We start from the raw sequence: 60,948 nt of genomic DNA on the forward strand, positions 1-60,948 counted from the left end.
ACGTAGATATTTGCATGTGTGTATGTGCGCGAGTGTATGTGTGTGTGTGCGTGTGTGTACGAGTCCTTTTTTCTGGTTAGAATTGTCTGTTTTTTCCCCTTTGTGTAGGTAGGTGCCTTCAGTATTCAAGTTTCGGCTGTTGTATTAGAATTTTATATTACATGTAATGATAAATATTGTAACACTCTCTTAGTTTATTTATCCAATTGTTATTCATTCAGAAATAAAGATGATGAAATGAAATGACGTAGTGCACATCGACTTACGCAGAACAACGTAAATAATGCATTCAAAAGGTATCAATGTATTTAAACACTATTGAAACGTTTTTTATGGCGTCAACAAATTTTACAGTTACCATTTCGCCAATATGTAGGTTGTTTACATATACGTTACACTGTGACTGGTATGAATTAATATATCCCTCCCATGTTTAACTTTATTCTAAGAACAGGCGACGTGTTATGAAATTCTGTAAAATGTTCCCTAAAGAATCCATCCCAATTAATCCGGAATTATCGATTCTAATTTATTAATTTGCTTTTCGGCAAGATATCTAACTAGATATCGCTAGTGAGTGGTCAATATTTGAGAGCGAAGCGGCAAAATTATCAGATAAACTACTGGCCAACAATTAATCGAATGAAGCGAATTAGCCCAATACTTCTGTTAGAATACTAATTAGTACCGAAGGCTACTACAACTGCTGTACTCTGGCAATCCTATATTCGCTATATTTACTATTTCTATTTGTAAATATTATGTATACATATTCAAGAACACATTCTGGGCCGGTAATTGCGATATTTCAAGCAAGTATATACGAATGTACGAATTGTTTCTTACCTTTTAACCGAACTTATACTGTACAATGAGAAATTCAAATGATTATTGCACGAGGTCTTACGTGCGGCAAAGTTGACCTCACACAGAAAATAGAATTAAAGCGAAAAGAAGCTTTTACAAATAAAGAAAAATGAGATACCTTAAAAACTTTTCACAAAATCCCTTGATATTCCACGAGGTCTAGAAATTGACTGACGCAGTAACGTCGGCCTGACAGTCCATAGAATTAATTAAAGCGAAAAAGCCTTTTTCATATGAAAGATAAAGAAAAATGAGATACCTTAAAAAACTGTTCACAAAATCCATAAGACCATCTTCACAACAAACACCCCCGTAAAATATCGTTAGGTTAGGGAATACAGCAAGTCACGTTCGCTGAAAATCGATTGATTCGTATCGATCAATCATAATTAGTTTCATCGCCGTTAAAAAGGTTCCGTCTTCAACAATATCGTCGATAATAAATGTGAATTGATCACCGAGACCTTTATGTTAAATCGAATCTCATGATATGTATACATCATAAACTAACATGTTTTTGTATACAGTATAAAGAATCAATGATATATTGAACATATGTCACCCAACCCGAGCTCAATGTATAATAAGTTCACAGATGTTTAAACCCTCTTCTATCTAATTCCGCCCGTTCTGTCTTCTGAATGAAAGACAAATCGAAGACCCCCACGCGCACACTTTTCCGCCCGTTAGATTTGAATTAGAATCTGCACTCATTATCGATCTGTTCGGGCTCAGATCAAAGAATTTATAAACACGTCCGTGATTTGCTCTAGAAAGAAGACGAAATAGACGGTGAATACGAAACGTAATGTTGACACAGATTAGAAATGTTTCAACCAGAAATGAACGTCGGACCATCTTTCAAAGTTGGACCCGTTTGAAATTTGAATCCTATCAAATAATCAATGAAATCTACTCAAAACAGAATTAACTCATTGTAGATCTACTGTATCCTATCAATGGGAATTTTCAAACATTGAAAACGAATATCCTGGGTGAAAACCCGATTCTTATCTTAGTTAAATTCTGTGGAAACCAATTCGACTAAAGACAACACAGAGGAATCGAGTCATGGGTGATTAATTTAACCGCAGATTCAAATGAAACAGCTGGACATGATTTATGATAACACTATACAAGGAAGGGTCACATACGTACGTGGCTCAGGAATAAAAAAAACGATATAACGAAATTTGTCCGCTATTTATGCATCACACGTCAAAGCCAGAATATCTGCCAGCCTTTAGTGATGGATGAGTTTGAGAATAACCCATCGTAAATTATTAGAATCCACGACAGCGTGTAATTTGATGCCAAACTTGGCGTGTAAACAGTCTCATCTGCGGCGGCCCAGTATACCTCGTAATGATCGACGTATATCCTCCCGACGTGGCCCAAAAATCGAAAATTTCAAATTATCGATCAACAACATAATCCAGTGGCGTTCCCTTTACCTATCGCTGTCATGTATATCGGCTAAATCGATAAATGAGTCGCTGTTCCTCCTGATCGCAGCGCCCTCTCTCGACACTAATCTTATATCGTCTGTAGGCGGGGTTTCGTCATTTAGCATGCGCGATAAACGTCTACCTAACCACGAAAAACGTTTTCTACGATGGCGACATTCATCGTTTGCGTTTTGATCAACAGTTCCATATTCTGCGTTGTTGTAATGTTTTTCCGTCACCAACGGATATTCAAAATCGACTTTACGCGGTACGCTCGCCGCTCGTGACCTTGACCTGGAAAACCTGCGCGCAAATGATGGAATGGTGGATTCGCACTGGCATGATTTTTGTCGGCTGGTAGACGGTGCTGTTTCGTCCGCACTATTTTCATTATCCGACCGATTATATTGGTGCATTAAATTCCTGATCAAATTTGATTTTATGCTAAACATGATTGTTCACTTTCACTTTTCGCTGTTCTTAAGTCTGATGATTCCAGATTTCTGAAATTAAGATAACACAAAAAAATTGTCAGTCAAAAGCTCATTAGCTAAAAACAAATGTACCTTATATTCAGGGAATTCGTATTACGTAGATATATATTTCAATATAAAAAGCATTCCCTTTGCATACTTCGTGCAAAATTGAAAATGTTCTCTATACACACCGCACTAAACAGCATAAATAATAAATGAATGTAGAGAGCGTTCAGAGAGGGAAAATCGAGAGAATGTAAATCGTAAAAACAGTGTTAATGCTCGACGTATAAACCGTGTTCGATAACTCACGTCGGTAATTAGCATTTTAAGTAGTAGACTTTTTGAAACTGTTGTACGTCTCATTGAAAGTTCATATTATTTTCCATATTATTTCCGTCTACATTTATTGCCGTTCCATAGTTATGCGAGATTCGCGGCGAGTGTTCGATTATCCGGAAAAGTGTCTCTTAGGATATTCGTTGAGTTCGCAAATCCCGACATATATACAACACGACGCGTGACGAAACAAATGGATTTCTTAGTCATGAACTTTGCGTGACCATTCTTTTGAGCTGATGAGGGGAACTACAGAGTTCAGATTTCCTGTTTATCGAATATAATGACATACGTTCATCATATCTATGGATGATATCAATTTAAATGTCCATCCCTCACCCCGTTTCCTGTGTCATTACATTTTAATTCCCCTAGGCGTCTCTAAGGTACATCGTCCCTAGGATTCGAACCTGATGGCATCGAGACTCGCCATGGTACGATGAAGCCCTGCCACACTAGACTGAGTGCGCAGCGATGTCATTATTAGCCAATCAGAAATCCTGTTTTATTTGAACCCAGGTTTTCCCATCTATAGTTCTTCCGTGAAATTCGCCTCAGCGAGCAATCTAGTGCTGCAAGTTTCCGTTGGGCAAACCTGCGACCCCGGTCTAGTGTGGTAGGGTTTCGTGCCGTGGCTGAGAGTAAGCGATGCCATCGCGTACTTATCCCTGCCGGCGAGGATGCTCCAGTATAGAATTGTTTTTTTTCATACAGATTAACCAAAATATCTAAAATATGTTTTTCATACACTTTCAATCTAACGACGAATTTAACTTATGAATATTTATGACGAATACTTATATATGATGAATTGAACATGTAGTTATATTTTGCTTCTTTATCCTAGAACGGAAACACAACCGGATAATGGAAATTGATGGTTTTATATTTTTAATCTTGTCCCCAAGAGGTATTGGACGACGTAACTAGTTCATAGAAGCTTACGTGGGTAGCGATGCAATCCTGAGTAGGGAGATATTTTTGTTTCTTCGAGAAAGATAAGCGATTGACAAGCAACCTGACCTTTCAAATCTCTTTCCACAACAAATAATGCTCTATATACACATACGTTATTATGTGATATATAACAATTATTCTGAATTCTAAATTAATTGAACTAGATCTGATCGTGGGAATCTATCTGAATTGTATGATAAAGTGTGGGCTAGTCATCATATTGATTTATTATTACTCTATACGGCGATATTAGTTCGAAATTTAGTTCCAAATTAGGCCTACCATTGTTAGTAACCGAATGTTTGAAATGTTCGGAAAAATGATCTGTTCGTGAAAATACGTTACAAACCGTTTGAATGTACGCTGACATGAAACCGTTGTATTCCACTAAAAATAACCGACTAAATCATTTCCGTTTTGCGTCCGTTCTGAAATTTTCAGATGTCTCGAAAGATAACGATTGAAAGAACACTATATCCGTGTTGACGCGATGTAGAGAGAATCCAACAATCATAAGGAAAAAGTGTCAAAGTGACAAATTCAACAATTAGTTGCTTATAATTACCCTTTGGTTTGCTACCCTTTAATCTATTTTAGCGAACTGTTTCTACGTTAAATTCCTTAGTTTGTATCATCTCTGATTACTTGAATTGGTCTCTTTGTCTATGGATTGTATATATATATCTCATAATTTTTGTTGTATCTCATTCCTGAAGATGACTATTAGGATATAGTTGAAACGTTGAATAAACTACTACCTCAAAGTTACATTTTCGGACTTTTTCCTTATCATTGTGGGATTCTCTCTACGTCTTGCAGGGGCGGATCCAGACCGTATTAGCCGTATTGCCCAATACGGTCTAGAATTGTTAAGTGCCCTTCGAAATTTCACCGGCTATATTTTTGACGGCATTATTTCAGCAACCGCTAATTCCGTTTCCGTAATCCGGGCATAATTATAAAATTAATCGGTTAGTATATACTGCTGCCGAGAAAGTGAGGAGCGATAATCATATTTGTAAAGCCTTAAATCATGATAAATTAAATAGGGCACTCTCCTTTTGCAAGGGGCACTCATGCTTTAGATGAGGGCACCTTGTCCTTGCCTTTTCAGGGAGGGCTAAAGGGGCACTCGTACTTTAGAAGAGGGCACTATACGCGGAAAATGTTGAAGAAAAGGGCACTTTTTTGCCTAATTTTTAAAATTTTAGGGGCACTTTTGGTTTGGAAGATGGCACACGACATGAGGATAAATGTGAAGACGAGGCAATTTTTGCCGATTGTTAACAATGAAGGGGCACTTAGCCGTATTCTGTATAATTGTTAAGGGGCACTTTTAAAGATTATAGGGGCACTAGGCGAAGTTGGCGACAACCATTCTTTCATGGGTTCACCAGCTTCATTTTTTATCCGCATCTGTTGAAATCTTGTCTCGAATTCGTTTATTCTGGATTGCTCTGCTAGCCTCTAGAAGCCCTCTAAAAGCCTTTAAATGGTACCATATTTTCAAAATTTTCTGGGGTGGGCACCCAGACCCCCCTTTCAGGACATCGCGCCTTCGGCGCTCGCTTTGACCTGGATACTGGGTGTGCCCTGAGATCAGAAAGGTGCCCTTCAATTTCCTTCCAATAATGTCTACCCATCCCCCTGGATCCGCCCCTGTCTTGAAAGATACTTTCGTTAGAAATTCACGTAAGAGACAACGTTTAGTTCTAAGATCTGTCGTTTTATAGGCTTCTTTTAAACTGTTCAAACTGTCTGAAAAAGTGTTTAGGTATTCTGATTACAATGGAAGGTGACGTTCGAACGATCGATCAATGGGATCAAGGAATCTAAAGAAAATTATTTCAAGTTTTAGATAAGATGATGATGCGAACCCTTATTATTTTATCGCCAAGGACAGCATACGTTGTTGTTTGTATATTGTGGTCGTGCATATTTCGATTATCAATCAGTATAGTACCGCGCGATTTCCGTATTATTTATTTTGCAGCTGTCTCACGGATTGATTGCCAATATTCTATATTCAATATGTTGTGTTTACATCATTTGTTGGTTTATAACCCCAATAGAATTGATTAGTAATCCTCCCCGTATTACGATTTAATTAGCCTGATAATCGCTAATGCTTTTCTATTTTCATTTTGATAGTCGTGTTTAAACAATGATTTTGGTGATTATGTATGTAAAATCACCGTAGGCCTAAACCTAAAATCGAACCGTATCGAAATCGAAATCTTATAGCCATTACACGAAATTCGATCTTTTCTCGAAAAAAAAATCTAAATTATAAAATTCTGAGAGGGCAGCTAGAGCGGGGTAGTAGGGATCATTTGACCTTTGAATTTCCCCTCTACAGCATCGCTGCCCTGCATTCAAAAGTGAAAGTTTTTTCAGCTCACGTTCGTTTATTCATTCGTTCAGTTTCATTCGTTCAGTGTCGGGAAATTGATTTTCAATTGAACTGTACGCGTTTATACGTGGAGTTTAATTTCAAACAACTGCGATATTTGGCAAAATCTCAAAATGTTAAGTGCCATTGTGCAGGCTCGGTGGCCAAGTGGTACGGCGTCGGTCTCGTAAACCGAAGATCCCGGGTTCGACCCCCGGCCGGGCCTTTGTGCAGTACTTAGTACTTCAGAGAATTTTTGCATAATTTCATTTCCCTTTGTAGAAACTGAACTCAGCTTATGACTATCATGCGGATTACTGTCTGTTTTTTCTAAAGATTTTATTTCAAACAAGAACTTTGAAAATCAATTTGATTTCGAGGATTTAAGCTTTTACATCAAGCGTTCAGTAAGCATTTTAACAGTTAAGCATCTGGCGAAAAAAACCCACATGCATTAACCTCGTTTTTAGTTCCACAATGAAGCTGCCTGTGACAAGCGAGCGAAGATGATTCTAAATTTGTAAACAGAAAAGGAGAGCATTTCCATAAACGTTTGTTGCTTTTAGTATTTCTGGCCACGTTTGCCCAGTTTCAGTCTGATATGCTAGTAGCCGAAATATGACCGAGAAAGATTCCCAAATAGCATGCTCCGCTTATCAAAACATGGATTGCATAAATTAGTACGCTTACGTTTATTACTGGGCTTAGTTAGCTCACTGTGACCTTATCCTGTGCAGGGTTAACCGCGCAAATCGTGAAATACATGGACATCACAGAGAACTTGCTCCGGTTATCCGAAACAGGGGGATTATCATGTACTGATCGTTGAGCAACAATAAGCTGATTATTTACCATGAAGAACGAATGAATTCTATCACTGTCGCTCATCTTCAACACTGCTTTGATGAACGCAGCCATAACATCTTTAGATTCTCTTTTTAACTATCTCAATAGATGACTACGTGTAACGTGCAATGAAAGATTTCTCCTTTCCAGTAAGGTTATGTTGTTATAATCATATAAACCATGCATTTCTTGAACAAAAATATTCGGCCGAATTTGATTACGTCCAGTAGTTCTGCATACATTTTGTATGAGAACCAACACTTTAAGCTTTACGTCTGTCTTACTTAGTAGCTTGTGTGAAGATGGACCAGTACGTAATTAAGAATGAAATTGATTCGAGTTTGACGCGAACATCAGTCGCGACGTATTCTGGTTTAAAGGGCTTTAAGGAGGCTGTAGACGTCGTAAACACATCGATAAAACTAAGAAGATACTGATGACAATATAATGCCATCTCACAGCAGTTTCGTATCTCTCGGGATTAGAATATCGTTCGTACGTTGACCGTTTCGGTGACGTCAACGCAATTAATGCCAAGGTCAATCTCCGAAGCTGCGCAATTGCCGCTTAAATCATCAGGAAAAAATAAGCCATTGTTTTTAGGGGAAGAAAATGTTATGATAGATCGTGAATATATAGAAAATCGCATAATCGTTTCAATGCAGCCATTTAAACGGTTTAGTTGTCCACATTCTGTTTCTCGTAAATTTAGATTAAGCCTAGATAATCATAGTAAAGTATCATGATAATTCAACACAGCTGCGCTTCACAATATGGGAATTGGTCTCAGAGGAGAAATCGAGAGGAAATTGTTACCAGCTAATGTTTCCAAATTCCCGTTAATGTGAGTATGTTGTAGATGATTCGATAAAAGGATTTCGTTCTACTCACTTCGTACGGATGTGTTTAGATCATGATACCTTTTTGAGGGGCCCTTTTTCCGATTGCCATTTTGGCGCGATGCTTTTCAGTAATCAAACATATTCCGTAAACAGTTAATAAGCAGTGCATTCTTCAAACTAATCACGGATAATTGCATTCTCATCAAAACGTTTAAAAGTTGAAAATAAAAATCTTACCTGAACTGTTGATCAATCCGATGAAAAAGACTGCCTCAAATACATTCCATCTTATGACGTCATTTGCTACGCGAATACGGGATCCGACGTCGTACAATAAACGAGCTGTAATTGTTTGTGGTGCTTGTAAAGCCGCATCGCGCGCTATCGCAGCAGATTTTGCCGTCCTCTCCTCATGTGATCTAATCCGATCGACCAATCGCGAACAACGATATCCCAGCTATCACCGGTAACTAACGACTTTCTTCCTGAACTTCCCGCTACCGCGGTTCGATCCGCTTACAGCTTGATGTCGTGGAAACTTTTTCACGAAATTTTGCGCCGATCGATTTTATCCACAATTTCGCTTGAAAATAATTCGTTTCGAATTGTAGTTTTATCACAATTTCTTCTTCATCTGCCGTGTAGGCGTGAGGTTTTTTTTTCATTTGCGGAGAAGCTTAACGGCAGATCACGACACAGACAGAGAAATGCTGATTTATCGGTTTATAATTGATGTTACATCACAATAAATCTGCATTTACGAGACTGGAATGATCATAAATCTAACTCAACTAAATCCATGATAATCCCTGCCACAGTGTCTGAAATTTGTGAAAAAAAGTTCCGCTGAAAAGAATATATGGGGCTTGAACTTTAGTAACATTTTATCCAAAAATTCTGAACTTTCGACGTTTAGTAAAGGTAATTTAATTTCTATAGCGCCAGATATTCACTATGGCACAATGTTCAACGGCGCTTTCCATACCCCAGTCTCAGGAATCATAGGAACCCATTTTACTCCTGGGTGAAGAGAGGCAATGAGGAAAAGTGTCTTGCCCTGCTACACTACGGTAATGTACGGCGTTCGAACCTAAGACCTGGCTTCACAGAGTAAAACGTTCTAACCACTCGCCCGCCCCGCTCGTTATATGTGAATGCTTATAAGTCTCGACAGATGATTAAATATGGGGTCTTAACAACGTCAAGTCTAAGAGATAATCTTTATATATATTTTCTGTAATTGCCGATTTTTTGGATTAATATTAATACCAGAATTATCACGGACAAAAAGGGTCTTCTTCGACCTTTGATAAAATACTAAGGGTAACAAAGTCCTAGATCTAATGTCGTCTTCTGTAATATCATATCACTAAATAGATTAAAACATACGCGTTTACACAACGCGATACCGCAACATTGGAAGCTTATTCTATTTAGACCCTGGTGATCTACCATAAATCTATGTCCAATTTGATAATATAGATTGGACTATAGGGAAAATTGCATCATCTCAAATCTATAATATTCTATTACACAAAAATCTCCATCAAATCGAACCGATTGGGCAAAGAGAAATTACTGAAATGTTAAGTATCGATCTGAATTTTGGCCAGAAATTTGGAATGAAGTCCATAATAAACTTAATAAATAATATTCATTGGAAACTACTACATAATACTCTTGCGACAGCTTCAAAATTAGTACGTTGGAAAATAAAAACTGATCCAAATTGTAAAATTTGCGGACGCGCGGCAACAAATGATCATGTGGTATATTCATGCACGGAAGCTCAACAATTATATTCACCTATACAACCAATCATTGAACGCATGCTGGACACACCAAAGACATCGTCTACACAGGAATTACCCAAAACATCAGAAAGAGACGTTTTCAAACGCACACTCGCGAACTATCTTTTATTTCTCGCACAATTCATTTTGTACAAAAATCATTACAATCTAGAGCAAGTCTCTGGCCGCATCAATACTATAATTTATTTCAAAAACTCACTTATAGATCGCCTAAACCAAGAAATCATACTTCAACAAAATCTTCATATATGGAGTCTTAACAATATACTTATACATCTGGACGCAAGCGGACAGAATACAGTCAACAGAACCACAATCGACGCCATTAGCGTAATGTACTTATCAAACCCTATGTTATCTTTACACCTACATATCCTGACTTTGATACTTGAGGTATGTTCTGATTTAGATCGAGCAGGGATGACGGTCTATCAACACGGATAGAACTGTCTGACCACTTTTTCCTTTATATCATCACATACGCATTGGTTAAATGTTTCTGAAGTCTTGACTGTAAACTCAGTCTCATTGCCGTGATAGCTGGAACGCTGCCCCCTTTTTTGGCTTCAGGATAGCAAGCTCAGTCTGTTTGCGCGCAGTGGTGACTGGAAGGTTGCCTCTTGACACCAGTCCCATTACCAAAAACGCAATTGCGACACTGTTAATAAAACCCGATCAATACTGTATATACGTAAACGTACACACATATTGTAATATTCACGTGCCTGTGCCGCTTTCTTACTGACGGGCTATTAATGCGTATAGCACTGTCAGTATAATTGCGACGCATCCACGGACCTAACTATGCATTGTATATTAGTAACACAAAACTGCTCCCCGTGTACAACTTTTACTTTTAGGCAAACTCTATACCAGATGTGAAGTTCCAACTGCGCACCCCTTGACGGAGAAACCCATCCTCATCGGAGCTGCACCGTCGATGTCTTACAACTACACTTCGGATACCCAGGACCATACTCTCATCTGGATAATTTGCGTTTCGAAATGTGCTTTCCTTTCTATCTAGTCAACACGCAGGACAATCAACTTAGAGGACTTCTACATCAACATCTACCCGAGAAAAAACTACATTACACTATCGGACTATTTACTCGTAGAAAACGATAAAGAATATAAAAGTGGACAAAGATCATCAACCTTGTAATATAACTTCCAAAATTTCGATGTATTAAAATAGGCAGCCAAAAATAACCCCAATCAGTCGCTTGCCTGTTCAGACTGGTTGGAAGATTGTTTGAATGAACCGGAACCGAATTTCCCAATTATATACTTCGATTAAAACAAAAAATTATGTAAACTCGACCGCCGATCACACAACTTTAGCTGTACTTCGATTTCCGATTTCAAAATCAAACCCCCTGTTTCGCTCCCGGCAGGCGTGGTGGGTTTGTAAGGGACACTCCGAATAATTGAAACGAAATTAAAACCAACCAAATAAATAACAGAGTCAATCCCTATTCTAAGATAAAAAAATATCATATCATTACAAGTACGCAAGAATGAGGACCCAGGGCCACCGGCGGCCATATGGCGTGCGTATCATTATGACTATTCTGGTTCATTTTTTCTAGCCTCAGATTGATTTTAATGGTTTGCGATTATTATTCGTCATTCATAGAATTTGAGAAATTATCGATAGATTCTAATTGAATCTGAGGCGAAATCCGGCCGGCAACGTTGTCCGAATGCACAGTAGCGAACTTGGTGTAACCTCGCTTGCCACAAGTGGCTCGTCTTTAATTAAGGTCCCGCCCTGCTTAATTTAGTCCCAAATCCCGATATAAACTCTTGGATTACGCTATACAGCTGGCGGGGTATTATTTTCTTATCGGCAACGCATTTTTATATCTCACTGCTGTTATCATATCTTGTTACGTATTTGATAGCTAGACGTAGTCGGTATGTAACATCTGCCGGTTATGCGTCTCTAGTCTGGCTGGCATAAAGTTATCGGTTCGCTATAGAATTTAAAAACTATTGGCTCTCAGGCAACAAATATGTCAAATATCTATTGTTCATCAGTCATTTATTGCCCGTACGCCGTATTGATGGTCGAAGATATTAACTACATCGTTTCAACTAATCATTACTTTTGTATCGAACTGATATGTTTGTTGTAAACTGTAAGAAGAAAATTAAATAGATTTGAATTTGAATTGAATTTGGTGATAGAGGGTTTCATTTATACCGATGAGAAATTCTGCTCAACGATGTACATTGCAGGCAATATGGCACATAATATATAGAATAAGACACATTTTGAAATGCGCAGAAAACAGTGAAATAAACAAAACCCAGCGAAAAGCTCGTTGAAAGCAAGAATAGTATAACGTCGTTTCATCTGTACCCGTGATAACACGCTGATCCACAGAATATTATTGGATTCCCCGTGGAGACCGAGTCATCCAACAAGGAGAACTCAGATCGGACACCACACGTTGCAGAACTAAAAATGAGTGTATCAGTCAAACTACCGATAAACTTACTGCCAGTATTAGTCAAATGTTGTGATGTAGCCAAAAGAAGATTCCTGTTTTCTGGGTTTATTTGGGACAACGTAATTTTTTTCAACTTACGAAATAGCCGTTGCACCGGTTCAATGAGTTCGAACAATAGTTACGGCTATCTATGGTATAGATCGATTCACTTTTAACTGAAATCTGACTAACTACTTTTGAATCTTATTCATCTTTCATTTCTTATTCATTCACAATTATTTGCATTCTGAGAAAACACGACAAACTTGGTTTCCCAATGATGTTAACGTGGTGGGTATTTAGCTTGTGGATATATACTCGATCTACATTCGCTTTCCAAAATAACGACAACTCAAACACCAAAGAAGCGTTCGACCGAACCCTCTTCGGATGCCTAGGTATACAAATAGATTTATCATCGCATTTATAGCGTGTAGTAATTGTCCTGGATGATATGGTCGATAGTTCAAATGAATAAATATTGCTGGCAATATTGTATTTATTAATGTTATCGAATATTCGACGAAGAATATCAGATTAAGCGCTAAAATCATGGATGTAATTTGCCGACCTTGATTGCTGTTTGTTTCTTGTTGTTGTTCACCTTGCTGGCTGATTTTGAGTCGTTCTTGGGCTGCCTTTCGGACCAATATGAACATGTGTATATTACTTATTAGAACGATAAAACCAGGTATTAACTTCAGCACAACAGTACCGATGAGGAAATCGTAATAAAGGGCATACTTTCTGTTGGATAGTAGTAGGTGTCTCTGGCTGACGTGTTCACATGCTTCACCAGAGTTAACCCGATATGTTTGTACGTCCCACAAAGTTGGAATATCGAATAAAACTGTGAGAAAATAAGCCAAAACTGTGACACGTCGTGCAACATTTATTGTAGCGAATTGTCTCGCCGAAAATGGAAATCTAATAGCGATATAGCGATCAATACTCATTACGAAAAGCAACCAAGCACTCGTCGAAGTAGACATCTGAAATGCCGTGTCTACATACACGTATAGGTTAAGATAGAATTTCTGGTAAGTCCGACTGAATTTGATGTATTCGAATGGAAAATCTCTTGCGAGCATCATCAACTCTCTTCCAAATACTCCAGTTAAACAGTTGATCAAGTCAGCTACTGCCAGAGCCTTGAGATAGAATACGCTGCTAATTCCTTGAAGTTGCATGACGTTCAGTACCATCAATGAAAAGATGTTGGCGACTATACCGATAAAGTAGATGAAAGCTCGAACTATACCCATTATGGCACCGTACGAGTATGTAGCAACTTCGCCATTGCAGTAACGACCGCAACATATAATCGTTTCATTCATGGAACTCGCGATTCACTTTATTGTTCAGGGGAAGTGATTGTACGTCAATGGATGGTTTTGACTCATGTTAGAAAAAGAATGAAAAGGGTATAATTTTGCGTATGTATCTAGAACGTGCCTCGATACGTCACCATATTCATGAGGAAAATTGCAGTTTCTGCGCTCACAGTTTTCAGCGATCATTTCACAATACAGCGAGCACGCACAACTTAAGTATTCGCTTCTCTATTCTTCAGAATCATTCGCCCGAATCGCAAAACGCAGGGCCTGCGTTTTTAACTCAATTGAAATGAATTGAGTTACCTACTGGGTTTTAAGTTGATACGGATTTATAAAACTGAGCCCAGGGGTGTAGCCAAGGGGAAGCAAAAACGTATGAGATCCGCTATATTTGGGAAATATGCTTTAAACATTGAAGAATACAGGCCTTCTTTAAACTATCAAGACCTTTAAAAAAATCATCTCCTTGTCATCATCCTTTTTTATTCTCTTAACCCATAAAACATTCTGCACCCTCATCAGTATCACGCATTCGGCACTCACATTGTGTTTTCATAACGACACAGCAGTTCCACTTTCTCAAAAAATGAACAGAAAATACAGGAGATCTTGGCTACGCCCTTGCCCTGAAGTTTGCAAATCCTTTGATTATCTTTTGTTGTCTTGTAGGCTTAAATAGGGTACTTGGGATCCGACAGACGAGTCTTGGCCGAATCGGCGACTCAACCTCACGCTGTGACGTGAGTGCTCTTTAACCGAATCGCAGACGTTTGAATCGGATCCTAGTGTGTAAGATGATTTCAGTTTTTTCCGAATATCAATAAAATCTTGAAATTGAGGTTTGTAACTGGGCCAATGCTAACAATATTCGCTTGCAATTATTTTCAGTATGAAGCCTTTTTTAGTTCGAAAGACAGTCCAGTTTTTTTGTTGGCCACAAAGTCATTTTTCATTCGTTAATCGATTCTTAATACATTATCTTTCTGGTCTGGAGATAATACGATATTGAGCTTCAGGATCACGGCGCATTAATCAACCATGCATCGATTTATTTATCATTAACGACTGGTCCTCGCTTCACCGCTTAGCTATAAACTCTATACGTCCGCCGTTGCGGGCATCGGTTAGCTAATCGGAACCGTATCCTCATCAATCATAGAAAAACGGTCGAAAGGTGACAGCTCAAATCCCAGCTTAAATTCCAGATTTTTTGAATGAATTGTATGAATTAGGTTTGAACAATTTACATTTTTACTGTCGGTTGGTTGGAATATATCAGGTAGATTAGGGTTCTGGCGAGTTGGATCGGAATTGAAATATACCGACGTTTTTCAGCTGCGTGACGCATTTCAAAGATGAAAGAACAGTCATTAGAATTAGAGCATGTAGCCCGGTGGCAATACTTCCATTTCTAGAAGTGAAATTAAGATTATGATTAGCTCATTGGAGACTCCCTGTGTAGTGTTCCTTTTATTTGCGATACGCGTAGGGAGAAGAATGGAGGCATATTTTATTCATATGCGTTAAATACTATGAATATCGCTCACTTTGCTCTGTGGGAAATAGATTAGTTGATATATCGATCATTTTAGAATATCACCGGAGAGACTGAGGAGCAATCTCTTCAATGCGTCCTCTACTTCAAATGTCGCTCTCGCAAATTCCGAGAACTAACAGGGCAATGTCCGCAGAATGACCACTCGGGATCTCTGGACTTCGACTTCGCCAATGATTGAGTTTTGTTAACAGCGCTTAATCATGATAGTTCAGTATGAATCCGTTACTGTTATGCCACGAAACAATGAGTCTTAGTAAGATACGAGACCTTCTGGTTATTCAGACGTTCTTGCTTGTCTCGTGAACCCCACATATCTGTCCAAGTTCCAGTTCAACCCTTTTGTTCAATGCATATTCAAATATGTCAGATTGGAATGTACGGATTTCAATCCAGTGTACAGTCACATCTTAATAGTTCTCTACGACACAGTTCGTTTGATCAGTAAATCCCATTATTCAAAACGGACGTTGACGCGACTCAATAGGCCTATACTTAAAATAAGGTTTTGTTGATTCGAAACTATCAAGAACCGTAAATGATTTGGAAATGCTAATACCAAATTCATCATCGACCTACACGACATTGATGTGTTTAATCTCAGAGATGTTGTGTTTAAGAACTAAAACTAAACCTTTGCATCTCAATAGAAATAACTGATCTCACTGAAGCTATCCGCCCGTTAACTAATAACCAACCTACATGAAATTATCAAATACCTCCATTTGTAGATTAATGCCCAAAAACCCATGGAACATTTTCTTCTGTTTTGTTCCACAAGCATCTGGCGAGAATTTGTATGAGCGCATGCAGTATGAGAGTGATGAGAGAGTGGATGCTGTTGGGTGACATGCCTAATCTCTTCGTGTAGACACATTATTTGTTACATTTTTTCCTTGTATCAACCACATTAATTTTTATGGGTATAAGATCATGATGATGTAAAATTTCTATTCTTTTCTCACTGAAGCACTATCGCTTACCATATGAACTCTTCAACCAATCACTAGTCAGCCGAAAAAAACTCTATATTTCCATTTTCATCTTCAATAACATTGAAAAAAAAGTTATGTAACACAAATTTTGTCAAAGGAAACCTTCTTTTCTCCAAGTCAGCATATCTCGGCTATTATTTACGATAAACAAAAACGGTAAAAAGCGTCTGAAAGAAGGAATTTTGTCTTTAAAAACGTGAATTATTTCACGCTTGAGTACACAATCGTTCCATTAATAAGAATACTTGATTTTTTGTATACTGCAGAAATTATGTCACTGAGTGGAAACTCGACCAATTTAAATTGAAAATTTCAAAAAATACGTCACCGTTCGACAAAATTTGTGTTACCTAACTTTTTTTGTTCGGTGTATTATCCCCTACCTTTGTAATCGTTCAACTCTTTTTTTAGCAAGTTTTTGTCCTTCGATCACGCGAGGGTTGTCGGGTTTGTATTTGAAGGCTGATCGGTTGAATGTCGGCGATTCTTCAGCAACAAATTCCCTATCGAAGTAAAAAAATGTTGATATTGAGAACCGACTTTTTTTTCCACGAAATCTTTATAGACTTTTCAAAAGAAATAGGTTTAGGGAAGATTGAATTATATCCGACAGAAACGGGAGGGGCAAGGGGGCAGGATTCAAATGGAGGGGCAAATCACATATTTTGGCCCCCTGTTCTTCAAGATTTTGTCTTCATTGCCAGGAAACTACATCTCAGTGCAGTTAATTTGCTAAAAAGCACTTCGTGTCAGGACATTAATTGCTTGGAAATCGCTGCAAAAACGCAAATTTTCAAAATTTCAGAATGCCCATTTTGTTTCAAAATACCCTTTTTATAAGTTGTGCTACCCTCCACAGTGGTCCCTGGATCAACCCCTGATATCTTTTCTGAATAAGAGACATTTTGATGGTTTGATTTATCAAATCGAGGCCCGTAACGGAGGGGGGAGTGGTTTCAATAAAAATCAATTTAGTCCCGTTCGTTTTTAATCATGAAAATAAAAACGATGATTTAATTGGCCTTTCGCGATTGCCAACTGGTAGACTGTGACCAGCGTCCAATATTGGACGATACATGAACGATGCTGAAACTAACTACACTTGCAACTATTGTAACATATATTAGATTAGTTCATTTATTCAGTCATTTGTTGCATCAACGGAAATTGTTTAGAGGCCTTATCCGAGCATCAAATTTTCAAAATTTGTCCCCCGTTTGAAATGCGTCCGACGCCTGCGCGAATCGTCTCATGGATGAAATCATACATTATCTGGTTCTCCAAGATTGCAGTTATATCTCATGCCTAACATACATACCTGGGTATGATAACAGGTGAACGCGGTCGTCGACCGGCAGGGGGCGCTGAAACGGCCCTGTGCGTCAATAACCGTAAAGTCGTCAAACTATCCAAGACTGGTTGGCGTGCGGACTGGACCCGTCTATCGCGGGGTCCTCGATATATATCAACTGCAAAGGCTGGCACTAAATCAATCTTAGTTCCGCTCAATTGTAGATCGGGAGCTTCGTCTCTTTTACGATAATAGATAGCCGTACTAAAATACCAAGCGTGCTCCAGCTGAAATACAACAGTTACTCTTCTTCAAATTGGAGTAGATTTAGCAACCTGTTCTTAAAACCGAGCATTTTAAAGAAGGAAACCTTAAACTGATGATTTGAATATTGTTCAGATATCTAAACGACTTTTCGAAACTTAAAAGTATTCCAAACATTATTCGTAAATGTGGTACTAGAATAGTGTCATATTAAGAAGATTGAAATATCTTAAATCCGGATTCATGGATCGAACAAATTTCAACAATTATGAGATGTTTAAGAATGACATATGAAGCCACGGCAATAATAAAAAAACCGATTTTGTGCGTGGACTTAATGCGATTGATCTAACACAAATAACTCACCTTCATTCTACTATTTTCTGAGTTAAAATGGCATTTTGCGTCGTGCAGTCTGCAGTGTGTTTGTAGCAAGTTATTCCAAGTATATCACACCCTGATATGACCACATATGGGAATCAACAAGAAGCACCCTCATACTCATAATGAGCCAGTGGTAATTGTGGTGCATTCTCAAAACCGTTCGGCGAGACTTTCTGGTTTTTGAAAGGGTCATTGTCTCTATGTATGGTTTGGGCAGATCTCGGGGAGGGGGAGTTTTTCGTAACGAGCGGATCAACTTGAGAAATAACCTTGATGGGGCCGGTCGTGAGTAGCGGAAACCAAATGGTAATACGTAATTTAATGCACAAAATAAACACACACTCGATAGAACGAATGTATCTTGTCAAGGGCGAGAATAGAATTACAAAAATATCGTTAAAAACTTATTATTACAAATACGGATATATACATATCGTGATATATAGACACTAGACATACTACACAATTAATGCATGCTGATAATCAGATCATGTCACAAAAATAACAGGTGTGCCATCAATTTGACATTAATTTGGATATATATTTACATATGTTTGCATCATGTACATTCAAATAGATTTCCATAGCCGTCTCTTTACTTGTATATTTGTTCGTCAGTGTAATTTGCATGGCTATCGGATCTTTCGTGGTTAATAAAGATACTATCGCTTTATACAGAATTAATGCGGACATATTCAAGAATCTATGGGAGGTCGTTGGTATGGCTCTCGGGTCAACAGTGTCGTCATTATCTATCGACACAGCCTTGACAGCCGGTATCTTTTTGACCGGTACTTATGGAGTGGTTGAACTTGTAGCATTAAGCGTCTCGTTGCAAGTAATCTTTTTAAACCGCAATATATGTTGGGGTATAGGAGAAGCGTACTGTATGAGAGTTGGTTTCCTGTTATCATCCAGGGACGGCCAGACAGCCAAACGATCTTTATTCTTTTATCAAGGTATTTTCGATGATGGTCGCTGTAGTTTTTGGTGTATAAATTTCTTCGCTTCACACTGCTCTAGCTCGGGGATTCGCTAGCGCTGAATCGGTGGAAGCCAAACTAAAGTTTATGTTACTTGTACATCGGAGCAACTTTACCCTTATTTGCTGTAGATGTGATATTTAATGCTGCGATTCGAGGATGCGCTAGAATAGCCCTGATTTCAATAACTTGCATAGTTTCGTTAATGATAGGAACATCGTTAGGTTTGATTCTGTTGTATATCACTCGGTTAGGTGCTATTAGTGTGACAATAGGATTCCAGAGTTCATGTGTTTTAAATTCGTTGATATTCGTTCCGTACGCCCTATTTGTTTTAGATTGGGATGAACAATCTAAACTAGCGCATCAAAGAACTACAGACGATCTGAAGTTCATCCAATACGGAACCAAAAATAGAGATTTGGAGTACAATACGTTTGATTTATTATCCAGCACCACCTTGAGTCGAGATTCATATTCAAAAATAGAAAATGGTACAGAAATATTGGAATACATTGAAACTGATTCAAATAAAGATATGAAATGGTCAATTCATTTATGCTTTAATCGCTTGAGTTTCTATCATCTTGAATTTCTTAAATTCTTAAAATCGAATTTTGAATTTCGCTATGATCCAGGTAATCGCGATACGTTCTTGGAAACTTTTTGTTTTCTTCCGCGAGAAATCAAAGCATTTTTATTTTCACGCGCGAGAATCCAACTTTGCGAGAGAAAAGAAATTGGCCAATATAAAAAAGCCTCTATCCGTACAGAAAATTGTTTTCGTATGGCCCGAATCAGCCTTCATAAGCTGATTGATACCCGGGTAGCAAGTTCGCATAAATACACGTGTGCAACCAGTGCTTCAAAATGGTGGCCCATTGAACAAGAATATAAGCTGTTACTATTGAAGGAGGACACTACAAATCCCTATGAACAATCAGAAAAAGAAAACTGAAAAAATTGATAATTGATTTGAAAGAAGTTTGACTTAATTCAGTCGATTGGTACTCAGGCGAAGATTCTCGGAAGCGATTTCGCATGAATTGTGATACTTTTTCAAAATATTTTCTGTGTCTGTTTCCCAAACATCGTCACCGTCTTTTCCGAGTACGTACTCGGAGGTACTTGCTCGGCTGACGGTACCCTACTCGGCATACCCAGCTATATCCGTCGCAGATAGACGATTGGATAAACGTAATCGGTGCTCATAAAAACGGTTGCATATCGGGTAGGATACTTTCGGTGTGCTCATAAAAACACCTATTGATGACGTGGTGCACATCCTCTTAAAGATAATCTCTAAAATTTCAAATATAGCACGAATAAGGAAGCATGAATAAGAAAATACGTACATCTAATTACGAGATAAACACCAAAATTCGCAATTGTAATTGTTATTTTGAAAGGTTCATATTGATGACGTAGTACACATCAACTCACAGAGAACTCTATAAAAATATTGTAACGGTTTTTACGACGCCAGTTTTCACTGCCACCATATGTAATTAAGATTCATATTCTGGAATTTATTTCTAATATATTCAACATAATGATCTCTATACGTACCTTTCATGCAGGAAGGAAACAATGCTTAAAAAGCTTAACTTTGGCCTCAAGTCGTTTTTTAACTGAAATCAAAAAAATTGTATTGCTCATTATATTCAATTATTGCTTTTTACGTTACCTTAAAAAGTTGCTTTTAACGTTACGTTAACTATTTCGTGAAGAATTATTTACTGATCATGAGTTGTAGCACGGGAATTAATTTTCATTTGAATCTACCTTACTTTCAAAATCAATTTAGGCACGTTTCCAATAAAGAAGAGGATAATATCTGTTATGAAGCTATTAAATGTTTGGAATACAAAGTTTTAAGATCGGGGAGCAATGTGTGTCCAAAATCTGGAGCTCGAATTCAGGTTCCTCACGTCTTCGTTTACATAACCTTAGTTCGCTCATAGCAAAAATAATGATTCGAGTAGAGAGCATTTAGACGACTGTAAGACATCGCTATAGCGAATGCTGATTTCAGCAGCCAGGTTTTACAAGTTTGACACCTAGTGGAAATTTAGAAGAAGTATAATAATATATTTAATCACCAATATATGAATAGTACGGTTTACTATGTAGCTAGTCAGAGTAAATTGTTATGAGAGTGATCTAAGTAGGATCTCATATTAGCTTGGTGATTTTGAATAAAAGATGTGCATCTATTTACAGTAACTCCACCTAACTCGCATTCTTTGGGACCAGAAAAAAAATTATCGGAATTCGAGTTGGGATTCTGACGAAAAATATTAAAAAATTGAACCTCAATAAAACATTCTGTATCGATCCTACATGGCTTGTTGTGCAATACAGATTTTACTTCGGATACGAAAACACTACAAAGTTTATGTCCGACTGTGCAAGTCTTTTAATGGGTTTGTTTAGAAAAGGTTTGAACCCGATACACGTCAATTCAAGTTAACTTTAATTGAAAAGTCTCATAGTGCCTGTTCGAACTCTAATCGTGTCTAAAGAAAATTGCAAGGTATTACTGTGATATAATACATTGAAGTAATAAAGAAGTTTCCAGTTTCTAGGCGCCATTTTGTGGCGGTCACTCGAGGTCCCTATTGTTGCGATAATTTGCGCTCTTTTTTAAAACATAAGTTTAGATTGAATATCATATAGTTCTGCAGTCCCTTGCTCGACGAAATCAATTTATACACCATTTTAAAGGAAATTAAATGCAGATATTTGCTGGCGATTCTTGGAATTTTTGAACGCAACAATTGAGAACAGTGAAGATGTGAAACCAAGGACCGCATATCTTAACCGTGCGTAAAAGAAATCGCAATGTTTATTAGTTTTAAAATATCTAAGTATCTCTTAAAGCTATATTTCCAATTTTCACTGAGGTTAAAGAGGGTTATTTGCAGTTTAAGCCTGCGTTGAATTTTTTTGAATATCTTTCTTGACGACTGATCTGTACCCGCTTGAGTTTGAGATTACGCGCAAAAGGGGTCTCCCACTGCGCACCGCCATTTCACTGAACATTGAGATTTGTGAAAATAAATCGCAAAAATAAGATTTTATACTGGTTTGTAATTATCAATATTGCTTCTGATGGTTATATATTACCTTTATTTTCGTATGGTTGAAAATGGACTTTGAGTGCTTTGATGAATTCGAGTTTTGTAGCGTTGGGAAATTGAAGGATTTCTTGTAAGAGTGGGGACTTTCTGTGTTGGTTGCAAATGTGGCCTAGTTGAGAACCTAATTTGCGTTTCAACCGAATGTACCACTCATGGTTGGACACTAGAAAAAAATCTAAGTTTTTATATATTTTTGAATATGCGGCGCAGCTGAAAGTTGCCAAACTGGACGTTGACCCCCTAAAACAGAATATCAAATGGGGGACAGATATGAACCCCTATAAATATTATATTGGAATTTTATATCAGTAAGGTTTTCTGGTCGATGTTTTCAAGCAAGAAGGTTGAGATTTATTAAATAAATTCATCGTATGATCCCAGAATGAGGGATTACCAGAGAGAGATATGTGTTAAATATGTCCTAATATGTCCGTTTAAAATGACTGGCACATTTCACCATCGAATCTAAAACGTTTGATTTCACCGAACACAAAATCGGCGCTAGGCTGGACGGGCTGTATACGACAATTCCTCAACTGGGCCGTTCACACTTCAATAGCGGGACAAACCGGATCCCGAAACCAGATTAACGAATTGCCCCCGCCAAAATACGGTACAAACAAGATATGGATTATCATCTCAAAATATCCCCATGGAAAATGTGAAGAAATCAAATTGCATTTAAAAATTTCTTGTCGCAAATCTCAATGTTCAGTGAAATGGCGGTGCGCAGTGGGAGACCCCTTTTGCGCGTAATCTCAAACTCAAGCGGGTACAGATCAGTCGTCAGGTAAGATATTCAAAAGATTTTAACGCAGGCTTAAACTGCAAATAACCCTCTTTAACCTCAGTGAAAATAGGAAATATAGCTTTAAGAGATACTTAGATATTTAAAAATTAATGAATATCGCGATTTCATTTACGCGCGGTTAAGATATGCGGTCCTTGGTTTCATATCGTTACTGTTCTCAATTGTTGCGTTCAAAAAATCCAAGAATTACCAACAAATATCTGCATTTCATTTCCTTTAAAATGGTGTATAAATCGATTTCGTCGAGCAAGGGACTGCAGAACTATATGATATTCAATCTAAACTTATGTTTTAAAAATGAGCGCAAATTATCGCAACGATGGGGACCTCGCGGGACCGCCACAAAAAGGCGCCTAGAAACTGGAAACTTCTTTATTGCACCAGTCGTATCAGGTTTAAATTCCGACGATAAAGAATGTTTTCGTATCAAAAGATTGAGCCACTTTTCCATTTTTCTTATTACGGGGCTCACATATTCAACACATCGTAAATATGGTTACATCGACCATCCGATACTTACAATTATTGACAACTAATAATTTGAATTGTAACTGTAATAAAGACTCTGATGATTGATTGAGTGTTAAATCAATTTTCCGGGATGCGAGAAGATACGGTCAGTTCCAGTACACTCTCAAACAGCCAATACTCTCTCAGACAGACGTTACACTTTCCTCATTATAATCGTGATTTCTACTCAGATGGATGCGAGTCTGGAATCTACCATGCTGTACCATTGGTCATTCTGCCTTAAGAATGACTTTCTCCTTATTAGACGAGTTTGATATTCAGACTCTCACAATAATGATAAGTCGAAGATTCCGAAGTTTATCGTATAACTATCTTATCATTCTACTTTCTCATTTAAAAAGAAAAAAATTATATTCCAAAGTCGGATTTTATAAGTTGGAAACTCACCTGACGTAGTACTCTTCTTGGTCCCGAAGTAAAAAATCAGTTAAATTACTCACCGAAAGTCGGATGGCTCCTCCCTTAGCAGTTTGACTGCTCAGACCCCTGTTCGAAATCGATGATATCTATCAACGTCGTTGTTTTAGTTGTTGTTAGTGTATTAGAACAAAAATCCGGCCGAAATATTTCTAAATCTTTGTGTGTCTAAATCTTTTCTAGTAGAATTCTAGTAGAATCTTTTTTTTTACATTTGACAGAAATTAATTCTCAAGTCGTAGTTTTTGAAAAGAGGCTGGAAATCCGACTTATTCTAAGTCGAAGGATTTGAAAAAATGGATACCTCAAAAAAGAAAAAGTCGCAGCCAATGACAAAAGTGTCGTATCCTTTTCAGACTGTAACTGTGTCAACACCATCAGGAAATTGTCACCTTTCTAACGATTCATAAGTTTAAATTTTGTACCAAAAGAGGGATGGACGACAATTAAGAGGTTTTAGTTTAAAAATGTTAAAATCTGTCTAACAATGCGTGACCTGTGGGGCCGTCTCATAATGACGCCTGGTCACTGAAAACTTCCCTATCGCGTTCACTTTTCTTCCGTCCGTCCGTAGACGGAATCAAGTCATTTAGGGATGTTTTGAAGACGCTTCAATGGGTTGTCTTGATATTTGGCGTATGTATGTATCCTAGCATCTTCAGTCCGAAAACTGGCCAGGTCAAAATCATGATTGCTGGCTGGCGGCCATTTCGCCAAAATCAGTACTATTTCCAATCAATTTTCTTGATCTCCCATAAATATATAATTTTCAAAGGCCCATCAGCATGAAAAATTGGGTCAATCGGACACAAGATAGCCGTTCTGTGACCTTCTTTGTGACCAAAAAGATCATTTTGGCCTGAATTCCGAGACCTGTAGCCTTTGTAGTTTGTCATTTTTCACTGATAATATATACGTGATGGGGAACGGATCATAAACATATCAGACGTGTTTTACAATCGGCGGGCATCTTAGTGTCATCAGACCTCATTCGTGGATAGAAATAAGAGGTTTTTTGAAGAAAGTATCAAGGTTTTGTTTTAATTCATAGCCATTATATTTGATAATTGTAACCACTGTCGGGTGTATCGGGTATATCGAGATTGTTGGGAATTCCCGGTATGTTGGGAATGTCGGAAGCGCCGGACATGTCGGCGAGATTGTCGGGAGTGCAGGTTATCAAATATCGGGTGTGTCCGAAGTGCCGGGTTAGTCAGAAAAGTCAGGTTTGAAATAATTGTGCCAGGTACGTATGATATTATATATGTACGGTATATTGAATGACGAAGAATAGTTTTTTAGAACTGTACTGAATATGCGCGGAAGAGTATTGAAACCAGTTCTATTTAGTGTGATGTGGTCTTGGGGACTACTTATCCGTATATTACGGAGTCCATTGCCGTGTATATTTTTGAGGCTATCGTAAACGGCTGGGATTCTGACACTGCTGCTTCTATAGAGATACTTGAACTTCTGGAATCGATCACAGTTGGTGAAAATTTAGGAGTACGATCATAAAACCCACCTTACTCCCGTCCTCCCTCAACCCCACTCCCGCCTTGAATTACTTTTACAGTTTGAAAATCAATTTTTCTTCTTACAACAGGAACAACAGGAAAGGCATCGACGCTATAAACCGGAAATTATCGAACCGGAGCCCTTGCGAGGCCCTTGCGAGGCCCTTGCGAGGGGTCTGGGCGCTCTCCCCCAGAAAATTTTCTAAATTTGATGCAATTTTAGAGCTATCTGGGCTTTTCTGTTGGCACCTGGGAGCCTATGCGATTCCTGTATCCTAGACATGTATTACATAGCCAAAGATAAGAGTCGAAAAGGAAGAGTTGTCTAGGCCCGGCCCACCCCCCATGAAAGTCACCGGAAAACATCAACTATATTTTTGAAACACCCAATTACGGATGGTTTAATTTTGCAAAAAAATTTACTTAAACAAAGAAAAACTTTAAAAATTTTAGAAATTTTGAGGGGGCGCTCCTCCTGCTCCCCTCTTGAATCCGCCCTGGCCATTTTCTTGTTCTGTGTCAAATGTCACTGTATCCTTTCAGCCACAGGATTCTAACGTTTCAACATGAAACCTCACACAATGAGTCTCCCTAACTCGGGAAGATCGAATCAAATCTATTTGATAAATTGAATTAAGTGATAATACGGCTCTAAGATATGGCTTTTAGTGCATTCCCCCAATTGAAGCCCAATAGATACGCTAGTAGCTGAATGGAAAAAAAAACGATTTATAGATTTCTGTATCACAATACATCTATGTTTTGGATCGATTAAAATTTCAGCGTTTCATACACAATGTTATTTTATAGTTATAAAACAGAGGCGGCTGCAATTCACGAATTCAGTATAGTATTTTTTTTATATTTCAGGGCCGCGTGAAAAGACCCACCAACAGGCTCAAGTGCATTATAGCATTAAATAGTTCCAGCAAAGACTTATCACATTGGACTGGTATTTGGAATTAATCCGCCAATATTGGACTGATTGAACGTCGTCCGATTCTACTCGTCGACAATGTCTACAGCCCCGATTGTCGACCGATTCTAATCGTCGACAATGTCTGCAATCCTGATTGTCGACCGATTTTACTTGTCGACAATGTCTACAACCCCGATTGTCGACCGATTCTACTCGTCGACAATGTCTGCAATCCTGATTTTCGACCGATTTTACTTGTCGACAATGTCTACAACCCCGATTGTCGACCGATTCTACTCGTCGACAATGTCTGCAATCCTGATTTTCGACCGATTTTACTTGTCGACAATGTCTACAACCCCGATTGTCGACCGATTCTACTCGTCGACAATGTCTGCAATCCTGATTTTCGACCGATTTTACTTGTCGACAATGTCTACAACCCCGATTGTCGACCGATCATAAACCTATATTAATCGATCGTTTTCCGTCAAGCTTCAAGCAATGCGATTACATCTCTCCCGGGCATCTCTCCCAAAGTAAACATTGGACGGTATGTTTTGACCGAAAGATGTTGGTATGATGCCCAAGTCATTATCATTGCACTTGTTGGCGTTATGTAAGTCAATCGCCTGTAAGCTGGAGAGCAATGACGTACTGACGTCTGTAACCGATAATTACCTAAACTTGTACATTTTCGTTGCTGTTTTAAGTTTCGCCACTATGTTCAAACGGCAGAGCCAGCACACAATTACATGCACATTAAGTAACATTATTTTGTCAACATGTCACGATTGATTTTACACGCGATCAATCTATCTCAACAAATTTTTCTGACTTTCCCCTGATTTAAGCTGTTTACAAAATTCCCTGACTTTTATCAATAAAACAAGAGGAGCATCAGCTTATATAGCCGTGTGTCCCCGCATGGCCAAATCAAAAAACGGCTCTGTACTTTGTAGGTGTTGGTCCTCAGAATATCCATACCGAACTTGGAATTAATCTGACTAAAACAGTAGTAGGACTGTAGCAATTTGGAAAAATAGAGGGCCGCCCCTTGGAGGAAAAATAATCTACAAAATGCTCTGTAACTTTGTAGGTCTTGGTCCATAGAGCATGCATACGAAATTTCAATTGATCTGATTAAAACTGTAGGACTAGCAATTCTTAACGAAGGTCCCACCCCAGGGGCGCCCCCTGGGGGACAAATAAAAAAAAGCTCTTTGTAGGCCTTGGTCCATCCAATATTCAATCCAAATTTGGAGTTGATCTGATTAAAACTGTAGGAATATAGCAATCTAAAGCAATAGAAGTCCCACCATCAGGGGGAAAAATCCAAAAACGGTTCTGTTATTTTGTAGGCCTTGTTGATTTCAAACCACTTTTTGAAGAAACTGACTCCAGAACATATTTCTTAGAATATTTGAGGTACAAGTATTCTAAAATTTTTCCCTTCACTGGGAATAAACTAAAACTGGATGCCATGCACACCTGGGAAGTGCAGGGGTGGAACCAGGGGTATTAGCCCCATTTTTCCCGGCTGAGTTACCGCGGAATTTTCTCCCTGTACAATCAGGAAAGTTCGCAGAATGAACCAACATGCATCTTATTTCCAGGGAAAGCCAGAGTAAGTGAGATTCACATCAGGCCAGACAACATGATTTGATATAAGGTTTATTTCACATTCCTATAAATCCAACTTGTGCATCCTCGAGAACTGAAAAGAGAGCGCATGAGATGATTATTGATTTCGAACCTTACTTATTCAAATACTAATCCTGAGGAAAGGGTCACTACCACAATCCATCCATTTCCAAAAATTCGTGGTATTTTCGCAGTAAAAACATAACTTTCCCCAGGCGCGGATCCAGGACGAAATTTTAGGTGTAGCATAAAATCAAAAGGACAAGCAATATTCTAAAAGGACACTATCCCCTTCAGATGCAATTTCCAGTCACTTGGGATTCTTTCCACCAAATAAAAACATAGTAATAATTTTCGGGGGAACTTAGAAAATCTAGAGGGTAGTACGTGCCCCGTGCGCTACCCCCTAGATCCGCGCCTGTTCCCTGTGTTCTTGTGAATGGCAGTAAGACCAGAGCGTTATCTTGACAGAACCAAGTAGTAGCTAGCCCAGCAAATATTCCAAATTTTAGCTAATCTACTTTCATAGGAATTTTAAAATTTATATGACACGAAGATTGTAAAGTTCTGATGACAGACATAGGAGAAAATGAAATACAATTCACGCAGAAAATGCGTATGCAAAATAAAATTAATTTCCTGTGTTTTCCCACAAAATAAATCAGTTCCAGAATCTTGTGGAAAACCCTGGAGGAGAAAAAAAGATGTTACGGCTTCTACTGAAGCCTGGTGGGAGTTATAGCTACTGGTATTTCTGTAGGGTAAACTACTCATCCTGTGCCATGTAAAATATATTTCTTAACAAAATTTTCTTAACATAGATAACATATATTTGCCACATAAAACAATTCTACAAATTGGAATCGACAACAAAAATACATTTGAACTGTGAAGAATACCGGTTGGTTTAAGCCGTATTAAATAATCACATGGATTCTGGTGAATTTTCTGCGTGACTAGTACGTTCTATATGATTGACAGCTGTTTCCAGACGGTGGACAGATCTGGAGCATCCCAGTAGTGCGATCATTTCCGCTACGCCAGGTCCTTGCTGTAAAAATTCATCAGAGAAATACATATAATAGAACTCGTCATAAATGAATCCGATCAACATTTTAATGACAAACAATTCAAAAATTCTAGCTGGATCTAAAATTTGATATTGAAATAGGGACCCGTTCCTTTTATTCATTTGATCGATAGATTTGATCTTATTTTTTGGAATCCTTACTAAAACACCACACCTGAGGAATGAGAAAGGGGAAATGACCTCAATACGTAAAACATAAACGGAATAACCGATTTGATTTTACAGTCAAAGCTCGTTATAACGCCAGCCCCGGGACCGTCAAAATCTTGGCGGTATAACGAAATGATGATCATGAGAGTTGACATAGTGTACACAACATGACTATTAACCGAATCCAGAATTAGTCATTAGTTGATCTTAATTTAGGAAGTGTAAAGGTCTTAGCTCATTTCATTTAGATGATAGAAAAAATAATACAGTAGATGTGTGATACTGCCAACAAAATGTATCAATTCTTAACCAAAAGACTGGAAACGTTGGTAATTGACAATGAGTTTGAATAGGACTTCTAGGATTTCGTTGGAGTTATGGCGGAGGGTGAGAGTGGTATAACGAGACCTATTTACATACATTTAATACCAAATGAACTGCGCACAAGGAAATTATTGGCGATAGGTGAATTTGGCGGTATAATGGTTGGCGGTATAACGCGCTTTGACTGTATAAGTGATGAAGCTATCTCAACAAATTTCCTTGACTTTTCCCTGATTTAAGCTTTTTACTAAATCCCGTAACTTTTCCCTGATTTCCAGGTTAAGTGGCTACCCTGTAAAAATGAGAAGAAAAAATGGACCTCGACAACATTTACCTCTGACTTGACCATTTATCCGACTTACACAATGGTTAAGTGGATTGTGCTTTAATGAATCTTTAAATTGAATCGAAATGAAAAATCAGAATATTTACCTTCAAGCCACTGATTACTGTTCGTAATAATTTCATATAATCGCCGACTTTCAATTTGTGTTGTTTAGGGATTTGCTTCAACGCTGCACCAATATTCGTTTGTGTGAATGAATTGTTCAGGTCTTGTAGAGCAGATATTGTCATCCGAAGAGCGGAATTCAGATTGTCTTTTGATTCACTTGATACGACTGCCTTGCTATCGAAAGAAGGACTGTGCCAGACAAACCGAAATTCCGACTTCAATAAGTCTTCGAGAAGGTGGATTCTCAACTGAAATTTTTAGATTAGACATGATAATATTTAGGATATTACTTATTTTCTGTACGGGCATCTAGGAAGAGGCGAAAAACATCAACCTCTAGTGGGAGGATATCTCAGAGATAAGCAAATGTGTAATGGGAGAGTCACGATGTACAGCGTATGAAACACCAATTGACTGATTGTATTCAGTCACCACAATCAAACTACTTCAAAATTTTCTGGGTTCTCCCGATAAAAAGAAAACTATCCCAGTGATCTGATGAACGACACAATCAAAGACCAGAGAGTTGTCATCTTGCCAGATCCATTATTACGCTAGCCCCCAGGGTCCAGTTCCACAGTTCGTAGTTAAGATTTGACCCTGAGTTAACTCCTTGAAAATGAACTAATTTTAACTCAGAGTTAACTCTAACTCACAACTGTGAAACTGGGTCCAGTATTCTTTACTTTCAGCTGATATATTTTTACAGGAATCTAAGCTAAACCCCGCGCACCGAAGATTTTATAGTTTCAATGTTCTAATGACAGAGATGAAGAACACAATTTGAGTGCGTAAGAGAATAACGCCAATATTTTCCAGATTTATCAAATTTCATTGAATTCCCTGTGTTTTCCTTGAGAGAAATCAGTTCCCTATGGGCTCTGTTTTCCAGAAACAGAGCTAGAAAGTTGTGGTCACCCTCATATTTGTTAGTATTTCCGCCGTGGAATACAGCGTTTTAATTTGATGTGTATAGACAAAGAAAGCTGTTACCTTGGACCCATACATTGTATATCCATTTTCAAACTTTAGTAAAATGAGAACTCCCCCCCGAAATTTGTAAGAAAATCAATGAGGTTCATTGTGAAAATATTTCTAAAACGCATTGAGGAAAGTGGGATAAAACTTACAAGGCTCCAATCTAGGACACAATGTAAATATTCCTGAGAGAGAAGATCGTCACCAGATGTCAACGTTTTGCTCGTAATCAGTAAACTGTGTAATCTGTCGACTAGCTGTTGACGATCGCCGATATTCTGCAATTTTGTCGTCAGGTGAATTCGATTGAACTCATTAATACGAGCGACTTCGAGACGAGTAGACTGTGTTCTGACTTTCTCCAATGAAAACTGTAAGAAATAGTTCACCATATAATGTGATCACCAATGATTTTCTGATTTGATAACTCGAAGTCGGTTGCCAAAAAAATTGTCAGTTGATATTATCTCAGCTAATTTCCATAACAAGGTGCCCAGGGACACCATTGCCCACTTGGGTAATGGTTTGAAATTCTCGACAATCTGACAATATCAATATTCAATACCCCTAGTGAACATGTACCAAAACCAATGACCTTCAAGACATGCCATGAGCTACATTTTTGGCATGTTACCAAAATATACCTAGGTACCAACATAATATGGATATACAAAAGCTATTTAACGCCCCCTGGTGACTATATACAAAAACCAATGACCTTGAACATACAACAATCATGAGCCACTACGTTGCAATTGATTGTAGTTACAAATATGCATCGGTACCATTGAATATACAAAATAGACAAATTGTGTAAAATCTACATAATAGACCAATGGATAGACGAATTGTATAAAATCTAATATTCAATTCCAAGTGATGCCCTAATTGTGTACCAAGTTTTTAAAAAATCTGTCAAGAATTGCAGCCTTGTCATTTTTCATGACGGCCCCTGGTGGCCATAGTTTAAATCAAATCAATCCGATCATAAATAGGGTACTGCCTCATAAGTGATGCCCTACTTCTGTAAAAACTTCTACTTCTACTTCTGTACAAAAATCAGTTGACGATTGCGGCCTCAAGGCTGTTAATGTTGTTTTTCATTTCTAATTTGTATAGAATCAACTCAATTTTGAATAGGGTTGTGCCCTAAATAATACCCTAGTTGTGTGCGAAACTTGAAAAAATTGGTAAATAGGAATGTACCTCCGACCATTTCCTACTTGTGTAAGTTTGAAAAAAATTTCTCGAGAAATGAAGGCTCTATCGTGCTACCATAGTTTTCCAATGCAGCCCCCTGGTGGCCACAATTTAAACTTTAGCAGCCTGAGTTTAAATAGGAATGTACCTTCAACCATTTCCTACTAGAAGTTTGAAAACAAGAGCCCCAAGGGGCACTATGGCCAGCCTGTCAGCTTTTCATAAAATGGCAAATGATGCATTCTGTGGGTTAAATTTGTCCAAATACACTCCCAGCTCAATAGACTTGTCAATCCCAGGCTAATGAATTACACAATTCAATCGTGGTTTCATAAGTAGCACAGACAACAGCGACTGGTGCTGGCAGGAACTAATACCTCAGATAAATCTTTTCCCTTGGTCTTAGTGATTTGAATGCGGAATAGAATTGAATTTTCTGAAATTTGCTCAATAAAACAAAATTGAATTGGATTTGCTGTTTTACCTTGTTTGATAAAGTAAAATTGAATTGGATTTGATATTTTTTTTTCAAAATCAAATTTGATTGAATTTGCAGTTTGAGCACATGGCTAATTACCATATCAAGGTCATCCATCCGATTTGAGAAAAAGCTATTTTTCCCGGACTTTGCACAAATGTCAATGATATTTTCTGTAGTGCAAATAAAAATATTCCTCTCAAAAACCAAATCAACTAAAGATTTCACAGAAATCGATATTGAAATACAATTTTAGATCTTAAAATAAAACCCAGAAATAAAACAGTACCCGGTTGACGATACCGCGGGTTCACGTGAACACCTGCTGATCTCTGCGGCTAAGCCAATCATAGAGGAGTCTTTGCTTTCTGATTGGCTTTTTAAAACAGATATTTTTGCAATCAGATTTTCGCGAAAAAGCTCATATAAATGTTAACAAGGCCCTCTTTCAAAATTCAGCTTCATAGGGGTTGGAGAATGCTCCAATGAATGATTTGTATGAATATATGCTCAGTTGCACAGACAAAGAGCCTTAGCTCTGGAAACCATGTCATTTAAATTCGCTCCATTTGTATAGTAATAGGCTCAGCCTACAGCTGGCCTAAAAATTTCTCGGGAAATTAAGGCTCTATTGTGCTAACATCGTTTTCCAATGCAGCCCCCTGATGGCCACAATTCAAAGTTCAGCAACCTGAATTTATATTGGAATGTACTTCAAACCATTTCCTACCTGTGTACCAAGTTTGAAAAAAATATCTCGAGAAATGAAGGCTCTATCGCACTAACATCCCTTTATAACCACAATCTAAACCAGCAACCAAAATTTTAATAGGAACCATTTCCTTGTACCAAATTTGAACTAGGGGTCCAGGGACACCATGCCCACTTGGGAAGTGGTTTCAAATGCTCAACAATGTAACAATTTCAATATTCAACGCCGCCTGGTGACCATATACAAAAACCAATGACCTTGAAACTCAACACAATCATAAAACATGTCAGCAGCTACGATTTTGTAATTGATTGTGATAACAAAATATGCCTCGTTACCAATTTAATATGGAAATACTAAGTTATTCTACTATTCAACACCCCTGGTGACCATATTCAAAACACAATAACCTTGTAACTCACCATAATCATAGAACATGTCATGAACTACAACTTTGCAATCGGTCATGGTAACAAAATATGCCTAGGTACCAATATAATAAGGAAATACTTAGTTATTCAACGCCCCCTGGTGACCATATAGAATAAATAATTTCCTTAAAACTCACCACAATCATAGACGATGTCATGAGCTACAACTATGCAATTGATTGTGGTGACAAAATATGTATTGGTACAAAATATAATATAGAAATACTAAGATATTGTATTATTCAACGCCCCCTGGTGGCCATATACAAAAACCAATGAACTTGAAACTCACCACAATCATAGAACACGTTATACGCTACAACTGTCTAATTCATTGTTGTAACAAAATAATAATATGCTTAGGTATCAATATAATGTCGAAAAACTTTTTCCCACCTACGAATGAGTACTAATGACACCAAGATGGCCGCCAATTGTGTCATAATTGGCTGATCAAAAATACCTGTCTTAGGTATAAAACATCCCTTTCCAAAGAATACCCATCAGCAATTGCAATGAGAAATGGCAAACCAGTAGGAAGCTACAGGACTCAGAATTCGGGCCAAAATTAAAATTTTTGGGCACTTAAAAGGTCCTAGGACGACCATCTTGAGTCTGATCGACCCATTGTTTGTTATGCTGATGGGCCCTGGCCCTGTTCAATTATATACAAAAGATCAAGGTAATTGATCAAGGCGTCTTCAAAATTTCCCTCAAAAAGTTCAAAAACGTGTAAAAAGTGCTGATTTTGGCTGCCAGTCGGCCATCTTGATTCTGACAGGGCCAGTTTTTGGACTGAAGATGTGTCTAGGGTAGATACATGTATAAACCAAATATCAAGACATCACCTTGAAGCGTCTTCAAAACTTCCCAAAATAACTGGATTCTGTCTACGAATGGACGGACGGACGTACGGTCGATGGACGAAAAGTGAACGCAATAGCCAGCTGGGACTTAAGTCCCAAGTGGGCTAAAAACATACCTCGAGAAACGCTAACTTCATTTTCCAATGCGACCCCTGGTGACAACAAATCTAACATCAGTTTAATTTGATTCCATGTTCAACAAAATATGCCAGCCCTACTCAACGTCTGCTTAAAATTCATGATCCTAGTTGAAATTCTTCAGTAGTTATAGATGTTTATAATTATGCAGCAGTAGCGCCAGATAGACACATCAAAATCTTTACGCCGCCCCTACTAACGTTGAGCAGGAGCATAAAAATGGCAAATTATGAGGTAACTACAGGCTTCGAAATTCAGGCAAAAATTACCTTTTTAGACACAAAAAAACATTACACGATGGCTATTTTGCATCCGATCAAGCCAATCTATCTCATGCTGATGGGTGAGTAGGTACATGCAATTAGTACCAAACACATTTTGTCAACACGGAAATATTATATATTTTCAATACTCAACATTCCTGCTGAACAAATACAGAACGCTTCAATACATATATGGATCATTTATGTTAAAATAGAACATTCATGTTAAACTAATGGTTTTCAATTCCACTCATTCTTTTCATTGGCAAAGCTGAGCGAACAGAGGATTTACAAAATAATATCTTGTTACCCATTTGTTTAAAAACCACGTAGGCAATTGAGAGTTTGACATCATAAAAGGCACCAGCAGCAAAAGGGGAATAGGGAAACACTCTCTGGTTCAATTCCAAATACCGGTAAGTACGTAATAGACTAGAATACTCATAACTCATCCATAGTTCGACAAAACTGTCCGTATATAGCAATCTATCTTAACTAGCGTATATGTGTTGTCTTTTGGACCGGGCTTAAGCATCTTCAAAATGTTATAAAAAAATTGGGATCTAGTACCCAAAGCAAAAATGCTTAGGCACAATTTGTCTTTTTCTAGGTTTTTGATCCCAACAAGTAGTTATCTGCAATGATAAGTAAGCAGTGCTTTTCATACGTAATTCTTCTAAAATATACCTGTGGCATTTTTTGTTAATTCAATCGGAAATCTATTCGTTGGCGATATTGAATGCATTAACGCCAAATAATTGAATCAGGTTTGCAACTTATTGAAAATGAATAAAATGTTGTGAATGATTAATAAATAATCTTTGTTGATTTCAGGTGACATTTTTAAATGCATCATTCCACTTTGTGGAATATTTGCATCGGTCTGGCTGATGGCTGTAGCTGACGAAGGAAATGAAGAAGAACTGTTGTTGAAGGAGAGGTTTCGACGAGGATGTAACGCCCGTGGAAAGGATTGTAGTGGCTAAAAATATTCGTTTTGACTTTCCACGTCATTGCTTGGCACGGTATCCAATTATTCTTACCCAAATTTCTCAAATCTCATATTTAACATCTAACAGTCTTCATACTTTCTTGTCTTTATTATGTAAATTTTGAGGAATCCAATCTCAACTTCATGTACGGTAATATGATTAAAAATCCAAAATAAATTTTGCGTTTATCTTCTCAGAAATGTCACGAAATGACTTGACATTCCACCAACAGACAGGGGATGGATAGTTAGAACGACAGCTCCAGCTGTTTGTGATTCATTTTCATTATGATGGTATCCGTAAGTGTTTCTAATATTATTCCTATACAGCAAGGATTGATTTGGGGGAAAAACCTACGTCATGGTTGTTTGGCATTTTCGAGGAAAAATAATTTCGGTTTTATTGAAGTTAGTCAAAAGTCGAAGTTGGCCATGTCTGAGTTAGGCAAGATTTACTGCAGCTAGCAATTTCCAGTGTATGATGTTTATCGTATTATAACTACCATAACTACCCTACCCATAGCATGCACATATACTTGCCGGCAAAATTTGATAACTCTGATATTTTTGTTACGTATACACATGGTTGGCAGCTAATAACACATTATTATTATCATGAAATTGTCTGGATAACCATCGACCTAGTTGTGTACACTCACATGTTTGACCAGTTCTTCGATCGTCATTCCGGAAGTTTCTCGAACATCAAAACCTCCGCCAATATACGTAATCAGATTCAATACCGATTCGGGAAAATATCCACGTTCACGGAAATGTTCTACATGAATATCGTTCTGCCGCTTTGATAGTTTACTGCCATCCCTAAAGCAAAGATTAGAGAATGAAAGATCAAAGAGATGATAATTAATGAATTTCTATATACCCAGTTTTACATATATGAATACACTGTACAACACTGTTTCTCAATTTCGATCTTTTGATGCTGGAAGCGCAATTGAGAGGGATATTACGTAGTATTACCTGTTTAAAATTAAAGGCAGGTGACCGAACTGTGGAGGAGTCCAACCGAATGCTTTATACAAAAGTATATGCTTCGTCGTCGACGCTTGCCATTCCTTCAAGCAGAAATACAGATTTTTTCACGAGTTGAACTTATTTATTTATTTCCTGTAAATTGTAGTACAGTATATACAGAATTCAAATAAAGAGTAATCATATAGAATAATAGGGAAGTTATAAAGAAGCAGTGCTTGTAGGATATAACACCCTAGAAAAATATACTTGAAAAACATGACAAACAAATAGACGGACAAACAAATAGATAGTACAACACAAACGGTGTATACACTAAATATTTGTCAGGAATATTCAAAAAGAGCTAACTTAAGAATCATTTTGAGAAATAAGAAATTATTTTGAGAAAGGAGATGTTAATAACTTGAGGTAAGTGTGTCCTTAATTTTACATCTAAATGAATTTAGTGAAGGGGAGCATTTAATTATTGTTGTCTAAAGGATTCCAAATATTTGGGCCTATAACCTTTGACAGAGAAATTACAATTTTGTTCAAAAATTGGTATTTACGAGGAATACTTACCTGGGAAAATACACTATAGCCATATTGCTTTTGGCTAGGCAGATAACGCCCGAATCGACTTTTGGTAGGGGCGCCGTAACATAGCGCCATCTGGCGAGACGCCATCATCTTTTTGCGCCAATAATCCCTCAATCGCCTGGGGGACGGCTGGGTGGGAATACCCGTGTATTTTCCCAGGTAAGTATTCCTCGTAAATACCAATTTTTGAACAAAATTGTAATATTTACTTCGAATACATTCCCTGGGAAAATACACTATAGCCAGAATCCCAAAGAATGGAGGAGGGAGGCGACCAAAAGTCGATTTAAATTCTCTACACTTACACTCACCCTAAAACTCTCTGCAGAAAACCGCAACAAACCCCAGGTGAGCCAGTGGAAAACCAAAAATCAGGGAGCTACCGTGCTGCTTCCTTTTCAGTTCCTAACTGTACTGGTAGATAATAACATGCCTATTATGACCCTGTTACGTTTGAGTCGAAAAAAGGAAATCAAACAACCCGGTGTCAACTGACTCCCGGATACCTTAGTAAGGCACTGACTGCCATTACCTCGATATTAACCTAAACCAGTAGGTAAAAAACTTAAACTCTAGACGCAGCCTTGCCCAGGCTATATAAATGAAATCATGATTCATGTCTAAACTTAATACCTATAACAAAAGGGACCCTTACCACTAACTGTCTTAAGGTAACCTAGGCCCTGCAAAAGATGCCCACAACTTATATACATCAACTTTCTTATAGCTGAATACAGAAGAAACCCGTTAATCCCCAGGACCTGGTTTAAAAAGGTCTAACTGGGCCCGATGTTTTTTGGGTTTTTGTACGCTTATTCGCTGTGCAGTAACAATTGGACCCAACGTGGACAGTGAGCCTAACTGTCCAGAAACGTCCTTCAAATAAAATGACGAGAAGGTAGAAGGAGACGTCGAGAAGGCTGACCGACAAACCTGTTCCAAGGAAGCCCCCGTGAATAATGACCAGGATGTGGCTAATGCCCTCACCTGATGAGAATGTATCCCGAGCGGAGCCTGGGCCCCCTGAGAACGCAGAGTTTCTTTAATTAAAGAAACAATCCATCTAGCGATTGTGTCCCTTGAGATATCTCTCTTATCCCCTTGTCGGAGAGGAATAAAGAGCCTCTCCCTATCTTGTCTGTGGGGAAGTGTCCTCTCTAGGTACTCCTTTAAAGCTCTTACTGGACAGAGCGACGTATCAGGAAGATCGTGAGATACCCTATGCGTCAAAGCCTCGATCTTCCAAGATCTGGCTGCTACGGATGCCTTATGAAACTAAGACCAGGCCTTAAAATGACAAACCTATCTTGCGGACCAAAGGAAATATGACCCGGACGCATCGATAAAGCATGAACCTCCGAACGCCTCGCGGCCATCGCTAAGAACAGTAAGAACACCGTTTTCTTAGATAAGTCTGACAGGGTAGTATTGCGGATAGGCTCGAAGGGAGTGATCATAAGTGCTCTAAGAACCACTGTTAAGTCCCATGGCGGGATATCTGAAACCTGTTTGGGTCTCTTAACCCCAAAACCTGATATCAATTGAGCTATTTTCACATCCTCCGTCACTACAGGAACGCCCGCTGAACGAAAAGTATGTCCTATTGCTGATCTGTAGCCTTTAATGGTTATAACCTGTCTATTCTTCTCTTCGAACAGGAAATAGAAAAAATCTATTAACTCTGACACAGAGGGGTGGAGAGAATCCACCGCTCTCCTATTACACCAATCGGAGTAACATTCCCATTTGGAATCGTACAATGCTCCGGTAGAGGGACGTTTGGATTCCACGATAAATCTGGCTGCCCCCGAAGAAATTCCTTGGTTTGAAAGCTGTCGCTTGACAATGGCCAGGCGTGTAGATTCAATTGGAATTGATTTGGGTGTAACTTGAACCGTCCCTGGGACAGTAACCCGGGGTAAAGCAAATAAGTTGAGCAAATAAGCCTTTACTGTGGAGTTGTCCATTGACAGCCACACATGATGACCCCCTAACCTCCTTTTGAAGTGTTTGAAGGCCTTTTGAACCGCTAACAGTTCCAGGTGATTTATGTGGAGATGAGTCTCTGCTCGAGACCAGTTCCCGGCTTTCTGAAAACCTTCTACATGTGCTCCCCAGCCCTGATGGCTGGCATCCGTGAATAGATGAATCGGGGCCTTCAAAGGTGCTAGGGAGGTGCCTCTTGTCAAGTTCTGCGCGAGAGTCCACCACTCGAGGTCGGGGATTAGGTTCACCGGTGGTACCGGCAATAAGGTATCCCACTCTTCCCCTGCCGATCTCCAAGCTTGCTTCCAGAATCTTTGAAGAGAACGGCTGTGTAAACGACCGAGCGGAACTACGAGTGCAACGGAACTCATCTGGCCCAAAACCTGGGACCAGGACCGAGCCGATCTGGGCGCCCCCGTCAGGAGACCGAGAACTGCCTCCCTCAGCTTCTGAACTCTGGCCTGTGCTGGTCTGACTAAGGCCTGCGTCAGGTCGAAGTGCATACCTAGGTACGTGAACCTTTGAGAGGGGGTCAACTGGGACTTCTCTAAATTCACTATGAAACCTAATTGACGGATCAATGCCAGTGTCTTGTCTAAGGCTTCCTTGCACTCTGCTTTCGAATTTGCCACAACCAGCCAATCGTCCAGGTAACAGAAAATGCGAACTCCCTTCGACTGAAGGTGTTTCTGAACCCTTTTGACAAGTTTGGTGTAGACCCAAGGGGCTGAACTCAGGCCGAAGGGCAGAGACCGAAATTGGTATGTTCTTCCCCTCCAATGAACTCTTAAATACTTTCTTGAGTTCCTGTGTATTGGTACTTGAAGGTATGCATCCCTCAGATCTATGGATGCTGCCCATTGGCCTGGCTCCAGCCCCTGAATCACCTCCTTGGGTGTTGTTAGCTTGAATTTTGGAGCTATGATATAACGATTTAGAGCTGACAGATCTATTACCGTCCTTAAGCCCCCAGATGATTTTGGGACGGTGAAAATTCTTGAATAACATCCCGGGGATCCTAGAGGGATTTCTTCCAGCGATCTTTTTAAAATCATCTCGTTGATCGCTGGCATAACGTGGGACTCCTGCCCCCACTTCGGCCTCATTTCCACCGGCTGATGAGATAGATGCGGTTTGTGAACGAATTTCAGTCGGTATCCTTATCTATATCCGTATCCGTATCTATTCAGTCGGTAGTCGATCTTTGTAGCCCAAGTGTCGCCAAATTTTTCTAGCCAGTGGGAAGAGGCGTCTTGAAGGCAAGAGCCCACTGGCCTGACATCTTCAACGGGTACCTGTGTTGGCGCGGCCACGAAAGGGTCGATTGAAGCCCCTACGTAATCTAGCCCTACCCCTTTGGGGATTGTCACTGTAAGAACTTTGAGAATAACTGACATAGTTCAAATTGTTATTGTTGTCGCTTTGAGCTCCCTTGGAGCTTGTCCAACCCGCTTTTTGTAGCTTAATTTGCTGTTGACTTGAGATTGATTGTATCCGGGCTGATTTGCCGGTGAGTTTCTGTAGGTAGAGTTGCCGGCGTAATAACTAGGCTTTTTTTATGTCTTCCATGACTGCCTACCGGCCTTAGCCTGAGATTCTCTGATCTTGGTGGCCTCCGCATCGGCGGATGCGCAGCATCCAGAGAAAACCCGTGAGGAATTGCCCAGCGGTGCTCTGTATAGAGCTACTTTCACCGGGTCTGGAAGTTTGGAGTCGGCCAACAAGCTATATCTATTGATCAAGGCTAGGTTAGCCTGGATCCTTATACCCAAAGGTACTTGGTGACACAACGCCTTGGCCATAGACTGTAGAATTCTCTCTATGGTCGCCACGTGTTCGGACATTGTCTCTGGATCCGGATTATCCTGGACTAGTTGAGACTTTACTTTTTCTAACTCGCCGTGCATGGCAACCAGTGAAATGTCTTGGAAAGACGCGATTTGACAAATGCTACGAGCTAATTGGTTCAACGCTCCCATTGCTTGTTTTGGTAAAGTGAAGGAGGGCGGTGGTTTTTTGGGTAGTCCTATCGTGGTTGACCCATCGGAGTCTAACTCAAAGTGTGGTTTGAATCCGGGATCATCAGCACCTGGTGTGGCGTAATAATAAGTCTTGTACCCCGATATGGGAGGATACAACGGAGAGAAAAATTTTGAATCCTTCATGCCTGCCTCTAATGGAGGATAAGACCAAGTATTGTCTGTACGCTTACCACCCCACAGTGTCGTGTCCAAAGTCTCACGCCATTCTTCTCTATATGCAGAATGTGGTGCTAAAACTAACTCTTCGGTGTCATTGGATGGACTGAAGATTTTGGCGGCCGACCCTCTAGGCTGGGTTGTTTTAGGTTTGGCCTTGGTACCTCCGTACCGGGAGAAAACTTCTTTTACTAAGTCCTTGAATGGAATGTCTCCCGTCTCTTCCATTGTGGATGGTGACGGAGAGCACGATCTGTGCATGTCTCCGTCCCTGGATAGACCAGGATCTTCTGGATCATGAGATTTTTCCTCGTCAGAAAAATCGTTGACATCATCCAACCCATCTGTTGGGTTGCAGGACAGCCCTGTTGGCACTGATGGAGGCTTGGGGCCCGGGGTTTCCTTACCTTTTAGTTGTTCCTTAAGGGAAGCGATCTCCTGCGAGAATATCGCTAGCATATTCTTGATGTCACTAGAGTCAGACGGCTTATCAGTCGGTGATCTAGAACGTGAGCGACGACGTTGTTGCTTATGAGCACGCTTGTGCCTACGCCTGGTAGGTGACGGAGAATAGGTTCGACTTACTCTAGAACGGGACCTAGAACGAGACCTTGACCCAGAGCTGGGGTCAGACGGTGAACGACGTCGTTTTTTATTAGAGCGCTGGTGCCTACGTCTAGTAGGAGACGAAGAGTCGGACCGACTAAATCTCGATCGGGACCTGGACCTAGACACGGATCGTCCCGGATCATTGCCCTGTTTCCGAGTATCCGGGCATTAAGGTGTATCAACCTTGCCCGATGAGGACGCTGGGGTCTTAGAAGGTGTATCAACCTTGCCCAAACGTTTAAATCTCGGTCCCCTAGGGGAACTGGAGACGTCGTGATCCGACATGTTAAACCCTAAAATAAGCTGAAATGAAGGGTTAATTATCTATACGATTTTTAGTACAGATTATTAATTTTCGTGAATGATGATACGGAAATCAATTACGTTGAATGATAATTATTAAATATATAAGGCGGGAGGAGCCGCTAAGAAAACAGCACGGCGCTGCCGCGAAACCGGAAGTAGAAAACCGGTGGCAAAATGTTGAAATGCGCATAAATTAAAAACGATCTCACCCGAAGTTCGACTTCTATTCCGAGATCAATCACTCTTATGTCTGTTTCTTATATCAATTAGAACGGATGTCCGATCCAACACGAAGAATTTTAACCGATTTACGAGCACTGCCGAAACACGTTCTCTAGAGAACAAGCGCCAAGCAAAAAGATGATGGCGTCTCGCCAGATGGCGCTATGTTACGGCGCCCCTACCAAAAGTCGATTCAGGCGTTATCTGCCTAGCCAAAAGCAATATGGCTATAGTGTATTTTCCCAGGGAATGTATTCGAAGTAATACGTTATAGGTTTGTTTTAAATGGTTTGGGGTAGAAACGTTTTTTTTGTATCTTGTATTATGGCGAGTAAATTCTACTTACAGCTTTCTTTTGTAAGATTTCTAAACGTTTGAGGGTGGATGGGTATGTAGAACCCCAAGCAATATTGCAATAACTAAGATGACAGTAGATAAAAGAGTTATACAATTTAAGAATTGATTTGGTCAAAAATTGATTTAGTCTGCCAATGAACCGTGATAATTTGGTGCATAGGACATTAATATGGGATTTCCAGGAAAGTTTATCGTCTATGATGAGACCTAGAAATTTAGTTTCTGAGACTTGTGTGATTGGAATATTATCAATGCTTCATACATTTAAATTATTAGAGTTTTTATGTCGAGGAAAACATTGGCATCATCACCAAACATGATTGAATTAAGGATTTTTGACGCTTTTTCAAGGTCATTAATATATAAAATAAATAATGTTGGTCACAAAATCGAACCTTGCGGGACACCACATTTGACTGGAACCAGAGATGTGGTATGCCTCCAATACCAAAATGATATAGTTTGGATAAAAGAATGTTATGATCTACCGTGTCAAAAGCACGAGAAAGGTCTAAATATGCACCAACAATAGAGTGACCATCCTCTAAATAATTTATAAGTTTATCTAAAATAGCAGTAACAGCCATGTATGTACTGTGATTTTTCCTGAAGCCAAATTGACATGTAGATATTACCTTATATTTGTCTAAGAATTTGATAAGTCTAACAAAAACAATTTTTTCCAATATTTTCGATATGCATGGTAAAACTGATATTGGCCTATAATTAGAAAATTTTCGGTTATCCCCAGTCTTATAAATAGGTACAATTTTTGAGGTTTTAAACAAATCACTTAAAGAAAACTAAGGGTCTAGGGATACCATGGGTTAAATGCTTGATAGTCTGGCAATTGCAATATTCAATGCCCCTGAACAAATACAGCAATCAATGACCTTTAAACTAACAATACTCGTAGAGCATTTATGAGCGACCATTTTGCCACAGAATGTGGTTACAAAATGTGCATGGGTAATAACACATTTTTGATGCCCTCTGGTGAACAACACAGAAACCAATGACCTTGAAACTCACAATGATCATACAAAATAGCATGAGCTACTTATTTACAATTGATTGTGATCACAAAAAATGCATAGAAGCAATATAAATAGACAAATAGTATATAATTCGATATCATACTACTCCCCAGATAATACAAATACAGCAGGCTTAAAATACTTTTAGCTTAAAATACTTTACTTACAACGCCTCGAAGGACGTGGGATATATCCATCAAATGATCATCAACAACATTAGCAAAATGATAGGTCGGAAAACCATCAGCCTTCACAAGCACCTAACAGAGGAATAGATATACACAAGTATAGAAAATATTCTTAATTACAATTTTCAAACTTAATCAATGAGATGGTTTTCTTTTGCATTATTTTTGTATATATGTAAAATATGGATATTTTTTGTATATATGTAAAATATAACAGTAAAAAATTTTACAGTACATACTGGTAGGTACCATTTTTCAGAACTTAGAATTTACCAATTAAGGATGAAGATTCAGTGTATTCATGTTGCCAGCCAATAAGGAACCATGGCATTCTAATTGCTGGTACAGTAATGGCAAATGGTATCAGCTATAAGATTAGTTATAGTGGCAATGGCTATGGAATTAAAATTTACAAGGATTGATTGTTGAAATTTCTAATTGGCACCCACAAAATAATTCAATATACTGGTAATTGAATCCTCAATAATCTACAAGAACTTTGACTTCTGTGATGTCAATTAGATTTAAAGACTTACAGGATCACCCTCAACTTCTGCAATGTTTTGATGTATTGGTCCATACACGAGATCTTGCCATGCTTCTTCATACGGCTCTAACTAAAAAAAAAGACATACAAGAGTATACAATAAACTTTAATGCCTCAAAATCTAAATGTACATAATACATAAGATAGGCACTTTTCATGAGTGATCCAGATTTGCTTGGATTACAGTAAACAGCCAAAACAATCCCAATCGTGGTTCATCAACTTTTTATAGGCGATCTTGCATTTTGTTGGTCAAATCAGTCTACAGCCTAATTGATCTATAGCTAAGCCCATACACACATGAATGTAAAGCTACTGAAAATTGACCAACAATTTTGATAGTGTCACGCATAATTTATGTCCTGTACGCTCAAGAGGGAAGGATTGAGGGAGGTTGTGTCCTGAAAATTCATACAAAAGCGTACCCACAAAATAAAATCCAGGGGCTGATTCCTTAGATGAAACGTTAAGTCGAAAAATGTTCTTAAATTTTAAGAATGGTCTTAAGTTGTTAGATTAGTTATAGAACTAAGATGGTCTTAAATTGGTCTTAAGTCTAAGCAATGACTATGGAACTAGGCCCTGGGGTTCAAAAGTTGGTTGAAGATAACCGGCGGATTGGTTATCTCAATCAAACTTTTGAGCAACTGGCCCCAGTTATTGAATATTTCGAATATTGAGGTAATCTCCCATATCGATATTCCAAGGAGGGTCTAAAAGATGTACTTAAAACATACATGTTGAAGGAGGGAGTAAGGAATTGAAATTTAGGGGCATACATATTCGATACACGTTGTCTCTAAAGCTAGGGGCACACGGGCGTAGATTTCACCTGATCGCAATCATTAAATTTCTGTGCGAATTTATAAGCCTGATACGAGTTGCACACGTAGTGATCAAACCGAAGTTCAGACGATGTGCACTGCTAAGCGGGAAACGAATCACACGATTTCAACAATGCATCCTATTTATTGGTTGATAAAAATAGATCGCTCAGCCGAATATGCTGAGGAGGGGCGGACGAGTGAATAAGCAGGCGATCCGTTCACCGGCGTAAAAAGTCAAGCAAAAATATCAAACATGTTTGATATATTTGGGTGATATATGAATTTTTATGCCAACAGGAGAAAAAATACGCTTGTGCCCCTACCTTATTGGAGAATACTTACTTTGAATCGCAGCACATATGGAATTCTGTCCTTCAGTTTATTTGCTACATCGCTGTCACTGATGTGGCGACATTTGTTGTCATATTTTGGAACTTCGCCTCTGCGACCTGCCTCTTTACGTAACAGTTCCAAACGTTTTGTCGTACAGAAACATTTGTACACCATTCCACTCTAGAAATTTGCATCAAAAATATGCTAAACTTACTACAGCGTTTTCATTTCTCATTTACCATCACTAAGGGTTAAACAGATTAAGTTTCAGGACAGGATAACTCAACAAATGATGGCAATTTTCCTCTTATTATTTGAAAATTCTATGGTGCACATACCTTTATCTTAGGCTACCTATGTCAAATAATTTTCCAGTTACAGATGAGAACTGATGAGACTTAAGATGCCTTTACGATGGCCATTGATTGCGTAGAGATTGACTGATCAAAAAACCCTTTTGTAAGTTTCATTCCCAAAGTACATGTATACCCATTAAAGATTTTAATAAAGAATGGCATAAAGAAGCTAGCTACATGTCACACCAAAATGACAGGCATCTTGTTTCCAAAAGATGATACATACTGGGGTATACATATAGATCATCAAAATAATTGATCAAAGTGTCTTTAAGATTTCCCTTGACAACATCCAAAATGTGTAAAAAGTGCTGATTTCAGCTATTGACAATGGCTGCCAGTCAATAATCTTAATTTTGACCAGTTTTCGCACTGCAGATGCGCCTAGGGTAGATGCACGTATTAACCAAATATCAAGAAAATCTTCCAACTTTTCGATTCATTGCACGTTATCATGTTGTATAGCTATAAATTGTGGTACGTGATTTCCCGTACCCTATGGGACCTAACTGGGTCCTTCAATCGCCTACTGAAGATGTCTTGTGCCCTTGGAAGCCCCAGATAACCGAACTATAGATAGCAAACAAATATGTGGAGAAGTTTAATTGCCGGTCGTGAAATAAGGATCATTCAATGATGTACGAATATCATGCGGTATTTAAGATTTGACGCCGTGGATGCCAAAGGTTACAGATAGGAAACAACTAAATTGCCCGTGAAGTTAGCTGGACGTATCGGCCCCACTCCGCGCGGGTGCGCCACCGCGCGGGATTTACGCGAAGCAGCAAACACAAACATGGCCACTCTCTCAATTTTCAATGATAGAAATCGTGTGTGCATTTCAATTATTTCGGCTGTTAGGGTTTTAAGGCACAATATAAGTTGATGATGTGATATGGCGATGTTAATTAATGATAATTCCGCAGTGAAGCTAGTCACGAACGGTGCCGATTGAGTGTACAGCTGCCAAAAACACTGAAATGTGCGTAGTTGCGTAACTATTTGCAGTGAATTGCAGACGAAACAAGAAGCCTTAACGGCCAGTTAAAAAAAAATAATAACAATCGCAATTGTAAAATAAAAATGAGATAGAACCTAAGTTAAAATTCTGGCCATTTCTAAAATGTTATTACTAATTTTTAGTCAGTGCGGAACGTTTAGTTTTCCAACAATAATGAGGGGTGGTAGGTAGTCATGCAATTCAAGTCATCATTTATTACACGTTACTTCCGTGTTGTTGAAAATCTCGCGAGTCCTGGACCAAACCCCATTGAACAATGTGATCTGTGTGCTGGCCACAAATGCACACAGATCACACTACACTACCCATTACACACTCCAGTACCCACAGCTTTCATAAATCCATCCAAATATTTAGAGTGTCTTTCTTCCTGGATCATTTTATAATGTATAAATATTATGTGAAACTGAAGATGTCTTGTGCTCGTGGAAGCCGTAGGTAACAGAACTACATATATAATACATTCTTATCTGGATGAATTTCATCGACCCAAAGTTATACGAATTAGGCATTAGCAGACTGAACGGACTATAGTTCACAAAGTTCATAGTGCAAAATCATTTTGCAATCGTCCCTTTTTTATGCACACTCGTGAACAATACATACCTCTTCTAGTTTCTTTATATATTGTTGATAGTGGTTGAGTCTTAACGACTGTACATATGGAGCATATCGACCGCCATCGACCGGACCTAAAAAGATGACTGACAGACTATTCACACTGACTTCAATGAAAATGAATCAGACAACACCAATGCCTGACTTGAGATTGTTTTAACTAAAGAGGCTTTGATCATCAAATTTATAGAAAAGCCACAATTGTTTCAAAATGTTTCCCATTCATTTTAAGATTTTTTTAGATAAACCAGCTGCCATTTGTTATGCTATGTTACCTTGTTTGCTATTTCAAGCACAATTTGAGTGATTTGTTTAAAATTGACTTTGATGTTTGTATCAGTCTAAGGTAGCAATAATGTTAACCCGACAAAATTTGACAGAATATCTAAATACATCATGGTATGAGAAAAATTCAACTGTTTGCCATCTTATGGATATTCAACTTTTCAAACTCTTTACCAAGGATTTACTTTCACACTTAGTTTCAAAAATGCAGATTTTTTTCCGTCATACAAAGGCATTTCCAAACAACTGAAGAATCTCTGCTCAGAAATCCTACATAATTTGAATTTGTTCTTTAGTTACTCAAGTTTACTCAAGTATAACTTGAATCCAAAGCAAGTACGCTTTGAGTAAGCCTATTTCTATACCAAATGTATTTCCAGCCACCTGGAGGAAATTCCAACTCAATTCATTCCAGTAGATTGATGAATTTTACAGCCTTCAACATGAAATTCTTACCCTCATCAACTTGAATTCCAACCCAAGATAAAATATCCGTTAGCTTTTCCATAGCGCCAGGAACTAGACGTACCTGGAAATTTAGAATACTAGATTTAAATATTTTTGAAAGGACCATCTGAAAATTCATGAATATTTTCCTAACATCATGAAAATACATCAAACAAATAAAAAATTATCTCATTGCTTTTAACAATCTTGGAAGAAAGTGAATTCTTAAAATCTGACAACATTAAAATCCCACAATCATAAATTGTCTGAATTAAATACATCATGAAATATTTTGGGTGGTTTGTCAGTCTTTAAAATAAATATCTAAAAAAAAAAATTTTCAGATTGACGAAGTGTGGAAAAACTTCAAGATTTTTAAAAATTTTACTTAAAGATTATTTCAGTCGATTAATAATTGTGGGATTTGTATGTTTTTGTCATGAAAGAAAGCTTACCTGATCTGTGTCTTCAATGCGTAGTAAAAATTTTCCATCATGAGATTTGGCAAATAAGTAGTTGTACAGCGCAGTTCTGAGACCACCTAAATGTAATATACCGGTCGGACTAGGGGCAAATCTAACCCTGACATGACACTGCGTCGACAGGTATCTTCGAATACTGTATGTCCACATGTTTTCTGAAATAACATATAATGGACTTCACCGTTACATCACACATCAGTTTGATGAACATTTTTTCACCACCTTACACATTTGGCTTTTAACAATAAAATACCAGGGTTTTTCTGACATAAAATCTATAAAATTTTTCCCATCATTTCCAGATTTTTCACATCAGGTTTTTAGTACAATAACCTGATTCAAAATGGATTTGCAGCCGTGAACTGCTAGCTGTCGTTACCTTTATAACGCTTTCGTACTATTTGTGAGATCGAAAGTTTAGTTTGAATCGATCACACTTCCTTAGGTAGGCTTGCGTCATTTAAGGAACCCGAGAGACAAGTTGCGAGATGGATGTCGGTCATTGACAGTTACGATTATGAAATTGAGCACCGACCAGGCACAGTCACATGAAAGCTGAGGGTCTGTATCGCAGGGAAGGTTCCCAATGTGTCAGTATTAGCTAACGCAACAGCAGTGGTGATGAAAGTGATGAATTTCCACAGTCTGTCTTATGTACTTTATCTCATTGGTCAACAGCCCGCATGAGAACTGCTCAGGGTGACCCCGAGTTCAAATGGTTGATTACTGAATTTAAGTCAGGTTCTTCAGATGCAAGATTCAGGTTCTTCCGATTTTCTATAACAGATGTCAGGTCAACAAGTTCTATTGTGCCAGGTGGAAGTCTCTTTTCATGGTGGATGCGTTACTCCATATAGTCAACAAGTGGGAAGGTCTTCCCAGTTCTGTATTGCTGTTACTGCCTAAAGTGTACAGAGTTGAGTTCTTGCAGTTCTTTTCATGGCTCTTCAACTTCTGGTCATAACGGGGTAAAACGTACTTTGACTAGTGATCACGCACAATACTTATGGCATGAAATTGAATCAGGTTATGGTGCCAGTTCCAATTGCAATATGAAAAACGTGTAAGCCACACGTTCCAATGTTGAGTAGAGGATTTGAATTTTCATGTTTTAGTTATTTCACGATATCCCTTTCAAATTTCAAGTTTACGTTTGGTACATCCATCGAGAGTGGTATCAGGTTCTTTAAATCTAATTTGGTTACATAGGATTTGAACTCATGTAATTAGATTCTAACGTCACAGTGTCCAATGAATTGAGATCCATAAAAGCGAGTATCAACATGACCATTTTTCCAGTATCTGACCCATACATCCATGCTTCATTTGAGTATATGTTTATGTATTTAGTGATTTGTCAAATAGTAGGACATACTCATCTGCCGTCAAGCAGACCACTGAAGCAGATAAATATAGTCCAATACCAACGTTGACTGTATACAGACACTTATCTTTACCAAGACTATACTTGGCACAATCTTTAAACATGCTGATAGTTTGCTTTTATTTTCCAATGATTTTTATGGATAATGACACTCTACAGCATCAATCAATATTTCAACTACTTTACTGCTTGGTTATGGACAGATGCCCAGAGGACACATATACACGGATACTACAAAGTTCAGCATCGCACAGCTTTGAATCCCTTAGAATAACACACACGCATGTGCGGCAGTCAATTCCTAACGAAAGCATTGAAATACATCTATAATGAATGTATTTCAACTGATTCAATTTTTCTTTATCGTCTGTCAATCACTCTCTTGCAAAGCATGCTGGTTAAACTAGGGGTCCAGGGACACCATGCCCACTTGGGAAGTCGTTTCAAATGCTCAACAATCTAACAATTTCTAGATTCAACGCCCCCTGGTGACCATATACAAAAACCAATGACCTTGAAACTCACCACAATCATAAAACATGTCAGCAGCTACGATTTTGTAATTGATTGTGATAACAAAATATGCTTCGTTACCAATTTAATATGTAAATACTAAGTTATTCTACTATTCAACGCCCCCTGGTGACCATATTCAAAACCCAATAACCTTGTAACTCACCACATACTCATACAACATGTCATGAACTACAACTTTGCAATTGATCATGGTAACAAAATATGCCTAGGTACCAATCTAATAAGGAAATACTAGGTTATTCTACTATTCAACGCCCCCTGGTGACCATATAAAATAGCTAATTTCCTTAAAACTCACCACAATCATAGACGATGTCATAAGCTACAACTTTGCAATCGATTGTGGGAACAAAATATGTGTTGGTACAAATATAATATAGAAATACTAAGATATTGTATTATTCAACGCCCCCTGGTGGCCATATACAAAAACCAATGCACTTGAAACTCACCACAATCATAGAACACATTAAAAGCTACAACTTTCTAATTCATTGTTGTAACAAAATATGCTTAGGTATCAATATAATGTCGAGAAACTTTTTCCCACCTACAAATGAGTACTGATGACACCAAGATGGCCACCAATTGCGCCATAATTGGCTGATCAAAAATACCTGTCTCAGGTATAAAACATCCATTTCCAAAGAATACCCATCAGCAATTGCAATGAGAAATAGCAAACCAGTAGGAAGCTACAGGACTCAGAATTTGCGACAAAATTGACATTTTTGGGCACTTACAAGGTTATAGGACGACCATCTTGAGTCCGATCGACCCAATTTTTGTTATGCTGATGGGCCCTGGGAGGGTTCAAATATATACAAAAGATCAAGGTAATTGAATAAGGCGTCTTCAAAATTTCCCTCAAAAACGTGTAAAAAGTGCTGATTTTGGCGAACAACAGCACTAGGATAGCTTTATAATGCAACGTGTGAGCCGCTGTTATTGACACTAAAGCAGCTGACCTAATTATGAAATATACATAGCCGCAGGTATAAATTAAACCTAACGCAAATATATTTTCCGATTAACTAACTAGAGCTGCATCAACATCCCATTCAGAAAAAACATTAGTTGTTGCCCCTTCTTCACCAAATAAGGAGTTTGGTACCACTGGCCACATCTACCGCTTATTTTGAACCGACAATTCCGACTCAATCAGCCCTGTATTTAGGTGTAGGGGGGGGTGGGTTCCTGCCTTTCTGTTATTGTAAGGTCCCAAGACAAGTAGCCTAGTGTGTAGGCTACACATAGTCTGGTACATAATTAGCCGTTGTTCTACAAATCCTATGTAATACCAGTCGTTGTAGGGAACCGGGAACAACGACTGGTATTCAGCTGTTCAGACCCTGCTACACAGGGTCAGACTGGAAGGCAGGAAATGATCTTTTCAGTTTCGAACGCGCAACATAATGGAAGCCCTGAAACGACATTACGAATTACGTTTTACGAATTATGTTTTACGACTTACATTTTGGGCAATGATTTACCACTACATTTCAGTTCAATTTATCACAAGAGGTCAAGGTTGTGGTGCACTCTCCGTGTCGTGAATATTTAACTTTGGGTAGCAGGCAGAAGGCAGCACTGTATTGTGATCGGTTGTAATTTTTTGCCGAATGCTTCAACTAATAACGATGATAGATGACATTGCAGCCCAAACGCTTTGCTTTCAAATACAAATATATATTTTCATTATTAAAAGCTAAGACTTGTTCTGATCATTACAATTGAACAATTGTATCCGCACTGATATGGAGTCCGATTCCTTTTTGTCTCCATGAACCCGAATAATTTCCAGTTTTATATCGTCTTAATCATCGTGCCCTTGCCAAACAGGACAGTGTCAGTGTTTGTAATTTATCAATTAATGAATCCGGGCGTATGCCACCTGAGGCTCAATATAGGGGGAAAAAAAGCTTAGCACTTTTGTCATATTACTGTAATATAAGTAAGTAGTATAAATAATAACATTTATCTGCAATATCAAATTCTCCTTCATAATATTTCACTTCAATTTTCTTTTTTACTCCAATATAACATTTATTTAATTTACCATATATATGCTGTTTAGGTTTGCCTATGCAAACGTTCTGATGGGTATAATACCTCCATAATAATTAGTTATGGCTGGGAAATCGACCCAATTTGAACAAACAACAAGATAGGGATTGTAGAATATGAATTAGTTTATCTCATGTTTTTTTTCTAATACTAGATTTCTCTGGAAACAATTCAATATTTAGATTTTATTTGGATCACACTTGTACTTTCTCTCAAATCGCTTGCTAAAATGTTATCCCCTGTATAAAGTCGTTTTTCTAATTCATCTCATTTGACGTTGTTTCATTGTTTACTAATATCCCTTTAGAGGCTACTCATTCGACGCAAACTTCTGGGCCTCCACCTTGATTTTCCCATTTCCGTTGAATGTCTCATTGATTTACTTGAACTGTGTTCCAAAAATGTGTATTTTCATTTTAAAGGGAATTTCTTTCAACAGATTTTTGGATTTGCCATGGGGAATCCCCTCTCTCCTATTTTAGTCAATTTTTCAGACTTCACACAATTTTGATTTTGCTAATGCTGAATTAGTTTACCCTTGCAGCGATAAAACTAGAAGACTTATTTTGGAATCTGCATTAATTATTGAAAATTCGAACAACGTTGTAAACCTTAACAATGGTTTTTCACCCCATAATAAACTTATATCAAAATTCCTCTGTAAACTGGTTAAACTCAACACTTGATTTCCCCTTTGATTATTTGTTATTTGTTCTCTCATCAATTTCGTCTCTGACTTAACTTGTATTCACCTTTGTTTTAATTTAAGTGCCCCTTAGTTTGTCTTTCTTTTTACTACTGACTTTAAGTTTCATTTATATTTATACTCACTATTGTTGTTTATAATCACCCCTTAGTTTGCTTCCCTTTAATCTATTTTAGCGTGTAACTGTTTCTACGTTAATTTTCCTTTAGTTTGTATCATCTCTGATTACTTGAATTAGTCTCTTTGTCTCTGGATTGTATATATATCTCATAATTTCTGTAGTATCTCATTATTCCTGAAGATGACTATTAGGATATAGTCGAAACGTTGAAATAAACTACTATCTCGAAGTTTCATTTTCGGACTTTTTATTATCATTGTGGGATTCTCTCCTCATCGCGTCAACACGGATATTGTGTTCTACCTATCGTGATCAATTAAACCTAATTTTATATGTGTTGACTCTAACTCTATTCAACGTAAGTCTCGCATTGTTGTCCCTTTTTTAGACAAATTGAAACCCACTCTCAATGCGCTTAACACTGATATCATATTCAAGTATAATAACAAAATCTCTAGTCATTTATCCAAAAATAATACTCTGCCCAATACTCATGCCGGTGATTATAAAATCCCTTGCTCAGATTGTGATAAATTTTATACAGGTGAAACTGGTCGCTCCCTCAGCATTCGTATTAAAGAGCAGAAGAAAGATATTATTAATCAAAAACCCCAAAGTGCTGTGGCTCATATTTCAATATTTAGATTATAGAATATTAATTAGTCCTATAATCTAAGAAAACAATGAACTACATTTCGGTATACACGCTGAATTCAGTTCATGCCCATTTAATTGCAACAATGGCCTTCGAACAATACACTAAAATTAACATTATATTTTGTTTTGCTCAATCAACTACTTTTAAACGATAGAACTTTGGTTTATTTGAGTATAGCCTGTAAATTCAAACTGGGGGGGAGGACAAATTCTAAAAATTTATATTACTTATAAGTTCCTAATTGTTGTCTCTCAGGCATAAACCCATTAGATCTAGGGTCTGGAGGTATTTTGGAAACATATGAGGGTATTCCGGGTGGAGGGATTCTGGGTGTGAGATATTTGGGTGGAGGTATTTTGGGCGGAGGTATTATGACCCGGATTCGGTGCAAGCAGTTTTCATTTTAGTTATTTTTGACAATATGCACTCAATGATTTGATGGTGAACCACAGGGCCATTGGACCTTTATTTATAATCATCATTATCAAAATAATCTTCACCTAAAATATCATGATTTATATTTCTAATATGATTTTATATTCTAAATGTTGTTTATGATATCTTTTGTTACATGACATCCTTTTTCATTCTTACCTTTATATATGATTAGATATGAAATCACCATGAGTGGCTTAGAATGGGACCACAAAATGCTTAGCTTTTAGTCGAGTTACATGTAACTTGTAACATTATATATGATGGGCAGTCAGCCCCTGATATTACATATAACCTTTTATCTCAATCTGGAAAAAGTGAAATATGAGTGAAATCCCTGTTCTTCATAGTGAAACGTAAGTGAATAATTGTAACACCCTGTAACATCTGTAACGCTATATGAAACAGTAGTAACTAAAAGTGAAAAATCTGTAACGCTATATAACACACTGTAACAAGGGTGTAACAGGCTGTAACGCCCTGTAACAAGATGTGAAACCCCTGTAACTCAAAGTGTAACGCCCTGTAACACCATGTGAAACCCCTGTAACTCGAAGTGAAATATGTGTAACGCTATGTAACACCCTGTAACAAGGGTGTAACAGGCTGAAAGGTTGAGTGAAACAGGCTGTGACACTCTGTAACACCATGTGAAATCCTTGTAAATGAAATATGTGTAACGCTATGTAACACCCTGTAACAAGGGTGTAACAGGCTGTAACGCCCTGTAAAACCATGTGAAACCCCTGTAACTCAAAGTGAAATATGTGTAACGCTATGTAACACCCTGTAACAAGGGTGTAACAGGCTGAAAGGTTGAGTGAAACAGGCTGTAACACTCTGTAACACCATGTGAAATCCTTGTAAATGAAATATGTGTAACGCTATGTAACACCCTGTAACAAGGGTGTAACAGGCTGTAACGCCCCATAACGCTATATGAAACCCCTGCAACTCAAAGCACATATTTCACTTTTAGTTACTAGGGTTTCACATGGTGTTACAGGGCGTTACAGCCTTGTTACAGGGTGTTACATAGCGTTACACATATTTCACTTTGAGTTACAGGGGTTTCACATGGTGTTACGGGGCGTTACAGCCTGTTACACCATTGTTACAGGGTGTTATATAGCGTTACACATATTTCACTTTGAGTTACAGGGGTTTCACATGGTGTTACAGGGTGTTACAGCCTGTTACACCATTATTACAGGGTGTTACATAGCGTTACACATATTTCACTTTGAGTTACAGAGGTTTCACATGGTGTTACAGGGCGTTACAGCCTGTTACACCCTTGTTACGGGGTGTAACATAGCGTTACACATATTTCACTTTGAGTTACAGGGGTTTCACATGGTGTTACAGGGCGTTACAGCCCGTTACACCATTGTTACAGTGTGTTACATAGTGTAACACATATTTCACTTTGAGTTACAGGGGTTTCACATGGTGTTACAGGGCGTTACAGCCTGTTACACCCTTGTTACAGGGTGTTACATAGCGTTACACACATTTCACTTTTAGTTACTAGGGTTTCACATAGAGTTACAGGGCGTTACAGCCTGTTACACCCTTGTTACAGGGTGTTACATAGCGTTACACATATTTCACTTTTAGTTACTAGGGTTTCACATAGTGTTACAGGGCGTTACAGCCTGTTACACCCTTGTTACAGGGTGTTACATAGCGTTACACATATTTCACTTTTAGTTACTAGGGTTTCACATGGTGTTACAGGGCGTTTCAGCCTGTTACACCCTTGTTACAGGGTGTTACATAGTGTTACACATATTTCACTTTTAGTTACTAGGGTTTCACATGGTGTTACGGGGCGTTACAGCCTGTTACACCCTTGTTACAGGGTGTTACATAGCGTTACACATATTTCACTTTTAGTTACAGGGGTTTCACATGGTGTTACGGGGCGTTACAGCCTGTTACACCATTGTTACAGGGTGTTACATAGCGTTACACATATTTCACTTTGAGTTACAGGGGTTTCACATGGTGTTACAGGGCGTTACAGCCTGTTACACCATTATTACAGGGTGTTACATAGCGTTACACATATTTCACTTTGAGTTACAGGGGTTTCACATGGTGTTACAGGGCGTTACAGCCTGTTACACCATTGTTACAGTGTGTTACATAGCGTTACACATATTTCACTTTGAGTTACAGGGGTTTCAGACTTTTATTGCATTAGGATATTTGCATTCTTTGACAGTTTCGCAAAGTAGATTATATGAGGTTACAACGCGAAAATATCCTTTTGGCTTTCCAAAAATGAAGTACGACCTAATGTTACATGTTACTTGTAACTTGATGGGAAGTTAAGCATTTCTCTGTCCCATTTTAAGCCTTATATAGAAATCACCAGAACATAATTCTTCAGTATCTTCACTAGATAATCTATCTTCACCGATAATCATACATATATATGAAATTATTAGAGAAATAGGGAATATATGTTTTCATATCAGAGGTTGAAGAGGAGAATTAGAAAATATGAAAATATTTAATGAAACTATCATATACCAACGTATTTACTAGACAGATTTCATAGATTACGAACCATGATTTTTGATTATATATATTTTCATATATCACTTTTATGCTTATATTCTATCCCTTTTTTTCTGTACCGTATATATGCTGTGTGATATTACTCACTAGATCATTCTTTTTATTTACAGAAAATGTTATGTACCTGCAGAGCAGAATACTGGTCTGGCATGGTTTTCAGAAGTTGTGCCGCAATTTTCCGGGCTTGTTTTTAATGACAAAGCCAGTGGATTATTTAGGGATCATCTGTTCACCAAGTGTGAGGTAACTATTTTCATCATAATATGACTTGGTTCACCAACAATGTACAAATAGGTGTATGAATTAGTCCTATTCTAGCTAATCTATTTCTAGAACATGAGTCTGAAATATTGCCATTTTTCACTGATATTCTCTTTAACTTTTGTCATTTAACTTATATTCAATGTTATTTCGATTGTAGTGCCAGATTGCAGTTAGTCTTTTTTTATATCTTATTGGTTTGTTGCATGGTCTTTCCTTACAGGCATTTCAGTCAATGCAACATAAAAAACTTCAGCTTTCTCACATTGTTGGGCAGCAAAACAAGCCAGTGTGGGTTTTAGGCCCTGATCTACAAGTGGACTCTAGTGGTGATAGGATAGCCATCGAAGACCAAGAGTACTTCTGGTTGGGGTGTGTATGCATTTTGTTTTCTGTCTGTTGAGTCATAGTGTAATGTACTGACTTGCAGATTGATGTTTTGATGTTTTTCTTCCAGTTATAATAAGAATGTCTTGTTAAACCCGTGCCCGGTAACACTTGGTGGCCAGGAGGCTCTTGAACGCGTGTGGGGGTTGGCCCCCGATGGAAAAAACAGAGTGCCGTACCTCTTAACTATGGCTGCAGCAGCTACAGCTCTTCATTCAAGGACACTGCGTTCGAAATATGGTGTTCAACCAACATTCATCCTATTTTCAAAAGAAACAGGGACTGGTGAGTACTGCATGAAATATGTTTTCAAAATTGAATAGGTGATTATGATTGTGTTCAATGATTCTACATTCTTTATAGGGAAAACAACAGCTATGACAGCGGCACTGTCAATGTGTGGCGCAATGCATAACATTTTTTCGAATGCCACCTCCACCGCCTACATTTTGCAAAAGGCAGCTAATACCACATTGCCGATTGGATATGATGACTGCTCGTCAGCTAAAATACAAGAAAATGTATCGGTGGCATTTTTTGATGGAAAGAACGCGGGGACGAAATCATCTGGAGAACTATCTGTACAGGCAGGCGTCCTCATTACCACAAATCTCGAGACAGCGCCTAGTGCCAGGTATGAATTTTGTTGTACATACATGTACTAATGTCTGTGATATGTTTATTGACTTTACATGTATAGCTTAAGTCATTCCCTTTTTTTATTGCAGACTATCAGATAGAACCATTTTCATCCCATTTTTTCGATGTGAGAAAATGATGTCAGACCCAATTGCCGTCCAGGCCGTCATCAGGAGATCAGACCAGGCAATTGATCTGATGATTGCCCTATACGACGTAGTAATTAGTGATCGGGCAGAAAATGTCATACAAAAGTTAACCAAACTAACACGTGAAGTACTAGGATTACGAACAAGAGTTTGTTATAATTACGCAATCTTGTTATTCATAACAAAAATGGTAAGATTTTCTTCGTTAACGCCAGCATAATATTATTGGTTGGAATTTCTACCATTATAATTTCTTATTTTAGCTATGTAAACGTCTACCGATCGAATTTGAAGATGTGAAAACTTTCCTTAAAGATTCCTGGAAGGAAAAACTTGCACATGTGTATGCCGGTAATGAATCAACAATTCAACTGTTTGCGCATAGGCTAATCAAAGAAAAAGAAAAGGTAAATTAATATACCGTATATGCTATTGATTTTATCGAGTTGATTGATAAGTAAGTTGAATTCGAACGTTGTTTTTGTTTTCACAGATACGCAGATACACATGATTTGTGAAATCTAGAGGCCAAGAATGCCTTGCGGTCAATTTGACAGAAATGCCTCCCATGAGGGCGTAGATATAGCCCGTTTGAGGAGGATGACAGAAGAATGTGGTGGCAGGAATAATGCTGTTGTTCAAATGCCAAGTAAGTATGAATAAACTATATATCAAGTATAATGAATGCTATTATGTATGACTGTCTATCATTTCATTTTTACTTTTTAGCGGGATATAACGGTGATACAAGGGCGAAAAGATGCTCACTTATACCTTGTTCATCATTTGCAGAGAGCATTTTGATAAAAATTAATAAAGGTAAGATAAAGAATTCACAGGCATACTTATCGATATCTAAATTAGTATTTTTTCTATTCTTTTACTTGTATATTTTCAGTGCATGAAAGTGAATATGCTTCGTCTGAAAATGACTCAAACGATGAAAATGAGATAATGAATTCTGAGAACGAGAATGTAAGGCATGGAGACGATGAAGATTTGCAAAATAGCGTTGGCGAGAATGAACCGCAGGATGACGAGAATGAACCGCAGGATGACAAGAATGAACCACAGGAGGACGAGAATGAACCGCAGGAGGACGAGAATGAACGACATGGGGACGATGAATTGCAAAATAGCGTTGGCGAGAATGAACTGCAGGAGGACAATGATGATCAATCACAAAGCATTGTGGACGAGCTAGAAAGACTGAATGTTGTTGAGGTAGCAACTACTGATATCTGTCCACCGGACCTTTGAACAACTATGACAGGAC

At 38.3% G+C, this 60,948-nt stretch overlaps 1 protein-coding gene, 1 long non-coding RNA gene and 1 other non-coding gene across 5 annotated transcripts; 2 read left to right on the forward strand and 1 right to left on the reverse strand.

The window, feature by feature from the left end:
* The first annotated feature begins 6,633 nt into the window (after window positions 1–6,633).
* Window positions 6,634–6,705, forward strand: Trnat-cgu (transfer RNA threonine (anticodon CGU)). Its single transcript has one exon. It is a non-coding gene; the product is annotated as a tRNA-Thr (tRNA).
* A 22,404-nt stretch (window positions 6,706–29,109) lies between these two features.
* Window positions 29,110–59,354, reverse strand: LOC141908444 (nondiscriminating glutamyl-tRNA synthetase EARS2, mitochondrial-like). Of its 3 annotated transcripts, none has more exons than XM_074798494.1 (12): window positions 59,064–59,353; window positions 49,713–49,894; window positions 49,267–49,339; window positions 48,514–48,599; window positions 46,540–46,710; window positions 45,360–45,440; window positions 44,803–44,895; window positions 37,327–37,421; window positions 37,005–37,167; window positions 31,419–31,637; window positions 30,267–30,536; window positions 29,110–29,321 (listed from the first exon to the last, which is right to left on the reverse strand). In XM_074798494.1, exons 2-12 carry the CDS (start codon window positions 49,887–49,889, stop codon window positions 29,196–29,198), a joined length of 1,554 nt encoding a protein of 517 aa, XP_074654595.1. In that variant the 5' UTR covers window positions 49,890–49,894; window positions 59,064–59,353; the 3' UTR covers window positions 29,110–29,195. The 3 variants fall into 3 exon arrangements, with proteins under 3 accessions (XP_074654595.1, XP_074654596.1, XP_074654597.1); XM_074798495.1 differs by lacking the exon at window positions 59,064–59,353 and adding an exon at window positions 53,135–53,296; XM_074798496.1 differs by lacking the exon at window positions 44,803–44,895 and having other exon boundaries at window positions 59,064–59,354.
* Window positions 35,566–36,430, forward strand: LOC141908446 (uncharacterized). The gene is made up of 3 exons (XR_012619609.1): window positions 35,566–35,770; window positions 35,965–36,001; window positions 36,189–36,430. It is a non-coding gene; the product is annotated as an uncharacterized LOC141908446 (long non-coding RNA).
* Window positions 59,355–60,948: the final 1,594 nt, after the last annotated feature.

This window comes from Tubulanus polymorphus, chromosome 7 (genome assembly GCF_964204645.1).
Source record: "Tubulanus polymorphus chromosome 7, tnTubPoly1.2, whole genome shotgun sequence".
NCBI lineage: Eukaryota > Metazoa > Nemertea > Palaeonemertea > Tubulaniformes > Tubulanidae > Tubulanus > Tubulanus polymorphus.

Coding starts and splice junctions, on each gene's coding strand:
- LOC141908444 (XM_074798494.1), bottom strand. CDS start 49,889: ATGTGGACATACAGTATTCGAAGATACCTGTCGACGCAGTGTCATGTC. Junction 45,441..46,539: donor CATATGTGCTGCGATTCAAA/GTAAGTATTCTC, acceptor CTTTTTTTTTAG/TTAGAGCCGTATGAAGAAGC. Junction 37,168..37,326: donor CTGCCTTTAATTTTAAACAG/GTAATACTACGT, acceptor TCTTTGCTTTAG/GGATGGCAGTAAACTATCAA.